The sequence below is a fragment of the Amblyomma maculatum genome, chromosome 2 (genome assembly GCF_055883805.1).
Source record: "Amblyomma maculatum isolate TAMU_Amacu chromosome 2, ASM5588380v1, whole genome shotgun sequence".
Lineage (NCBI taxonomy): Eukaryota > Metazoa > Arthropoda > Arachnida > Ixodida > Ixodidae > Amblyomma > Amblyomma maculatum.
This window is the reverse complement of record NC_139345.1, coordinates 10194827-10265708: the sequence shown is the minus strand read 5'-3', so window position 1 is coordinate 10265708 and position 70882 is coordinate 10194827. Positions and strand designations below refer to the sequence as shown.

Sequence of the window (70882 nt, the reverse complement as noted above, 5' to 3'; positions counted from 1 at the left end):
TGCAGATACTCCCGCGTAATTTACACTACTCTCGAAGGGTATGCACGGCGCTGCAAAGGAATGAAATAATGTAAAAGCTCTTTCGCGCAAGAAATCGCACCGTTACAAGCCAGCCTTCGAGCAACTTTGTGAAAACGCCGTTGACTGTGAACTTACGAGTTCGGAGCGCACTATTTAAACGACCAGACATCAGCGCTGAGTGCGCGCATTGCCTGCGGTGGGCGGAAAGGCGCTGGGTGCACCTGCTGGATATATATACCCGCTACCGGTAGGTGGTATTCCTGTTTCTGGTGGTGGTGGCTGTTGCTGGCCTTACGGGGCTGGGACGGGCTGGCTAATGCCGCTTGCGGCGGGGGCTAGCCTGCCACTGAATTTTTATCTGTTGTAAGCCGTCATTGCACCCGCCACTGCTTCGGTGGTGGACGACGGCTGTTGCGGCGCGCGTCTTTCTCTTCTTTTTCTTCTGTCCGCATGAGGCAGCGGAGGTGGCTCAGCTACAGAGCCAGTAGCAGGCCCGTGCATTTTCTTTTCCTTATTCCTACAGTCGCAACAATAACAACCTGCTGGCGTACCATGCCGAAGAAGCGAGATGAGAGGTGCATGACAAATGCAGGAGAGTCTGTGACCCCTTTTAATTGTGAAGCACTGTTACGCACGACCTAAGATTACGGTGCGAATAAAAAATATGCTTTTAGCCTAGTAATCGAACCTGGCGTAGGAAACTAATGGGCTGCATTTTTGAAAGCAGTTGCTAAGGGCAGTGGTATGTGGCGTGTACTACTGCGCTGAACAGCAACAGAATCAGTTTTTAATATTTGAAAACACAAAACAAGCTAGGGGCATCGAAATTCTTGTGCTTTTCATTAGATCTGATGGTTAGCAGTTTATCTCATTAACTAGAAAAGCCCTAACAATCTTTCCCTTGCGAAGGAATTGTGCATGTCGGTTATTGCATGAGACTTAAGTCATATCTGACTTAATGTTGCCTTTTGAGGCGAAAGCCTCTCTAAGAAAGACTCATGAAGGGAAAATCTGTGTGTGTGCACCTGTGCGTTGGTGCGTCACTCGCAAATAGCAGACATATCAGGAGGGAGGTTAAGAATGAAAACGATTGATGGTGATAGGTAATGAATAAAGGTTATAAATAGACATTACTAGAGTTAATGACTAAAGCTAAATACTAATGATTAAAGTGACTTGTAGTGACCAATATGTCACACTACGACTTGTAATGACCGCAACTGATTGAAAATCCAATCATACACTTTTATAAGCAAAAAACAGACCTAATTAAAGGAGGTGAATTCACTGCAATGTCTTTACCGTATCAAGTACAATGTTTAGGAATAGGGTCCTGAACTAAAGTAGATACACAATCAACAGCCACACACAGAAGCAATCTCTGTACATACATATTTATTGCATCAATTGTGGACATTATCAGGACAGAGACCTGACACGCAGTTCCAGAATTTCCCGCTGCACTCCAACGTCCGTAACGAAAACAACCCGTGACGTGAAAAAGCCATCTTCGGCCAGAGCATCTTCAAATAACCTTGTTCCACCTCCAACACCGAAATAGCAAGTTTTAGCTGCAACAAGGCTGCTTACTGTTGTTAAGGCCCAATATTCACCAGGTCATGGTTGTCATTAAATGCAACTGAATGAGTTCTTGAAGCATCCTGTCAATAAGCCTAGATGTTAAGCCTCCTGAATCTGAATTCTATGAATAATTCTAGGCTGTTTGCAGAGCACTTTCCCTATGCTTTTATGACTATTTGCAAAGTTATCAGGATTACAAGCCTGTTTGAACAAATTTCCTCTATGTTGATTTTGTTTCGATGAAGAAAGTAATCTTCAACACTAACAGTAAAGGCATTACATGCATCTGTTTAGTCTTTTTTGTTTGTCTGTTTTGAGCTCAAACAGGCACTTTAGCTATTTTCAGTAAACTTAAGTTTTCGTTATAACAGAAATGTCAAAGCTAACAGGAATAGCAAGTGAGAGAAATTTCTACCCCTGCAACGTTTGAGAAATGAAGAATTCATAATTTTTTATGCAGAAAGGATAGTGATGACACAAAAGATCACAAAGGATACATAAAACCGGTGTGCTTGACTGCTTTCTTGAGAACTGCAATCAAACTCTTATAGCTGGAAGTACTGTATATTGTTTCACTCGTCAGAATCACGTCATACCTGAAACAAATGCAGCCACACGTTGAGCTCTCTTAGAGGTGTATAAATATAATGATGGCTACAAAGGGGGAAGTAATTCTTTCTGATGTACAGCATGCCACTGGTCTTCAGTTAGCTCAAATGCAAAAAGATACACCTTGAGTTTCAGTAATACCAAAACAGAGAAACATTCCAATTATAGGAGAACAGCAGCATGCAAATATTGAGGCATGGCAATGCTGCAAGGCCAGCATCGGTATGGCAATCATGAGCAGCTCTTTTACTTTACTCATGTAAACTTTCTCTTTTTCAATGACCAGCAAGGCATGATGCATGAATGTGAGACAATTACTGGCCACTGATAGTCTTTTAGTACAGTTTCTGGGCTATGCTAAACTTGGTTGCATATTTAATGGTTACTACGCTTAAATAAAATATCAAAACTGTCCTTACTGGCTAGGTGCTATGTTGTCTTCCAAAGCACTCCAATCACCTGCGAAAAACCGGCACCTTTTCTTCACTCGTGCACCAATATTGGCAAAGGCATTTGGTATTGTTATAAGTTCCAACACTTGCTTGTTCTGAAATGACAGAAGAAAAAACAAGAGACCATGTAAACCATCAGTAGCAGAACAGTTACACAGCATTAAATAGCATTTTTTGTGGACTGAAACTTTTATTCTAATGTATCCTTAGTTGAAAATGCCATTACGAGCAAGTTAATGTGTTTGACTCAACGACTCTTTTCCTGCATAGCTTTATTCATGTTGTATTCTGTATAGCAATAAACCTTATTCTGATTCGGAAGTAAGCGACACACAACCACCTACTTTTGAAGACGAGAAAGTAAATGAGACCACAGTATGTTCGACAAACACCAAGATAGAAAGAATACAACTGCCAACTTGCATTTCTAAAAGCCATTTCAGCGAGTAAAAATATCCTAACTGAGAAGACCATCGCATTAAGTGGTTCAAAGAACTGGTGAATGGATTGCTCATAACATACAGGATTGTGAATTCTGAAGGAAGGCTGCCGAGTAATACTGAGTGCACTACTCTGTACTACTACTCAGGGCTCAGATGATATAGCACCTCACCTCCTCCCCCATTGTTTTCTAAGAGGGACGGTGGTGCACTATGTTATTCCCCAGCCTGTCCCGAAAAGTACCATGACTAAGGACGGAGCATCACAGTAGCACTGGGCAGGATGCTCCAGCATCAAACACATCTGTCTTGTTACCTACATACTTTTTTCTCCGACTTTCAGAGACAATAGTCTATTTGTCTCTTATGTGGATGAATCAAAAATTCTATGTCATCTACTGGACACTTTTATTCACATGTCATAGCCACAATAACTACAAAGCGATACCACAGCTGAAGGAGTGTACACAACGATTCCCCAATCACTTCTGTGAAATAGCAGGGTGGGATAGGAGTTGAGAAAGGAGCGTGGGATGTACTGAAGGTGCTGTGTGAATTGAGAGAGAAAGGAGACAGGACGGGATTTTTCCAAAAGATTACAATTGATCTAGGCCCTTTTCAGGCCTCCTCAGAGGGCGAGTGCTTGGTCTTAGCTTAATGTGCAGCCGTCGGCTTCCAAGTGGATTTCCAACACCACTACACATTCAACGGGTCCTTGACATTCTATGACAACCATCCCTAGCAGAGGCAATGATTCGGGTTCCCCTTTCTCTAAGCCAGGTTCTCACACCCCGACCACATTACAGGCACTAAAGGAATAGATTTTGTAGCCACAAGGGAGTGCTTCGGCTCTTGCTCTGAGGTAGTAGCACACACTGGAAACCATGTTCACGGTGTTCACTTTCCTTATAGCACACAATACTGCTACTTCCAGACTGGGCAATCTGGTCTTGTTTCACAGCCTTTCTTTTTCTTTTTTTCAGCAGAACATGCTTCTTAAACCTACATAGGTGGGTAACACCTGACCAGGGCTGGGCGTTTGTGATTTTGTTGGGCTGCAAACCATTACTGGGTATGAACTGCTGACCTTTTATTAGTTTTGAGGGGGAGGAGGGTTATACTGGCCATCCCATCTGACTACTTTGTAATCCTTAGTCCCTGTTTATGGCATAATGGCAGCTTCCTCTAAACCTCAGCATACTTTGCCCTAGCTGTGCCATCTCCACGAAGACACAAGCTCTTTGAAATGCGAAACTTTATGCATAGCAGCTGCGTGGCACGCCCTTCACACCAAGGAGAAGTTATGCGGAGTAGTCATCCAGACTTTTGGATTTTTCATGCCCTTCCGAACTGGGTATCAGGTGCACAGGCAAAGTGGGCACTAGGCATATGTGGCTATGTATATACAGTCCAATTTTATATTACGGGAATAATTGCAGCGGTCACTTATGCGAAATTATTTTTCTGACAGTACCTGGACACTTGCAACTGAGTGATGCTAACTTGTTTAACTTTTGTATTTTGCAAACAGTGTACAAAGATCTCCACACTTTTTCCTCACTACTGCACCTCTCTATACCTCTCACTATCGCTCTTCGTCCTTTCTATTTCCACTCGACATACTTTGGATGCTGAAAATATTAGATACAACTGTAGCGGCTTGCAGCATAATCTTCCTTTTATTTGTTTTCTTAATAAACCACTACCACCACCCATCCAGCCTGGCAGGGAGGGAGTAACAGGAACAACAGGCATGTTGCTCTATCGGACAACGCTGATGTCGGATTCCTGGAGAACTGGGCGATAGTGTTAAACACTATGGTGTTAGCAACGTGTCCCTAAAGCAGGCCACTGGCAAAGTAAGTATTTGCAAGAGTCACAAGACAACTCTCCATCATGAAGAAGCAGATCACATAAGAGGGCTTTTAAGGAAACAAATGCCCCTTTGCCTTACTTTGCATTTTTGGCTGTAATGAAGAATGTCAAGTTACTATGAACCTCGAAGAATAACCAATGCAATCCCCGTGACCGCCATATTCGTCATAGGGTGGCTCGACTGCATAGTGTTGCAGTTTCTTTACCACTGCGGAGGAGGCAAATGACCTGGGAGTACCCCCCTTTTTATAGGCTGTTTTCCAGCAAGAAATGAGCACTTAGAATTGGAACAAACATTTACTTACACATATCCGGCTGTGTTTAAGCTACTGTGTCCACTACGTTATATTTGTCAACTCATTACCCATATAAAAGTTACCTGCAGTTTATCTTCCTGGTTTTTTCTAGTCTGCTCTTGTGTCCATTATCTGCACCCTCTACATTACTTGTGCCATTTAAAGATATTTGCAGTCTTTAATGGATCTTAAAATGTCTTGGATCAAAACACATACAAAATCTTGGCAATCATGATAAAAGTCCATTTTCATGAGAATGAATAAAAAGTGACGATTGCCTATGTGCCTAGTATCAATGGACCTGCTACAAAACATTGCCTAGGAATGTATGGAAGAAGGTAAAAAGGAGAAAGCGTGGGAGGTGAACTCAGGGACAGGGCAAGCTGAGAATAGAAATAATCTGAAGACCAGAGGTGGTATATGGAATCTAGACACCACCTACATGGTAATACCACATTACAAGCCAGACAAATCATAACACAATGAGATGCAATTTACTTTTTTATGCTGGATAAAAAAAAGTAAAAGGTTAGGGACAACAGTGATTCAGCATGCACACAAGTTTACCAAAAAGACCTCATGCCCTCTTCAGTGACTATCCAACGATGTTTAATAAAATAATCCAATATTTCACGTCTTTTGCTGCACTTATTTATATCAAAACCAGTGCACAATTTTCCATTTGTTGGTACATTCTTGCAACAGAACACATCATACTTCTCAGCATAATTCTGTCCCAATTTGTTTGCAACAAAAAGAAGCAATGCACACATAATTATTTATTTGGATTTCTCTGGCCATTGTAAGCCTACTGGAGGCTTCATGTTCTTACAAACATACGGGTACAGAATATTAAAGAGATTCTAGTTCAGTTCCCTCTCAAACGAAACCATAAAATGGTTGTCTTTTTTTTTTTGTCACATAAAGAATAATGTTGATCCCATTACACCACTTCTCTTAGACTCACATAGTCTTGGAAGTCCACAGATGCACCTTTGAGACAAGCCAAAAGGCCTGGAAGCCCCGCTCCACATCCAAGCTAAAGAAGAACACAAATGAAAACAATGTTGAACAGAGTACAGCTTATTTTAATACACCTTATGCTCATACTCACTAGCACCTAAAAACATGGGGTGCCACATTAAACTGTACACATAATTCTTATGCTACTAATGACAGTGTAACCATCTCCTTGGGAATGAAAAGGCTGTGAGCTAGTTCAGCCTACAAACCTTTGCATCTAAAACCATATCTAGGACGAATTTTTGTCATTCAGCTGTCAAGTTCATCTTTTGTCATTACGACTTGCAGCAAAGCAACATTATCAACAACCATTAACTTAGAAATAATGTGTGTCAGTATAGTGGTTGAAGCATTCTTAAACAATGGTTCAGTGTACTTGAACAGCAGGTGAAGCACCTGGGTGCAAGAGAGAAAAATACTATAGGCATTAGAATGGCACGCCGCCATCCCGAACTAAAGCTAAAAGGCCAGTGATGCATACTGCAGTGCCTAAAACGGCGTTGATTGGCCACGTCACAGAATGTTGTCTCCGAGTATAGAAAATTTAAAGCCTGAGAGGTGGACGGCAAAACCACTGCCGTCACAGTAGGAAGAACCCTGCCTAAGCTGTTAAAATACTAAAGAAAATGTCAATATGTCATAAGCATGGCAAAAGACCTCAAAGGGATATGCTAGATTATTTCAGAAACCAGATTTACTAAGATGTTATGTACAAGATACTTTGAGGGTCTATTGATGTAAAATGTGGCACTTGATGTGCCTAACTGCACCAATGTTCTTGTACTTTTTGCTTATGCTGTGTGCTATTGAGGATTTCAAAAAGGTATACACAGTATTCATACTTCATCTCTGTGCAGCAGCTTTTGCAATTTTTAGCATGAAAAAATTTGGCATCAGCGTTGGAATTGATGTTGCGAGCAAAAAGTCATGGGTGTGCCTTGGACAGGTGGTAATTGGCAGGTGATGTGGCCAGGCAATGCTTGGTCAGTGAACTGTGTGACATCACAAGACTTCATGACACAACTAAGTTGGCAAGAGCAGCGGGGGAGATGGGAATCAAACCAAGTGATTAAGCACTCCAGTACCCTAGGCTCCCGAGCCAGACACGCTAAGCATAGGCCATACAGGCGCATTTGTGTGCCGTAGTTAAATGGTTAAAACAGGGCTTTATATTAATATAGATGTATTTTCATGCCGCTCATCAAGACTTGATTGTAACGTCACAGCCACCTCTCGGCTGCTGAAACCTAAACTGGTGAGAAAAGAAAATTCAGTTATGAATTATTTAGCGGTCGTAGGCAAAAACTGCAAGCTGATCGATATACAGGAATCACTTATGCATCCTTAACAAGAAGAAAAATGCCACCAAAATTTAGTTTTTATAGTCCTTTAAAGTCAAAGCTTCAGTGCTAAAAATATAGTTTTTTTTTTTCTTTCCATGTTTGATGAGCCTCTTCATAATTTAGCTTGCCGAGAAGCGAACACGCTAGTCTAGAGTGCTTGAGCAGTGTGTTCTAGAGGTGTGTAAACTTTACACATGTTTTGCTATCAGCAAGGCGCTTACGCCTGCACGGTTTGGATGCATAAACTTCTAATTTCAAGAGTAAGAATTACTTGTGAAACTCAGTACCTGCTTTAAAATTTCCTTTCCATCTCCACAAAACACCACTCCAGTGCTCAAGGTAAACATGCTCACCTCTGTACACTGAACAATATATGAACAAAATAACAGTAAATATTATGACAAGCCAATGCGCACATTTCCACATGTAAAAAGCTTTAAGAATAGGATATGACACACAACCCACCTCCAGCACTTTGGTTTCGTCGTCGATGTTCAGGTTGTTTTCCATATACTCGGCTAAATCGATGGAGCATTCCCAGACCTTCATACCGCCTTCAGAAAGAGGCGCAAGCATAAATAAAATAAGCACCTACTGCAATGACACAAGCTAGATTCGAGGCATAACTTACCTTCATACACACTCGGAACTATGTCCAAATTCTCTTCAGCTGCTTCTAGAATATCGCCTCGAAGAAGGCTTTCCATTTGGCTGCCCACAAGAAACTCGACTTTGATAGTCATCAGGTCTAGTACACTTTTTTCCACGTCCTCGTGCAGCTGGAAGCCCAATGTAAAATGGAAGGCGGCAGATCAGATCAGCATAGAAGCATGCACCAACACACTCACATTTTCATGCTCCGGTACTGGCAGGACTTCTTCATAAGGTGCAATAGGCTTGTTCACTTGTTTGGACCCCAGTTCGATTAACTCACCTTCATTCGTGTCTTCTTCTTGAGCATCCGGTATGTCAAATTTAAAAGAGAAAGACATAGCGGCGCGGTAGACAGCTGGACGGAGGTTGGGAGCTTAAAGTGACAACGTTAGTGAGCTTACACCCGCAATGTATGTTACAGAGATGTATTCGAACAACTACAATTGAATTGCAGGCCTTTAGATGTCTTTTTTAGAGTCGGTATAGTCTGCACACCTGTTTGAAAACGAACTGATACAGAACACGGTGAACACGGCGCGCACAACACATGGAACGCGCCATGCTGGACCAGTGCCTCTGGATTGACCGTGGATTGACATAGTATTGACTTGACCTTGTGAGATACCTGGATGGATGTCAGAGGCGTTTTTCAAGATAGATTAATCAACGTAGCTTCCCCTTTGAAGTAAGATAGTGGCGGATGCCATCATGGCACATTTGTTTTTGTGACCTAACCAACCTAATTTGCAGGCGTAATCTAGAATTCTTCAGCCAAAAAAGAAAAGTAGGTTTGTCGGCGCATGCAACCCTACCAGCTCCGGACGCCTAGCGCCAGCTAGGGGGAAATCCTCGAGCTGAGGCCCTACTGAGGGGAAGAAAGAAGAGAAGAAATAGCTCACGAGAGATCAGTGCACGAGACAAACTGGATTCCGCGGACGGTGCTGCGTTTCGATGGAGGCGAAACGCAGTGGCGTCCGTGTGCGCACGTTAAAGATCCCCAGGTGGTCGAAATTACTCCGTAGCCCTCCACTACGGCTCCCCTTTCTCTATTTCCACTTTAACTCGCACGTTCCTCACTACTCCGTGAATTGTTACGATGCAACCCTTCGTTATCTAATCCAGTTGGTGTTCATTAAATTTGCTTTATTGCGATTAGTTGTCATCGTTTAAGAGAAGCCGCGACCGACAGGTTCTTGGCCTGGATGGATACTGCATGGCGCATTCATTCACCACATATGCGCATATGTCGCCATTCTAGCATAATTTATTCTATTACATTTGAGTTCTCGATTTAAAAGCATTGACAGAAGCATCATGCGGCAGCGCAAAAAGCAAATATGGGTTCAAAAGCTCGCCACGTTTCGCGGCAATTTAAAAGGTGTGTTCGCTCAATGACCAAACACACAAACTAACAACAACAAAATCGCGCTTCGCATAAATTTTGAGAACATCGCAACATACATCTAATGAGAATTATTAAAAAAAAAAAAAAACATGCCTTTAACTTCTTGCTGTGCGAGCTTGATGTGTGCGCGCGGTCAGCTGTTTCTCGTATAAATACTCGTATGCCAGTTGCACGCGTAATGCACCTTTGAAAATTTTCCTGCAAGAAGCTCATAATTTTTCTTATCCCTAAAGTGATTCAATATTATTCGGTGCAAAAAAAAATATATATATAAGATAAGGGTATAACGCGCTAGCGTTTCACACACACGGACATGTTTTGTATTCTTTAATTTGTTTATTTTTTTTTCTTTTTTATATTTAATTTTTATACGCTGATATTGAACATGTCAAACATTGGCTTTCCATTCTGAGCAGTTTGACACCTTTGAACTTACTTTTTATGCTTAATTGTTCCATTAATTAATTCATCAATTACACACTCCAGATTTTCTTATTTAGGATGATAAAGTATAGGCTTTTCATTCTCGGCATTGAACATCTTTGAACACCCACTCCTTTTTTTATTTTTCGCATTTTTATTCATTTCATTCATCAATTGATTTTCGTCAATTCATCAATTTTATTAACTCGTCATCGCCTCTCACGCAGCGATCAATCATCAGTCACAAGAACCTTAAATTACCATGACACATTTTTTAAACCAGCCCCGATTTCCGACACGCCGAGCCGACAGCAACTACTATTACTACAGCAACTACAACTACTACTACTACAACAACTACATACTACTATACTACTACTACAACAGCAACTTACTAAAACTACTACTGCTATACTATACTGTCGACGGCTTTTCAGCCAAACGAGCTGCATATAAGCTGTCGCTTAAAATTTGAAAGTGCACATTTAGCTGTAGCTACTTAAATTTTTATTTTATTAATTCAAAGTACCTTACAGGGCCCAGAAGGGCATTGAGTAGGGGGGGGGGGGGGGATCAAGAATTAAGTACGATAGGAACAATTAAATACAACGCGCAGTACAAGGCAAAGAGTACGTACGATGAATTGTATAATCATAATTGTGTTTACTCTTATACAATTCATCGTACGTACTCTTTCACCTCTGCTGCCGTCTAAATGAAAAAAAAAAAAAAAATGTCTATAGAATATGCTAGGCAGCTGATAACGCTATTCGCGATCGCACCCTACGCACCTGCGAATGGCTGTGATGCGCACTACTACTACAACAGCAACTTACTAAAACTACTACTGCTATACTATACTGTCGACGGCTTTTCAGCCAAACGAGCTGCATATAAGCTGTCGCTTAAAATTTGAAAGTGCACATTTAGCTGTAGCTACTTAAATTTTTATTTTATTAATTCAAAGTACCTTACAGGGCCCAGAAGGGCATTGAGTAGGGGGGGGGGGGATCAAGAATTAAGTACGATAGGAACAATTAAATACAACGCGCAGTACAAGGCAAAGAGTACGTACGATGAATTGTATAATCATAATTGTGTTTACTCTTATACAATTCATCGTACGTACTCTTTCACCTCTGCTGCCGTCTAAATGAAAAAAAAAAAAAAAATGTCTATAGAATATGCTAGGCAGCTGATAACGCTATTCGCGATCGCACCCTACGCACCTGCGAATGGCTGTGATGCGCACGAAAGAATTGTAAGAGAGAGTGGATTAGTCCAGGCATCGCGCGAACAAGTGCGCAGTCCGCGGCATCTTGATCTGTTGCCAAGCGGGTAGGATTTCCATTAAAGCGTCACAGCTCTCTTCTATCCACGTCTCCTCGGTGCGTATCCTATCCGCGCTATCCAGTGACAAAAAACAACGAAATAAGGAAGCTAAGCGTCCGTCCTCTCACGCATGCATGGACATTTCTTTAGGCGAGGCACCGGCCGCTGAGCCGTGTATTGCCGTATTTGTTTCCAAACGCGAGGGCGGCTATCTTTGAGGACTATCAGCCGCGCAGGAAGAAAGAAATCTCGTCCAAGGGTCAGCGCGCCAGCCCTTGAAGCCACTTCTCTATCCGCGAGTGCGGTGCGCTCGCGAGGCGTGTCGTCGAGCACGTGAAACCGCGCTCGGCACTTAATTGTCGGCAACTGTACAGTGAAGATGCTGAGCGGTCGGCTAGCGCTGGTGACTGGAGGAGGCAGCGGAATCGGTCGTGCGGTATGCCTCGGTTTAGCTCAGGAAGGTTCCCGAGTAGTCATCGCCGACGTGAACAAAGACGCAGCGCGGGACACTCTCCGGATGATGCCAAGTGAGTATAGTGAAACTAGACAAATCTTGAAAAGACCGCGAACGAACGCTCGAATGGGTTTGAATCGCGAGGGTAGCTTTGGTGTACTTTTACGTTATCGTGCTTGCTTGCAATCGCTTGCATGCTTGCAAATCATACGAGTTCAATTACGCAATTACAAGGAAGCTCATTCAGTCATGGGAAGCTGTCATTTAATACTATGCAATCAAAGTTACGCTTTTTATATCATTAACCTTCTATTTAATTTCCGGAGTCCTCCACTACGGCGTCTCTCATAGCCTGAGTCGCTTTGGGACGTTAAACCCCACAAACCAACCAACTTTTATTCTTTACAATTCTTCACTGCGGTTCAGTTTGGGCTCGATAAGCAGAAACATGCACTTCACAACTACTGTCTTTTACTAACACGTGTGTGACTCTTGGCGCTTCTTTTCATCACAAACGTTTCGAGAAAATTCGTAACAACACTTTAATTCTTGCTTCGTCTTTCTCATTTGAGTTGCACGGATTCACATTATAACATGAATGGAAGAAAATTAGTCGTAAGTTCATCACAGCAACTGTCAAAACAATTCCATACTCAACTTTGTTGAGCCAATTCTTGCCCCCGCGAGCTTTATTGAACATTCATGAGCACTGTCATGCGCTTCAAGTACGTGTCTTCGCATTCGTGTTATAGACAAGAATACTTCATATTATGCCCTAAAATGAAGAAATAGATATATGGGCACGTGCACGAATTCAACTACATGTACATTCCTAGCAGTAAATTTGAAGTTCAGTGTTGCATGTACCTTGTTTCGCCGTTTTATAAAACACGTCCTCGAAATGCAAGTCACAGTGACCATTATCGCATCGGAAACCTGAAATACTCCGCATCTATTAAGCGGAATAATTGAATTTAATTGCACCTCTAACGAACGAAAGGACGGTGCTTCCCAGAAAGACCAAGTGGGTCTCAGATCCGGGATCTTTTGCACTTTGCTTTTTACCCGTTCCTCTTCAAACCTCTTTTGACCTGGCTGCAAAAGATAGACAAGGCTCGATAAGTCAAGCAGGTATACAAATCGCTAAAGCCTTTTAATCTTGATAACAACTTTGATCACATGGTCCGTTATCGAACTATCGCGTAAATGGTAGGACAGATAGATGCTGATGAAATATGGCACTGCTAAGAAAAAGAGAAGGTCATCCCTACCCATCTCAGCGTGAAGATCGCCGCGCGTGATTGTCCACCAGTCAGGACTGCCGACGCCAGTATTGGAACGCAATTACGCAAGCGAAACCTTGTGATAAAAGGTTGTGATGTCATGGAAAAAGTCACGGAGAAAGGTTATGATGCAAGTTTGTAGATTTATGTAAGATTGTAGATTTTGTTCCTTCACTGCCCCGGCACCGAGCCAACCAAATAGTAGTTCCAGCGGATGGAGTATACTCCTTCCTTTTCGAAGCTTTTCAGTCATATCCATGGCCACACAGGAATCACTGTTACCCCGAACACGCATCGCGTAAACTGCCCATGAGAGTACACCCGGTTTCTAGTGCAGAGATGCCAGGGAGCGAAGCAGTATAATATGAGTAGCAGTATGTGAAGGTTTATGCAAATAAAAGCGACGCAGAAGGAAGAAAAAGATGCTAGTGGCAGGCAACTGCGTTCACTCTTTCTTTTCCAACACGTTTTGCCATTACAATTAAGACTGCAAATTTTCAACAGGCCTTGCACGCTCGTCATCGCGCGATGTTTAGCACGAACTCGCATCCCTTCAACATCGGTAAATCATCCGCATAATTTAATGCGTTTGGTGGCAACGTTTCATACTCGCAACTTTATTAGGTAAACTATATACTCGCGGCGACATTGTGCTCCCTGTCGCAGATGAGTCGGACCATCAGGCGATTCAGGTGGACGTGGGCGAAGGGAAGTCGGTGCGGGAGCTGTTTTCGGCCATCCGGCGGCTCTACAGCAGTGCGCCCACCATGGTAGTCAACTCCGCAGGCTGCCTTACGCACAGCTTTCTGCTCAACACCGACGAGCAGGCCTTCGACGAGATGGTGCGCGTCAACCTCAAGGTATGTGTGTGCGCCCGCCAAGACCGTCGACATTACACCAAGGGAGTATCTACGCCATTCCATTTTTATTTGGGGTTTCAGGGACCATGCGTACTCCGAGCAGAGGGTGTAATGTACGGCTAAGGAGAGTGTATTTAAAGGGTGCGTCAATCTATGTGACTGCAGCGCCCCCCCCCCCTCCTCTCTCTCTCGCTCGATCTTTATTTCTTCTGCGAGCATTTTTCTTTTTTTCTTTAGATTGTCGAACCCCGTTACTGGTGAATATAAATCTCTCCTACCTGGCACACAGGCACACTACCTAAAGCATCAAATGTGTTCTCTTAATTGCAGCGCTTTACCAAGCCAATAAAATAAGTAAACAACTGAGAAAGTAATTTGAGCTTGTGAAACGTCGGAAATTGGTCTTTGAAGAAATGTAATGCACATTAACTGCTGTTTCAAGCCCGTAAAACAAACTTGGAGACCTGCTAACAAGTCAGAAGATAGTTAATCTGTTTGGTCGCGGCAGCTATGGCGAGCTGCAATAGTATAAGAAGCAACCAAACAAGCAGCTTCCCTAGGCGTCACCGCATGGAACGCGCCTTTCTCCAAACACGCTCTGATCTTTGTTTGTAGGCTTCAAATGGCGGCATATCCGTGTGGATGTCTTTCCTCAAACAAATTGCCGCTACTTTTCCTCGAAGGACACTAAGAAAAGATATGTGCTTTGAAGCGAAGAAAAACGCTTTCGAAGGTAACATAAAAGGGCAGAGCTAAAACATGTATAACGCTGACCGCATCGTCGTCAGGCAACTGGGAACATCAGATGAGGAAGAGGACAAGCTGTTGGGCTAGTTGGGTTTCCATAGTTATAGCAGCGCGTAGCCGGACAAGGACGAAGACGGAGGAACACGTAAGACGCAGAGGCGCTCCGTCTTCGTCCTTTTCCGGCTACGCGCTGCTATAACTACCAGATGAGGAAGTTTCACTGCAGCGTGGAAGTCGTTTCCTTCTCTCGTTTCTTTATTTTTTAGCTAATCGTTCCGTTAAGCGCTTCCTAAGTGTCGCCATAAAAAACTATTTATGTGCATTTTGTATGCAATGTGAGCTCGCGTTGGTCTGGCTTCTCAAGCGTCGTCTTGGCAGGTTTTATCTCGGCATCCTCCATTATATGTGAATGGAAATCAATCAGTGAAGAAAGACTGGGGCACTATATTACCCTTGGGAGCTACGCTGAAATTGTTTCTCTATTCTGCGGCTTATACAGACCTTTCCAATAAGCGTTGCCTATAGCTGGGCGTCATCATTTTACTCGCCGGACTGTTATGGACGTATTGCGCAAGCACCGTGTGCAAGCGGTAGCTAGAGTCTTCAGCATACCTGTTTACAGTTCAGAATGTAAGTTTTCGATGCCTGGTTTGGTTTGGTTTATGGGCTTTAACAACCAAAAGTGACTCGGGTTATTAGAGACGCCGTAGTGGAGGGCTCCGAAAATTTCGACCACATGAGGTTCTTTGACTTGCACTGGCACCGCACAGCACACGGGAGCCTTGCTTTTCGCCACCATCGAAAAGCTGCCGCCGTGGCCGTGATTTGATCCCGCATCCTTGGGCATAGTATTCGAGCGCCCTAATCACTGCATCACGACGGCAGGGCGGTATATATCTGGCTATCCCCTTTAGTGTGCATCACGTTTACGATGCATAGGTAAGATTTTAGAAGAGACAAAAGTTAAAACGCCTTCTTTGAACAGCAACAGAGGGCTGGCGTTGGCATTGCCGCTTCACCACGTGCAGTATAAAAACAGTCTAACGAGCAATATGGCGGCACATAGGGAGTGCTTACTAAGAAAGCTCATAATCAGCGAACTTATAGCATGCACGATAACCAATTAGTGTTTCCACTAAAGTCATTTTCATTCGTGATCACAGGGTACTTTCCTGATCACTCAAGAGGCGGCCCGGGAGATGATGGCGGACGGCGCAACGAAAGCAACTAGTGGGCATCCGCAGATGGACCGGTCCATCGTGAACATCTCGACCATACTGGGCAGCACGGGCTTTCCCAAAATGTCGTGCTATGTGGCCGCCAAGTCTGGCGTCATCGGCTTCAGCAAATCGGCCGCACTGGAGCTCGCCCCGTACGCCATCCGCTGCAACACGGTGCTACCGGGCGTCACGGACACGCCGTTGCTGTCGCCACTGGACGAAGAGACCGTGCAGAAGCTGATACGCCGGTCGGCCATGCGTCGAGAAGGGAAGCCGGAGGACATCGCCAGCGTGTGCGTGTTCCTCGCCTCACCCCGGAGCTCGTACGTCAGCGGCGCTGCCATCGAGGTCACCGGAGGACTCTCGGCATGACCTCTGGACTCTGGTTGTCTCTTGTGGGAGGTTCATCGACGCATACCTAAATGGCAATGGACCGAGAGGCCTTAGCTCGCTGGCGGCGCCCGCCTTAGCGCAATGGTTCACGTACTCGCCGTTTGAGCTCTGATTGTGACGGATGTATTGTTATAGCAACCTCAGTGAAGGTACAAGCCATAAATGATGCGTTGTCATGCTTTGTCTTTGGCGCAGCTTAGGGTATACTTTAGTCGCAGGTGTAGATACGGGTCCAGACAGCCTTGAACGTTTTCCGCAGTCGATGACCGTGATTATGGTTAAAATGAAACTTTCATCAGCCGATTCGTCTTGCATGGCAGAGTTCATGGAAGAAACAGCGGTTGACTTTGACTGTCACAAACTCCAAACTGCGATAATACGAGTCGGTTACCGATAGACAATGCGGAGCTTGCAGTGGCATTTCTGTCCATTTTTGTTTATTTAGCGTCACTTCATCTACCACTCATTCGTCGTTTTCATATTGACATCTTCGGGAAAATTGTTAGTAGTGACCTTTAAATGGAGCGAAAAATTTTCCCACAACGTAGGCATATGCACCCAGGATAATTTTTCGGGAATGACAGCGCAGGTAAATTCTCGTGTTGTTAGCGGGAGGTTGAAGTACCTTGCATGACCAACAAGAGCACTGTCATAAGAATCGTTATGTGGAGTGGAGTCATTTTATTTTTAGGGGAGGACTGGGCTATCATGTCCCGAATTCCCTAGGGTTGTTGAACAGAGCAAGTGGGATTTGCTTAGGGGCATACGCGCTGTAGTGGAGCGAGTGAAGCACGCAAGCGAAGAGGGGAACGTCGGCAGAATGCAGAAAACGATTCCTCTTGTAATTTCCTTTCCAGAACTGAAAGAGCAAGCTCAGCTGTCGTTGCTCACCAACCTCTCAACGAAAATAATGCGGACGAGTTACTTCTGTGTGCGTAACAAACGAATAAATAAATAATGGGGGACACTTAAGCTCCACCTTTAAGGTTATGACGCGATAGCTTGTACGTTACCCGCCCACGTATAAAACCTCGCGCTTTAGCAAAGCCATATGAACGTGTCTACGTGTCCTAGGGGTATTGTGAATGCAAGGGTCCTGGCAGGCTGATTCTGATGTCACCCTTCCATATGAAAGGAGAGGCCCGAGTTGTAAGTTTCTGTAAAACGCAATGTCACGCAACCCTACGTCCATCCTTCCGGCCATCCATGTCACCTTCCAGATACCGCCTGCCAGCGCCGTCATCGAGATTTTTTCACTCGCAACGCCAACGCCGGTGGACGGCGGCCGACGCCGGATTGTCGGTGAACGGGGTCTTTAACGCTATCGCGTTAATAAAGAAGCAAATAAATATTTCGGGAAAATCTGTTTCGGCAATAAAAAAAATCATGTGGCAACGAAACTTGAGGCAAGTTGTTAAAGCGAAAGCCTTATATCTCCCAACAACAGCGGGACTCGGCGGCGGTGTCCACAAAAAGAACAGAAAAAATCGGCGCGACGTATCGAGACAGTCACGTGGTCGCAGGGATATATATAGACGGTCACTTCTATGCATATAAACGGTTACAACTAATCCACTGGAGTTCGCCGTGATTCATCACTACTCCTAATATCTTCATACTTATTAATCTATCTCAAGTTTCCGTATCCAAGTATGCCAGCAGTCTTATGCGGGCCTCATATACCTTTGGAGTGAAACGCTCAGGGACAAAAAAGAAACATTCATGTAAATTGCAGTTATGCGTGATAGCTCGTAAACATGGTGTTAAGTATCGTCGAAAACAGGCAAGGTCTAAGCCTTAATTGTCAGGCCCTTTTAACGCAATAGCGTTAAAGGCCCCGTTCACCGAAAATCTAACGTCGGTGGCCGTTTGCCGACGTTGTGAGCAAAAAATCACGGGCATAGCTCTGACAATGGCGACGCTTTTGCCTAACATTGCGTTCGGCAGGAGCTGCCAACTCAGGCTCCTCCTTTCACATGGGAGGGTGACGCCAGAATCAGCCTGCCACTCATCGGGGCTTTATATGTGGGCTGGTAGCTTACGCTATCGCGTCATGCCTTTAAAGGCGCCGCTTTTTCCTCTAAATATTTCATCCTTGTAATGATCTCAAACTCGTCCTTCTCCTGTCCAGTAATTAACCCGAGCTGTGTTATAAACGGAGACAAATAGAGCGACGCAGGAAAGGCAAGCAGGAAGCTTAACCAGTAAAGTGTTCGCGGCACCCATGAGAGAGAGAAAACATTCACGTCCAGGCTGCATGCAGCGTATGGCGAGGAACAGTCACACAGTCAAAAGCGTTCGGATGGACCCGTTGGCACGGGAAACAGCGCTAGCACAGAATGTGAATTAATTATTGGCAAGGGTGGAATTTTCGGTATACAATTATTATTTCGACTTTGCCGATGGGATAGCGACATCTTGTCAGCTCGTCGTAACACAGCGGACAAGAAAGTTAGAGACTAGGAGTTACGAAAGGTTCTTCTTTTCTTTTTCTTCTTTTTTCAAATTTTACTCCCTCTTCCGATTAATCTGAACCATTCACTCTAATTACAGAATACAGAATTTTTTTACAGCTACATACACATTGAAGCACAACTTCGCTTCTGTCAGGGTGCGGCCTCTCATCACGGCACCTGAAACCAATCTCCCCATTTTCTCTTGCGTCGATCGGCTCGCTTCAAAGTCGCTCTTTCCCTCAAAGTCCTTCCCACCAGGCCCCGGGGGGATCCTCCTTCCTCTGTCGTTTCGTCGCGGCTGTTTGTTCTCGGAAACCGACTCGCTGGCCTGGCGGGGATGTTGCGGGAGGATCCGGTGTCTCTTTGAAAGCGACGCTTTTCTGCGGCCATTAATTATAGGGGCCGCCCCACGCGTTAACCCAAGACCTCAAGCAGGCCTTACGTTCTGCGCACGCGCATTTCGACGCCCCAAGCTCATAGGGGGGGGGGGGGGGGGGGGGGCAAAGCTTGGGGCCCCTTATTCTAAAGTTCTCTTTCCACTGGCCGTCCGTGCTGCGCCAGCCCGTAAAACTCCTCACAAGTTCGGATAGTAGGTGGAGGCGTCTGTCACGGCCGCTCCGTTTGCTAACACGAACACACACAAACGCAAGCGAGAATCCATCCATCCATCCATCCATCCATCCATCCATCCATCCATCCATCCATCCATCCATCCATCCATCCATCCATCCATCCATCCATCCATCCATCCATCCATCCATCCATCCATCCATCCATCCATCCATCCATCCATCCATCCATCCATCCGCCCATCCATCCATCCATCCATCCATCCATCCATCCATCCATCCATCCATCCATCCATCCATCCATCCATCCATCCATCCATCCATCCATCCATCCATCCATCCATCCATCCATCCATCCATCCATCCATCCATCCATCCATCCATCCATCCATCCATCCATCCATCCGTCCGTCCGTCCGTCCGTCCGTCCATCCATCCATCCGTCCGTCCGTCCGTCCGTCCGTCCGTCCATCCATCCATCCATCCATCCATCCATCCATCCGTCCGTCCGTCCGTCCGTCCGTCCGTCTGTCCGACATGCACAGCAAGGCATCACTATTCGGAACTACTTCCGCTTTGCAATCCTGCTGCCCGTGAGAGGTATAACGGCGAACACCGGAAAACACTTTCTAAAATACAGAGCGCGTACATTGAATTTGGCCACGTGCTGTACTGGCAAAAAATTAATTTTAATTATTTGCCTCTGATGGGGCGGCTGAAGAAAAATTTGAAAGACTCGGCAAGGGGTGAGGGTTCCCATTCCAATTTTTTCCGGACCCCAGGACAAATCTGCGAAGCGCTTTGCTCAAGCCCTAACTGGCAAGGGGATGTTTCGCATTCTGTAGCGTGAAACTCTAGCCACATTAAATTCTGTCCATTTCTGCCCAGCATTTCGTGCCATTTTTTTTTTTTTTTGGTTTCGCCGCGCCACCACACCATGGATGTCCTAACTCTGTCCTGAAAAAAAAAAAAGAAGAAAAAAAAAAAGAAGTCCGCATTCAAATATTGTGCGCTCCAGAACGCGCCTCCTTTTAAAACTTCATGAACTGAACTACAGACGCGGGTAATACGCAGAAAATGCGGTGATCTAAGCGGTTATTAAAGGTTCATTGAGGAAACAGTGTCATGTAGACCTTCACGTCGATGTGCTTTTATTTTACTATATATCCTATCCTAGATATAATGACTTGTTTTGCAGCTCCAGAAAGATCTGAGCTGTGATGGAGCACCGGCGATTCAATAAAACAAAATCCGTTCAGCACTATATATGATCGATTCACATGACAGGTTAATGTGATGCAATGATGGGAGGGTTGTTGGGCGACACACCTTTGTTGACCAAGAATTTATTCATTCTCTTAAACCCACCCTGACAGCCACCCGCCTACCTCCTACTTTTTTTTTTTTTTTTTTTTTTGGGGGGGGGGGGGGGGGGATTTTGAAAATCTTCGGCGCACATAGAAACCTTCAATTGGTTCGCGAAGAACAGCAATGCGCTTTGGAACGTTGCTATATTTTATTACTGAGTTTGAGTGACACGCGTACATGCTGAAATTCGTGTTTCCTGTATACCAGTTTTTTAAAAAAAAGTTATACATGAGCGTACTTCTATGCAAATAATAATAAAAAAAAAACTGGAACTTGGTCATGTTCATTGAGTCTCCGATAACTCGGAAAGCGAATGAAGTTCGAACGTTTGAATACCTTGTGATTTTTTTCCTCAGAGACGACGAAATAAACTCCGAGACGGTCAGAGAATCAATTCTCAGTCGTGGTGCCCACATTTCGATAGAGACGAAAAAGAGTGTTTACTGTCCCGACATGACTCGAGCAATCACTGCGATTTCCCTCAGCCTGAGTGGCTTCTGGACGTCGTAGTGAAAAACTCCGAACTCCGGAGATGCGATGAGAACCCTTATCGCATCTCTATCTGGTTCAGGCTCATAGAAATTAGTGAATTAAAATATACTCTTCTTAAAGTTTGTTCGTCTTTCATCGAGGAAAAAAGAGCAACGAAATATCCACAATCGGATCCCGAATTACAAATCCTAAATTAGCTTTAAGATGCTTGAGACGACAAACACTATTGGGAGGCAGCATCAGCAGCACTGGTACCTTGCGGTAAGAAACTTGAGCGAGGTGACCTGCTGACGTCACCTCGTTCTGCACTGGCTGACCGGCCTTCACGCGGTTTAAAATTTGTTGTAGACCCTCCGCGGCTACGCATGTGGTTAGGGCTTTTGACGTTTTATCCAAGGTCACAGGAACGAACCCGGGCCGCGGACGCGTATATTGGTTGGTCAAGTGGGCTTCCCGCAACTACCGAAATGTGTTCATCATGCCCACCCCCGAAGGCGCTGCTCGAAGACATCGTCGGGTCGCCGCCTCCTTGCCCGACTACATATCCAACATAACACTCTCATGGAAGAGCGCGTACGCATTCCACCACAGTGGAGACGCGCCCCACGTACGCCCTCTTCCCGCCAACATGACCCGAGAGGACCATAATGACCGACGCCTGGCGCAATTAAGTCCTGGCTATCCGCTATGGATTAAAACCCGGCGTATTTTACGTATACGCCTCCGGCCCCCATCATGGGGGATGGTATACAGCCGTAGTCGTCCGCCAGTCAAAGACAGTAAACGGGCTTACTTTTCGAGCCCGGGACATAACGCACACGGAGGAGGTCGCCATTGCGTTGACCGCATCTCATCCCATTTCCAAAACAATAATTTCCGATTCGCCAGGGTCCTGCCGGAACGTCGAGCAAGACTGGGTACCGTACCTAGCCTACCGCCTTCTAGAAAATTGCGTATATACCGGAGACCCTGCTCGCTGGAATATTGTTTGGGCTCCTGCACATATGGGACTTGAGGGAAATGAGGCAGCTGACGCCGCCGCCCGCGCGCTCTTTCACCGGGCATTCCCCTCCGACCCCGACATTCAAGAATTACAATTCACTCCTGCCTACTCTTTCAAAGATATCGTTCTTCACTAGCAATCTGACCATAGCCTTTATCCTGGCCCATGTAAAGGCCTCTCAAAGACGGAGGAGCGTTTTCTGCTCCGTCTTTATACTAATACTTTTCTGTGTCCGCCGCAACTCTAAAACTTTTTGATCCTTCATTCTCGGGCAGTTGTCCGCACTTTGCGGAGAAGTCTTCAGGCATCAACCCCAACCCCATCCGGGTGGACTGGGAGGCGACCCTGCTTGGACGACCTACAGGCCCTAAAGGCCTTGGTGGAGCACGCCCGGGCAGCGGCCGACGCCAGTAGGGTCCCGTACTATAGGACTCCACCTAGTGCTTGTGAGGACCAGCCCCTTAAGGGTTGATCCAATCAACACTCATGTATATACTCTTTCCGAGTTAGGTATTAAATGTCTTTCTCGTCCTCCTCCTCCAGGCCACGAAGGGCGCATTTCAATAAAGGCTAAGCGTAAGTACGTCCGTGTGCTTTGTGATGTCAGTGTACGACAAAGACCTCAAAACGACCAAAATTAACCTTCAGCCCGCTTCAACCGCGTCACTCATAGCCCACGTGTTGTCTCAGCACCAACGTTTAGGAGCTCTAGAAATTGCCAACAAGGATAAATAAAAAAATATTTTTGAGCTTCCCACACGAGGTAAACTAATGTCGCAAAAAAGAATTGGAGGGATAAGAGATTTTCAACACCGATGTAGCTGGTGTAGGTTGAAAAAATGGCCCTAAGGAAAGGTCTCAGGAGTGAGGTGGGGCCGAAGCTTTCTTTCATCCCAGTAGGCTTGAGTCAGGTTATTGAACGTGTGCATGCGCTCGCGAGCGAACTCCGACGCGAGAGCCGCCTGTGTCCGGCGCATCATACCTCGGGCTGTGCTGTTGGCGGCCTCGTTTTCGAGGCTCCCCGAGAGCGCTGGCACCCATGCAGAGGATATCCACGTGGCGGGTCAGTTTAGCAGCGGGCCAGTACGGGGAAAGCAGGGACGTGAACGCGCCCGCGTGCGAAATTTAGTAGTGCAGTCTTGTGATCCGTGAGTAGATGTGCTTCCGTGTAGGAAATTGCAAGGGCAATAGCTGCCTCCTCGACGACTTCTGAGGAGGTGACCGAGGGGAGGAGCAGAGTTACAAGAGACCGAAAAAGAAAAGATGTGACAGCATTAGCGGAATGAAAAAAAAAAGGGGCAGTGTTAAAGGCGCTTCGCGTCTATTCGTGAGGCGAGGCTTGAACGCCTCCTAATTTTTCTTGTGGGAAAAATATTCGCGAATTTCCGTTTGATTAAGTCCATGTTTGCAATGCGAAAATATACATCACGTACTGACCCCGGGATTAGACACAGACAGACAGACAGACAGACAGACAGACAGACAGACAGACAGACAGACAGACAGACAGACAGACAGACAGACAGACAGACAGACAGACAGACAGACAGACAGACAGACAGACAGACAGACAGACAGACAGACAGACGGGCGGACGGACGGACGGACGGACGGACGGACGGACGGACAGACAGACAGACAGACAGACAGACAGACAGACAGACAGACAGACAGACAGACAGACGGACAGACGGGCGGGCGGGCGGGCGGGCGGGCAGGCAGGCAGGCAGGCAGGCAGGCAGGCAGGCAGGCAGGCAGGCGGGCGGGCGGGCAGGCGGGCAGGCGGGCAGGCAGGCAGGCAGGCGGGCAGGCGGGCAGGCGGGCAGGCGGGCAGGCGGGCAGGCGGGCAGGCGGGCAGATAGATAGATAGATAGATAGATAGATAGATAGATAGATAGATAGATAGATAGATAGATAGATAGATAGATAGATAGATAGATAGATAGATAGATAGATAGATAGATAGATAGATAGATAGAGAGAGAGAGAGAGTAATTTAATGAGAAGAAAGGTAGAGAGGTGGGCCGACGGTAGAGAGACCCTGGCCTGCTGCTACACACTGGGGAAGTGGGAAGGAGGAAGTAAAAGAGAGTTAGGGTGTGAATGAAGGGTGATGATGTCATAGTACAGTGAGGTTTCACTTGTAGTCCGAGTTGTTTAGGAGACCATGCACACACTTAACGACACTCTTGAAACGTCATATGTCGCACATGTCTTGGACACACATCACTTGTCACTAAACAAACACCGCCACAATTACAAAGAACTCTGCACTCTCACATGCCAGCACAAACGCAGGAACACACACACAATGCACTTCACCAAAAAATCTCAAAGTACCACATACACGTGTGGTGCTCGCGCACTTGAGGAGACCATGCACACTCGTAGAATGCAACATGCAGCATATGTCTTGAACACGTACCACTTGTCACTGAACACACATTCCGGCACAAACGTGGAAGCAAGTACACGAGGCACTTCAGCAGAAAAAGTTCAAAGTGCACTGACGCATGTTTCAGTACAAATGCGTATGTACGTGTGATACTCGCTCACTTAACAGCACACGCAAATGTCACAGGCGGGAATCTAGGCCAGTTTCACTTTAAAAACAAATCAAACAGTGCCTTCATCATGCACCAGTTATCCGTTTGTTTCGCCTTGGCACCTATGGGTGGCTGTCCAACTGCTTGAGAGTATTTTCCAAGGCCCTCCTCGTGTCACTATAGGTAAGGCACTCACAAATAATAGGAAAAATTAACTTGGGAATGTTGCAGTTCACGTAAATCAGGCTTGCTTCAACTCCGATATTGTGGAGGTAGCCTTTGGTGTACGCGACTCCAAACCGTAAACGATGGAGTAGAGCTCCTTGGTGTCGCATAACTTTCGATGGTTCGTGAAGTCGCGAGCTTGCATCTAGCCGAGAGATGCGCTCTTGCTAATGGCTTGCATCGTCCCAGTGTAGATCCATAGCAGACTTCACTGAATGAGCCAGTAAGGCTGCGGCGTCACTCCTTGAGAAAGAGTTTTATGGAAGGCTGTTCTTCATGAACCAGCTTGGCTTCTGCATCAGCACTTTCATTTCCTGTGATCGCGCAATGGCTGGGGATCCATTGAAACTTTACGACGTGGCCACGCTGGAAGGCATCAGCAAGCAGGACAACAATTTGTCCGCGCGTACAGCCAACGCTTTAGTTATGCATAAAACATACTAATTCACGGCAACTGAATTGGCAGGCATAAGAGAGGCCGTCCGCTACATTGGTCAGCAGAACGCAAATAATTGGACAATATTCTACGACTCGAAACCTGTACTACAGGCTATAGAAACGTACATGAAACCGAGTACATATGAGCAGCTAGGATTAGTAAATATCTGTGGCTGAACTGACATGACAATATCAGCCTTTTCAAATTCCCGCTTTTCGACTTTCCTGCTGCTTCAAACTAACGATTAGTGCCCAGTCCAGAAATCGCAGTGAAAATAATAACAAAATAGTAAGGATGCGGGTGGTTTTTAAAGATAGTGTGAAAATAACAAAATGCACCACTCCAAAAATATCTGACGTCACTTTTCTTTGCGAAACTTTGGATCCACTTTTCGAATGCTTTTGAATTGTCGCGCCATCTAAAAGTCCTCAATAGAAGCTTTTTGCTTTTTGTCATTGGCGTCGTTGCCTTTTGGAAATCATACTACAGTGTACTAGAATATTCTAGTACACTGTAATCATACTTTTCTGCTATTTTCGCTTCCTTTTTCTCATCTTAATTAACGTTATCTTTAAAAAGTTTTGCTACTGAAAGTTTTCAACAAATTTTATTTTTCATAGTGCTATGCATTTATCAACAATTTGAAAAATTTGTAATTTTGACGCAGTTTTCATTTTTTACTGCCCGCGGGCGCCGCCACTATTCGTATACACCCGGATTTTGACCAATCATAACTGCTGTATTTTTTTATACAAAGTTGTACAGTGCCGTAGGGTTCACAACTTGTTGTTTCTGTTGTTTACTTTCATACTTTCGGTTGGCGGTTTCGCGGGCTCGGGCACCGGTGGGATCGCAACTTATCGGACATCTGTTGCTGACTGCATAATAGTGGTGTGCAAAACTGTTTCCAACATTGTTTCCCAAACACAAAACTCATCTTAGTCAGTCGGTTCTTGGCTCTGTTCTGTGTAGAGGGCCGGAAATATCTGTATATGCGTTGGAAATCGCGATAGCTGTGAGATATTTTCCTCTCAGTTCGTGCAATGGCAGGTATCCAGCAGCTGGCAGGACGTTTGGCCTTAGTTACAGGTGGTGGCAGTGGCATCGGCCGCGCTGTGTGCAAGGTCCTGTCGAACGAAGGAGCGCGCGTCATAGCTGCTGACAAGAACAAGGAAGGTGCTGCGACTACGATCAACGATTTACCCGGTGAGTTGAAAGAAGGACCCGTTCACTTTTTCGCCGGGATCTGCCCGAGGTGTGTGCGTCGTCAGAGTTAAAAATAATATCTGCACAGTTTGCATGCATTGCATGGTGTGTGGCAAAACTAGTTCCACTTTCAAGAAAGCTTTCATCAAAACACTGTTTTGTTGCATTGTATTTGTTTCCCGTGTGATTTTCTCATTGTTTTCTCCTGTTATCACCGTACCAAGTGGCCCACTTGCGGAGCCTGTTTGGTTGTGAAGTTTTGAACAAAAATGGAACAAAGAGTTCCTTGTAATTACGACCGAAAATTCGAAAAACTGCAACAAGCCCATGTGCATACAGGTATGTCTCGAGAACTGTAGTCTAAAAAATGATTGTTAAGTGGCTTTATGTCGTTATAATGTACTCAAAAATGATTTTGATATGAATCGGGTGTAATTAAGCAGAGAAGCTTTAATGATGATATCATCCACTAATGCAATGCATAAGAAGTTTGTACAAAACAAGTTTTCTGAAGTTATCCTGTAAAAGCTGCAATTGAAAACAACATAGAAATAGCAACCAACATTGTCCAACAATGCAGAAAAGTTTGGAGAAACTGCGATATGCATTGTTATCTAACAAATCAATATAATGCACTGGTATTCTGAGGGGTTCCAGGTATATACATATGTGTGCCATGGTCATTTTTTCATACGATTGTCACATTTTGCCCACTTAGTTATCTGCTGTTCACCTCGGCAAGCTTAAATATAGTGGTAACTTTTCTGTATGGAGATTGTTGTGACTGGTGTGGATTATGTGCATGTATACCTGCTGAAACTTGCTAACAAGCATATAACATACAAGTTCAAACATTGTGGAGCATTTTTGTAAGATATGATTGCTGCTTACCATGTACCTTCACCCTCCACTGTAATAGAATTTAGGCACAAATAGCTGACTTAGCAGCACAAATCATACATTTTCCACAGCTGCAGCATGACCTTTAATTGTAATGTTCATTTGGGATTTTAATGCTCAAGAAGTGGTGTACAAAGGCCTGTCCACAAAGAGAAGTTTTTTTTGCGCTTTGTTGTGAAGCATTGTACTCGGGTGGGTGTATGTTGGGCATATTCAAATGCTAGGACAGCATAGGCATGCACGCTTATGTACATTTGCACTTGCAAGCACAGTTTTCAAATCAATTGCTAGCTGGTTTTCTGCATAGCGGTTACATAACCGAATGGGAGCATTTATGGGCACAGGATTATCGGCTATGTTAGGAGCGGTCAGTGCTGCTTTTCTGGTCTCCTCAAAAAAGAGGTGTGTTACTTCTAAAAAAAATTTTTGAGTCTTTCTGTTATCTTCATCTAACCTTTCTTTTCTGTGAAGGTTCCCACGAACATCGTGCTCTAGAAGTGGATGTAGGCAACTCCGAGTCTGTGTCGTCACTCTTTGCTGAAATCAAGAAATCTTACTCTGCCCCTGTTAGCATCGTGGTCAACTGCGCTGGCATCCTTAGGGACTCCTTTCTTATGGACATGACCGAGGAAGCATTTGATGATGTCATGAAAGTCAACCTAAAGGTAGCGTGGAACTATTGAAGCAGTGCTTTTGCAAGCTGTCCTCTAGATTGATGTGCACCCTCTGAGAGCTGCTCGGCTGGCTTGAAATCTCAGTACTTCCTACATATACATTGCTAATGTATACAGCTTGTCATAATCGTATGAAAACCTGTCAGAAGACTAGAAAAATGTAGGCCAGATAACTACACCTTTCGCCTGTAGCTACATGCTGTTTACAGTTTCACAGGTCACAAACGAAAAATAATAAATTAATTTTGCCAGGTGCAGATGTTACGTAATAATGCTTGAGTTTCATAAATACTCTGAAAAAGTATTGCATGAGAGTGACATTTGAGGCCGTGAAGATATTTTTCATGATGACAGCAGTTTGGTATCCTTGTATCTAGTTTATCGTTATAGTTATATAGACCTGTGTCTCCTTGCTTCTGTCTTGTATACCCCATATAATGGGAGATATTTTTAATTTTATCAGTTTCTTTTTTGAAAACTTTAGGAGAGACACAGGGGAAATCAGTGCACATAGATTGTACATCAAGGCAGACATTGAACTAAATGTAGAATTACAAACCATGTTTTCTATTTTTGATCTTAGGGGGCAAGGTTATATTGCACTTTTGAAGGCTGTCTTTATCAAAGGTTAGCCCAGTTTGAAATTTTCTTATTTGGCAGTGTGGCTCAAAATCTAAAGCATCAGAGGCATGCATCTTAAAGTTCTAGTTTACTTGGCATTTTCACATTGCATATTTATGAAAGCTCGTCACTTGCATTTTTTATATGTCAAATGCAAATTTTTGTGTATTTAGTGATGCAGAGGAAGTTCAAATGAGTTTGGTGACAATACATATACAGCAGTGTCATTTTATAAGTATGCAGTGTATTGAAGCCAACACAGCAAGCTTTACCATGCACATTTTTTTTACATTCAGTATCTTGAACCACATTGCCGACTAATTAATAAAAAAAAAAAAAGCTGGGCCCACTCCAGCCTTTGATGACCTTTGATATGACAACGTATACTGCCACTGCAATAAAAATATAAGAGAAGATGATTATTTTATTTTAGTTAATTGTACAGTTGTTAGCTCTATCAGATGCATAATGCCTACCTTCCCATGAGATCCACCAGCACAAACTGCATCAATGTAACACTACTAGTTTTGAAAATAAAGATGTGTAAATATAAAAAAGAAATAGCTGAAGGGGTTTAACTCTTTTAAACCTAGTCATACAAAGCGAGAGCATGTCGCTTGCTGACGATATTGCAAGGTCCTTTGCGTAGCATTCCGAGATGGCCCAGCTCCGCTTGGATCCATGGCAAAGTGTGTACTGCCTAGGCGAGCGGTGCACGATCCTCTTTAAAACGCAGCTAAGTGCGCAACGAGCCATGCGGTCTTACGGCCGGAGAGCACATGCAAGGTGGCTCAAACTGCAGTGGCGGAGAGAGAGCATGCACACGCAGCGGAACCACCATGGCGAATGATGTGGCTGGTGACGTGGTTGAGCCAGCACAGCTCCGGAGTAGCTGAAGGTCTCCTTGAATGTCCACTGCTAGCCCATGCTGACCTTCGCCTGAGGTGGCGCAGTGGAGGCTTCAAAATTACCCTATATACAACTTTGGTCTATCAATTTCGGAGACCGAGTCATAAAAAAAGAAATTAACTTTTGTGCACCAATCTTTTGAGATTGGTGCACAAGTTGAAATAAAGAGAAGCGAAGTGAAGTACCTAGCCTGCCTTGCATTCTGTACATACATAGCTTCGAACGCTTTGTGAAATCTTGGAGGCAGTTACAAAAAGTTATTTTGGTAGAGCTGTTGGCTCCTTTGTGGTGGTCCTTTGTGGTGGTCCTTTGTGGTGGTGTCCTGAGTGGCTACCATGCTCTCTTTCCAGTGTCCACTAACAGAGGATCGTACTGAAAGCACCATGTTTCTCCTTTTACAAGGAAACTGTCGTCAAGTGTAGATCCTTGACAACCTTGGAGGGCAAATTGGCGTACACTGTTTCTGGTCCTGTGTAATGGATGTCCACCTCCTAGCAATCATTTGCAGTAGGATGTGCCAGATTGTGGCAATGAGTGTTCATGGCATTTAATGAAATGTAGCAGTAATTTCTATAGCGACGGACATAAATAGCTTATGTCAACCATAAAACATGTCACTACACAAACATACCAAAATTCCTTTCAGAGAACGATTTTCATGACAGAAAATAAATCAGTCTCGAAACTTTATGGAGTCTTTGCTAAAAGTAACCAGCTGCTTCGAAGGATGCGCGACGAGGTGTGCGGCCGTGTGGTGGCGTGCCAGCGTTCGTCAGCTCCGAGGGTATAGCAGTTGACCGAACTTTGTGCCTATTACAATTGTCATTAACTTGACAGGGGTATAACTGTTGGAATACTTCCCCAATCCCCCAAGCTTCAAATTGCTGAGTTAATAGAAAATGGAAAAAAGTGCTAAATTTGGTCATAAAACTATGTTACTTTTTTTTTTTTTTTGAATTCACCTGTTTTTTTTTTATGTTGCATTATTGCTTTTTTTTCCAGAGGAATAATACAGTAAGTTCTAGTAATAAAGCTCCTCTCTTTTTCACATAAAATATGTCACTACATTATGTAACAGAAATGATGCAGTAAGTTTGATTATGTCAAAGTTAAATTGCTTGAATACACATTGGAATTTTCACTGTATTCATTTGTGCGTAGTATGCAGGAGGTTCAATCTTACTGCTTAACCAGATTGTGCAGCAGTGATTTATGCTGGTGGTACTAAATTCCACCTTGCCAACTTCAGAGCATTTGTGTGATAGGGTTACACTGATTGAGGCTTACTGAGAATACTTGCACATTGCATCCTCTTCTGTATTGTCCTGAGGGCTGGAAGGTACAGTGCATTTGGGCACTTCTGACTTGTCGTCCTCTTATACTTTCAGGGAACATACCTGGTGACTCAAGCTGCCGCTCGGGAAATGGTTGCATCTGGTGTGCCTAATGGGGCAATAGTGAATATTTCCAGCATTGTGGGGAAGACGGGAAATATGGGTCAGTGCAACTATGCCGCGTCCAAGGCTGGTGTTGTTGGCTTCACCAAGACAGTAGCATTAGAGCTGGCCAGACACAATATCCGTTGCAACGCTATTATGCCCGGCTTCATTGAAACACCGATGGTTGCTAGTGTGCCGGAAAAAGTGCTTACAAAGATCATGGCAAGAATTCCAATGGGGCGGTTTGGTAAGCCAGAAGAACTTGCCAATGCAGTGCTTTTCCTGTGCTCCCCTGCAAGCTCATACGTCACTGGGTCTGTGCTTGAGGTCACTGGAGGATTGTATATGTGAGAATTGTAAGCATTGAATATGTAGTACCTGTTGAACAATCTTCCTGGTGGACCACATATAGCAGTGTAAAGCTCACATTTTTGGATAGCAGTTTTGATACTTTTATAGGCTTAAAAGAAAGGAAACTACTGATATTGTTTATCAGTTCTCAACACTGTGAAGTAACAAGGTAGCTTTGCCTTTTCATGATGCTATAGACAATGCTCTTTTATATTTACAATGTTTACTGGGCTTTTCATCATGTGTTAGATGCTATGCAATGTTTAGTTAGTGTTATAGTCTACATTGTTGAATCTTATATGTCTGTCATATGGGCACATTTATTGTCTTTCAGCGAGTGACATCTGCACACTGCCACGTGATGAACACTTTAGTGACATTTGTTGCAGAACGCAACATTCGGTCTGGCGAGGCGAGTGTGCAGTCTCAACGGCAGTGCACAATATATATATATATATATATATATTTATGTATGTGTGTGTGTGTCTCTCAATGGGTCCGTTTTACTCTAGCAACAAAAATTCTAACGACAATTACGATATTCCCTAAGGAAAAATTTGAGCGCAGCTATTAAAGCATTTTTGCAACACATTCAGCCAAAAAATTTGAGACATGCTTGCATGTGCAGTTACAAAGCATTCTACTTTTCTCATGAGCTAAAGAGAATTTCTCAGAAGAAGAGAAAGAAGAGCCCCAAGCGAGCTATGCAGAGCTCGCAGCTCTTTGTCTCATGTCTCTCTCATGGCTTATGACCCTCTTTCGCTCACTTACTCCGACAGCAGTGGCTACGTGGCCAAAGATTTCTTTATTTTTCTCACAAGCCAAAAAGAGTTTTTCAGAAAAAGGGAAGGAAGAGCCATGTCCGTGGCTCTTTTTTTCCCTTCTTCTGAGAAATTCTTTTTGGCTCTTGACTCTCTTTTGCTCCATTACACTGACAACAATGGCGGTGCGGCTCACCCACCAAACGTGCGCATAAGAGCTGCGCTATAAAACAGCTGCTCTCACCGTCAGCTCTCTTGGGCATACTGTTGGCTACAACATTAGGGATGGCAAAGGTATTTGCTTGCAAATGCTCTTCAGTGACTTGCGACTTCCTTGCTTATCACTTAATCCCAAGCTCAAGTGGTGTCAATGCAATGCGAGCCTGAGCCCGCATGCAATATATTGATTCTGGGAAATTTGCATTTTTCTGCTAGCCCCGAGGTTGCTCTCTCTGTGCAGTCAGCAGCGTTTGCATTGCTGATGTATTATGAATTGACTTATTGTCTTGGATCACAATGCTTATTGTAGCCAACAACATATCGCAGATGCTGAAATAAACTGAAAATTAGCTTGCATGAATTGCATTTATGATATAATAACATTTTATGTAAATATATATGGAAAAATTTATTTCCTTAGAGGGCACAATATTCATCATAACTACCATAATTTCCAAATGACACTTATTTTTGCCATGTGACACCATGCGCCAAAAGTGTCATTTGTTCAAGGGTAGTGCACTGTGTGAAAGCATTTAAATCTGTTAAATTGACAGGGCTAAAACAAAAGTGCTTTTTTATAGCACTCTTGATTGAATGTATATGTGTCACTCGCTCTTGTTGCCACACATATTGCCACACATGTCCTCTACATGTTGTGTCTAATGGTATTTTTGTGTACTGGAACTGCTGTGCTTTGAACAGGGCAGTTCTTCTGTATGCCTAAACTACTGTCCTAAAAGCTGGTGGTTATGATCGGAAAGCCTTTGCTGAAATTTTAGCGCATGGAACTGAGATGTTGCTTATTATTCTGGTGTCAATGAAGCTTGTTGCATATGCAGTATAGTGCTAATAGAAGCAAGTATTGGTGTATCTTTTATGGTAGAGCTACTTTCCTGAGCTTGCAGTAAAGAGACAAAGAAAAAATGTGGATGGTATAACCAGAAGAGAGAACATGCATGTCTGTTTTCACTTCTAGGTCATTCTCTTAGTTTCATTGCATAGCAAAATTCACATTACAGAGGGCATGGGGCTGATGGGACCTTTGAAGAAAAAAAGCGAGCAAGGGTTGAGTGCGAACTTTCTACTGGCCTCGCAATATTTCGATAGGAACACTTACTTTGTCTTGTTGGACGAAGGCAAGTCCATCAGTCGAAACGTCGGCTAGCGTCAAAACATTGGCATACCTTCAGGACCTGGAATGCTCTCTTGTTACTTGACTAGCGTGTCTGATTCAATATCCAAGGGCATCGGGTTCGATTCCTATGTCACCTTATCTGACAGCTGCCTAGTTGGCAGCTGAACATCGAGTAGCAAACCATAGCACGTCCGTGCCTACAATTCATGCGACCTGCTACCTCCCACATGTAGGTTTTTGCTCACGAACGTTGTCACCATCTGTACTCTTTCCAACTTACCATTCTGTCGCTTCCCACCGCTCTCCAGGTGCCATAGCAGCACAGATCACAATGTTTGCTGTAACTTTCAGTGCAATTGAAATAGGGTGGCTACCTGGGAGCTTGGGACAATTAGAATCGGTGTGATTCTGAATTATATGATCTGTAGACGATGGTGACATTAAATTCTTACAATAGAAGGCTGCAGCGTTCAAGTCGCCCTCAAGGATTATTGAGGTTCACCAACACAGCGGGTTGTGATTAATCACTGCTCGGAAAGGGCAGCCATATATGTGTATGTAGGGGTGAAATTTTAAAGCAAAATCATTTGTTGGTTCATGGATGGCGTGGACAGACCCTGTCATCAAATGCATCATCAAAAGTACATTCTCTTTGTCCCTTTCTCCATGCGCGCACCATGGGTTCCAGTGCACATTTGGATTCCCAAATGCAGTTTTTGGATGTTAGAATGGTGTTTTCGAACAACAGCCACGCATGCTGATTCTACAAGATGAGAGGGAGGAAGGAATTTAGTATGACTCCGGGTACGCAAAAGTAGTAAATTGAGTGATCACGCTCCTGTGTACTGGAAGCCCCTACTAAATCACGCCCCCACAAGTGGATGAATAAGCTTTCGATTGCAAATGAGCTGCCTGAGTAGCTGTGGCTACCCCACAAGGCTCCTTGTTTGGCGGAGACTGCCTGAAAGAATTAAAAACGAGAAAACAGCTTTTTCTGGCACATAGAAATGGTCAAATATATAGAGGACACGTTGAAGATGGGCTTTTTTGTGGTGCTTCCTACGTTCACGGCATCTTGCATAGTACAATAAGATTGGCTAAAGGTTTGGGGTCAAGGCTTTACTGTATACTCCTCACAAATTTACAAGCATATGTAGCAAGGTTAATAAAACTAACAGTTGAGGAAGAAAGAGGGGGGGGGGGGACGGTGCAGGATTCACTCAGTCTCGCCTTTCGTAACATGCTGTTGTGCTATGGAGTCGGTCGTATAGGGCTTGTCAGCCATTTCGTGATCGAAAGTTGCCAGCTCCCTTAGCAGCTGCGATAACCCCGAGTGAGCGTCGGTGAATTAAAAAAAATTGTCCACGATTGCATTACTTCCCAATGCAAAATTTTAACGCAGCTCATCAGCTGTTTCACCTTTTCGATAGATTGAGGCAAAGATTTCGAGCAAGACACGTATGTACAATTACAGACAACTTTTTAAAAATTTTCACACGTATTCAATCAAGATACACTCCACTAACAGTTCTTGGCTTTCATGAAAGAAGCTTTGGGGTAGAAGAAATGAAGAGAGCAATTGAGTTATCGGAAGGTTGCGGGAAGCAGCACGTGGGCCCATAGGAACGTTGCGCGACGATCGGATAGCAGTGACCGCAGCGACTGACTGATGCCGCTGACGCCGCTAGCTAGTGAAGCGAGTGAGAACGGGATGCACCGTGGTCCGCTGATAGCGAGCCGGCGTTTCGGCAACCGGGGAGCACCCTAGCTACACTATATCCTCGCCGCCACTCAGAAAAAGGGGGGGGGGGGGGGGGGCTCCTCTTTCTGCATGGCGGCGACGGCGTTCTACGTCATCAGTCAGTCCCTGCTAGCGCTGCCTCCGGCGACCTCCACTCCCCCTTCCCCGCCCTCCTTTCCTCGTGTTCGGTTGCTGGGCGCGCTCCTGCCCCCATCGTTACAGCAGTTGCGACTCAGCTGCACACTTAAAACTATAAATTGACTCAAAGAGATGCCGCAGGCACTTCCGATGTAGAAAATATGCGAAGGCGTCATCACTGCTTGCATACTGAAGCAGCGAAAGCATGTATAAATAGCACTTAAAAAGCGTTGCTCTGGTATTTACTAACACGGCGACTGCCGCCATAAAGTACATGCTGCTTCATAAAATCAATCATGCCTTATCTCGCGTATATTTAGTTTTGGACCAAGTCAGCAGCAATGGTATTACGAGAAACCATGTGTACAAGCATTGCACAAAAGGGAGGCACACTCCCTGAACTGGGGTAGCGAGGACAACTCCATTCTCTTTTGCTTAGGCAAAAACCAAATTATTGTTTCTGGCTATGCTGATGATTTTTCGCCGGCAAAAGGTGCACTTACTTAGGGAAAATTGCACTGAAAAGTTAAAAGGCTTTCTTTCCCCCACTTGACTAAGGTCCGTGGCGTCAAGACTAAGCAGGAATCAGTTATCACCGTTTAGCACTGAGTCGCGGAAACCCCCTTTTCGTAGGCGTAATTTGCATGCCAAAACCCTTCGCCGATAGCCGATAGATTCATAGATTCATTTCTTTGACGATAGATTCATTTGTTTGACGTAATTACCAGCTTGTAATAAAACCTGTTTCCAATAAAAATCCGCGCTTAGTCATTACGACCCGATAAACTGTAGGCTTCAGTTTAATTTGTGTCAGTTTAATAACCAAATTGCTCAGTGGACATTTGGGAATGACATCTATTTTTACTTGTTTATAAAACAAAAAAAAGTTGAAAATTTTCATAAACATGCTTTTCAATAACATTATCAGTAATTGCTTATCGCACGGTAACAACGTGCTTTCTTTCACGGCACTGTGTGCCAACTGAAAATAAATTATTTCGCATGGCTGCTTACTCCTTTCGTGAATTGATTTAGAAATATCGCACACAGTAGCATGATGCCCTGAAATTTATTTTACTCCTGTAGAATAATGTACGGTTAAAGGAGCAACCGTCATACTTGCATGAGAAAAGAAAAAGAAAACGATCGTTGACTTCGACACGCCCCTGCCCGTGGCTCAGATCGCTGACGTCAGCGCCCTGACGTAGTTCGTCTAGTCTCTTGGAGAAGACAGCTGTAAAAAATTTGTTTCTACCCCCGTTTCTAAGCCCGAAAACAATAGGGGTATACATTAAAACGCAAAATCGCCTGCTCATCGGCCAGCAAAATAAGTTGAGTTCATTGGCTTTGTCATGAAAGAAAAAAAATAAGAAGACAAGAGGAAGTTTACTGTCTTGCATTGACGTAGAGGCCACGTAAAAGATGCGTCGAAAGGCGACGTAGTACTCAGCACTCCTTGGAAATGAAAGCGTTGCGGACTGTCCTCAAGCGCCTTGACATCTAGCAGCATTGAAATAATTTATTTTTGCGCGCGTTCTTCTTCTTTTTTTTAAATGCTATGACCGATATTGCTCTTCACTGAAACGCGCATGATACGCATTTATATGTTTTAGTTTAAGAAGCCCTATTGGGAAGACCCATATAAACGGGGTGCACATTTTACTCCGGTGGTTTTCCCGTCTTGAAATGGATAGCTGATAAACTTGTGTACACTGCAGAACGGCTGTTTTTTTCTTCCTCGATGTTCGGCTGGGGTCTGCCGTTAGGTTTCCCTATATTTCCAGCTGTTCTGACAGCTATCGTTACCATTTGTCGTGCGAACGATAAAGAGAATGTGTGCTAACCAACAGTCTCGTGTCCTTCCAATTTTTCATATAGTCCGAGTGAATGGCGCAGTCCGGGAAGACGAACTTTTAACCGCTTCGTTATTGTGCGCTAATTCGATGTAGCAGTCACCTTAGAGAGTCCTAAAGAACGTTCATTCAAGATTTAGCGATGCCTGAGGTTCGCCTCAAGCACTTAGTTTACAAAAGGTGCCCTTGTACGTATGTCTGCATCTTGGTAACAGCTAGAAATTCTCTGGAATTCTCTGCTTACCGCCTAAGTATTTCTGTCAAAGAAGACAATAATAAAGCCACTCATTGTAGGGCTCAACTTGTCGTGTACGTTAAAAGGCCCGTGAAAACTGCTAGTCGCGAAAACAAGAAAACGTACACGAGCATTGGGTTCAACAGCAATTAGTCCTCCTCGCAATTTAGTAGCACTGATCATATTGGCGTTTGAAAATGGTGTGCCTCCACCCCCCCCCCCCCCTCAACCTAGCTCGAGGGTTTTGACTGTTGACTTAGCGCACGCCGGCGCGCAAGGAAAACTGAAAAGTACAAGTCTCGCCCCCCCCCCCCCCCCTACAGTAGCACTGATCATATTGTCATATTGGCGTTTGAAAATGGTGTGCCTCCACCCCCCCCCCCCCCCCCAAACTAGCTCGAGGGTTTTGACTGTTGACTTAGCGCACGCCGGCGCGCAAGGAAAACTGAAAAGTACAAGTCTCGCCCCCCCCCCCCCCCCCTACATTATACCACTATGCTCCGTCGCGCCTACGTCACTTGGGAGCGTCCAATAAATGGGCTCACCCAGCCAGCCCTGGTGACGTCATTGGGGAGGTTCGCGCGCGGATTTTGTCGCTCTAATCAGTTGCGAGCGACTGGCAGCCAGAATTTAAAAAAAATTGTTAATTATAGGCGCCCCGCAAAGACTTTAAAGTCGATTCGAATACTCACAAAGACCACGTCCCGCCATGGTGGCGCAGTGGTTACGGCGCTCTACTACTGTGCCCAAGCATGCGGGATAGAATCCCGTCCTCGGCGGCCGCTTTTCGATGGAGTCGGAATGCAAGACGCCCGTGTGCTGTACGATGTCAGTGCAAGTTTAAAGAACCCCAGCTGGTCGAAATTTCCGGAGTCTTCCACTGCGGCGTCTCTCATAGCCTGAGTCGCTTTGGGACGTTAAATCTCAGAAAATAACTCATTAACTAATGCACCTCCCACCAAGTTACCTTTCGATGCCCACTCCGTTGTCCCCATCCTAGCAACCTTTCTGCTGAAAAGTACACGTGGTCTCATTCCGCCGTACACTTACCCCTCCCTCATATCTATACTGGAGGAGGTACCATTAGAAGGATAAGGGCTGGGCCGGCCACCCTGTCGGTCACGTGCCGATGGGGCACTCAAGATACAGGACCGACCACCTGCCCGAAGTGTTCTACATCAGATGCAGAGGTAGATGTTCGCCACCTGCTGTGGACTTGTGCAGGGACAAAGGCGTTCTCCAGGAAGTGCGACTGTCGGCGACGAGGGAGGAGGATTTCTCCAAGTGGCCAACGGACAACACTAGAGCAAGACCCTTCTCCGGTTTCTGGAAGAAAGCGCTATGCATGATTTTCTATAGTATGCCTTATAGCAAGTTTGCGAAATAAAAAAAATATTTTGAAGATATGGATACTGGACGTCGGTTATGTCCGCTAAACGTCTGGGCGTCACTTTCGTCGTTCACGGGGAGGAGCTAGGGGAGGGGTAGGGGCGGGTAAAGAGGGTTATGTGAACCTGGCGTAGGCAGTGCTACTTTCCTTTCTCGTTCGTTAGTGAGGGGAAGTATAGACAGTATAGACCTTTGCAACGAGGGCCTCCTGAGCGTCACCATATTGCTCGTTGGGCTGTTGTGCGCGCCTGATGTCAACACGGTGGGGGCAACAGAGGAACCGGTTTGCAACAGTCCAGAGAGGAGGCGTTTCGATAACTTCCTCGCCCGATGCGAAGGTCTATATACAGTCGTCAGCCTTAAAGATGTTATGAACGCACAGAAAGAACCTGAGGGAGAGATGTAGCAGGGAAGAGGCAGATAAAAAGAAAAGCGCCGACTTTAAAACGAAACTTTCGTAGAGAGAAGGTGACATAAGTGATAACACCACAAAAGATGTGACCAATGTTGCTAGGACCAGCTTCAGCTTGGAAACTCTCTGCCTCCGCTGAATGCCTGCCGCGGCGTCGGGGTAGAGGGCGAGGCGGGCGAAATAGTTTCCCATATGGCGCCGTGGGGATGTATGGTCCCTGGTGGAGCGGCAGCGAAAGCTGGCGCGCGATGGGTCAAGGGCAGCACTTCCGAGGTATTAATTTGCATGAAGCAATAATTCGAGTGTTGATTCTTTAGTAGTTGCGACATCGGTAGTCACAAAACGGTTAGTAATTAATGCGAAAACATGCAAGCAGCCATTTTAAAGTGGGCGGCTGCGCGCGCGAAATGTTTGATTGGTTTTCGCGAAAACGGGAGACGATATTTTTGCGCGATTTGTGCGAACTATCAAACTCTAGACGGCTGCTTTTGAGAAGCCGTCTCGTGCACACCTTTAACTAAAACAAGTTGCCTGCATGTTCTATTAAGCCTCGAAAGCAAGCTTTGTAATTCAACGGCATTTGTCCCACCACACTTGCCGACGCATACATGAAGCGATTGGAAGAGTAAAGTAGCAAGCTAGCGGCATGAGGAACTGCCGGTCACGCTGTTTGACAGAATCATTTGGAGCTTCCTCGTTAATTGTTGATATCTAAAATGAATTGAGCGTGCATGCATATTGGTCAATGGACAGTATTAATGTGTAGCATTATTTGGTTAATAATAATAATAATAATAATAATAATAATAATAATAATAATAATAATAATAATAATAATAATAATAATAATAATAATAATAATAATAATAATAATAATAATAGTCCTCGTTTCTCTCTACATGCTTTCACCCATAGTCATATTAACTATTGTATTTCGTCTTGGGGAAATTAACGCACACAGAACACGCACAGCACCGCTACAACACATACAAAATCAAACCATACGCATCGTTACGTCTAATAGCCATTTGTTCAGTGCTGCGCCCCTACTGAAAGCTCATAACATCCTTGGAGTCTCATCCATGTTTCATTATTGTATTGATATAATCACAATAAGCGACTTTTCTCTTGCGTTTTTGATTTCCTCACATACTGTGAAATGATTTTTTCAAACAGAACTCTAGTTTAAAGTGGACGTGCATCACTAAGTAGCTATCATTTGCACGGTAAATGGCTCATAGTTGACTTCACATCCAAGTAGAACAAGCAAGCAGTCGCTGAGTTTTTGTACTGTTAACTACAAAAGGTTTCCAAAACCTTTTTCTTATTCAGTTGCTTTCTCCAGCCAGTTCATGAATTCCAGCCAGCAGCTGCGCTAACGATCTGGAAGGTTGGTTCAGGGTATAGCACTCCGCCAGTGCACATTCGATGAGATTCAGTTGCTTTCTCCAGCCAGTTCATGAATTCCAGCCAGCTGCTGCGCTAAAGATCTGGAAGGTTGGTTTAGGGTTTAGCACTCCTCCAGTGCACACTCGCTGACTGGGCCCGACGCGGCCGGCATGCATGACATGACCGTCGCAGAGTGTGGTATCAAGTGACACTCTAAAAGTGAGTGGACTAAGCATTAGCCAACGTTAGAGCTGGTGCCGTAAGCATGCGAAATGGCGCCGCGCACATCGAGATGGTAGCGGAGAGCGGTTCAGGATATCTCTCCTTAATATGCACTGTGCGCATAACGGTAGTAATAAAAAAAAAAAAAAAACTGCCGACGATTACGTTACTTCTTAATGCGAAATTTGAGCGCAGCTCATCAGCTGCTTCACCTTTTCGATAGATTGAGGCCAATATTTCGAGTAAGACACGCATGTACAATTACATACTTTTTTCAATTTTTCACACGTATTCCTTCAAGAAACACTCCTCTAATAGTTCTTGGCTGTCATGAAAGAAGCTTTGTGGTCGGAGAAATGAGGAGAGAAATTAAGTTATCGGGAAGTTACGGGAGGCAGCGCGTGGGCCCATAGGATGGATGGATGGACTAAACTTTAATGTCCAACAGATAAGGTGATCTACCCACCCCCCGACACGCAGGTCAAGGGGCGGGTGCCGCCGCCTCAGAGGCAGGCCGGGAGGTCTTGGGTCCCAGCAGCCTCTTCAGCCAGTTGGACGAGTAGGAGCTGGAGCTCAGGGTCCGAGCTGCACAGCAGGGTCTCCCAGGTGTCTCTACAGCCTATATTGTTCGTCCTCCTGGGAGAATACGGACATTCCCATATTATGTGGTCGAGGGTCTCTCTCGCCCCACAAAGATTGCACTTGTCACTCCTAGCCTCAGGGAACATGTGGTTCGCCATAACCGGGTGCGGATATGTATAAGTTTGCAGTCGCCTCCACGCCACTGCTTGTCTGCTGTTTAATTTCGGGTCTGGTGGGGGTACCAGTCTACGATCCAATCTGTAGTGCTGCGTGATCTCCCCATATTTTAGCAAGCGCTCTCCGCTTCCTCGGTCATCAAGTGGCCCTGTAGCGGCTCGGCGGTAGAGATCTCGAGCCAGCTTGTGGGCCGCCTCGTTGCCGGGGACGGCTTCGTGCGCAGGAGTCCAAATTATTTGAATTTTCCTATCCAACTTTTTCTGGCCTAGGATTCTGGCTGCTAAGGGCGAGATCCTGCCCTTGCTAAAATTTTGTATGGCAGTTTTGCTGTCACTTATGACAAACTTCGCTTCCGTTCCGACGCAAGCTAACGCGATCGCATTTTCCTCGGCTATTTCTATGCTCCGCCCGCGCAAAGTGGCAGCTGTCACGGGATTGCCCCGGCCGCTGACGACCGTTGCTACCGTGAAACTGCCACCACCTCCCGCCGCGTCTACATAGGCCACTTCATGTTCCGAAATTTCGCCGAATCTAATTTCTAATGCTTCGGCTCGTTTTTTCCTCCTGTCTTTGTTATATTCCGGGTGCATGTTTTTTGGCAGCGGGGGAATCACCAAATTTTGTCTGACTTCTCCAGCTACCTCCACCTTGACCGTGGGACCCCTATCCGGATTTATTCCAACTTTCGTCAAAATGACTCTTCCTGTCTTCGTGGTGCTAAGTCTCTCAATTTGAGAGGTTCGCACCGCTTCCACAAGTTCTGCCCATGTGTTGTGTACCCCTAGAGCCATCAGTCTCTCTGTGGATGTGCATATGGGCAGTCCCAGCGCTCTTTTCACGCATTTTCTCATTAGAGACTCAATTTTTTCTTTTTCCACCGCTTTCAAATCTAGATACGGCGTTGCGTAGCTCACTCGGCTGAAGATGTAGGCCTGTATCAGTTTCATCAAATTTTTTTCCTTTAACCCTCGGCCTCTGTTGGCCACCCGCCTAATTAGGCTCAGGGTCTGCATCGCGTGATTCTCCAGCCTCTTGATGGTCTCGCCATTATGTCCGTGTGACTGGAGAATCAAGCCCAAGATTCTGATTTGCTCGACTATTGGTACCTCGTTACCAGCCACTTTAATTTTGATCTCCGACGGTGCCTTGCACCTTAAGTGCTTCGGATTGTATATAAACAATTCTGATTTCTGCGGCGAGCACGCTAGGCCTCTCTCTGCCGCGTAATCGACTATAATGTCGGTGGCGGCTTGGAGCAGGTTTTCGACGTACGAATCACTTCCCCGGTTGACCCAAAGGGCGATATCATCCGCATATATACTAAATTTTAATCCTTCGAGCTTTGCCAATTGCTCGGGGAGTTCCCTCATAGCCACGTTGAAGAGTAGGGGGGACAGCACTGATCCCTGGGGCGTACCCTTACTCCCTAGCTCTATTGCGGGGGATTCCAGCGTCTGGAACTTCATGCAGGCCGTTCTACCCGTCAGAAAGTCCCTGATGTACCGATATGTTCTGGTACCTACATTAATCTTGTTCAGCCCTTCCAGGACCGCCTCATGTTTTACGTTGTCGAAAGCCTTCGTGAGATCGAGCCCCAAAATTGCTTTCGCATCTTTAGACTTTGAGTCTATTATGTCATGTTTGATTTGGAGCATGACGTCCTGCGTACACAAGTGAGGACGGAACCCGACCATCTCATGTGGCCACAGATCATCCTGCTCCATGAAATTCATCAGTCTGGTCTGGACGACGTGCTCCATCAATTTCCCCACGCATGAGGTTAAGGAAATTGGTCGTAAATTTGCTAGTTGAGGAGGCTTCCCTGGTTTCGGTATTAAAATAATGCTTGCCGTCTTCCACTGTTGTGGGAGCTCGCCTTTTTCCCAACATTCCTGCATATACTCCGTTAGATACCTAATGGAGTCATCATCTAGGTTCCTGAGCATTTTGTTCGTTACTCCGTCAGGGCCTGGAGCCGACTTCGTTTTAAGTCTTACAATCTCCGCCCTCACTTCCGCTTCTGTGATGGGGACGTCCAGCGCCTCGTTAGGCGCTCCACCATAGTCAGGAAGTGGGGTTCGTGAAGTTTCCCCCACATACGTCTCAATTAATTTGTTCATGAAATCGTCATCGTTCCCTTCGAAAGCGTGCCTCACTTTTGCCAATCTTATACCAGATTGCGTCTTCGAGTTGTCTGGGTCCAACAAGTGCCGGAGGAAGCTCCAAGTCTTAGAGAGGTTCATGCTCCCCTCCATTTCGTCACACTTGTTGTCCCAATTTTGTTCGCATAATTTGAAAGTATAGTCTTCGATTTCCTTATTATGTCGCGCAATCCTTCTTCTGAGGTTGCGGTTCCATTTCTGCTTTTTGAGACGACGCTCCATGCTCTGCTTAGCTTCCCACATATGCAGAAGACGGCTGTCCGCAATCTCCGGGGCGTTATCACCTTCGAGCAATTTTGTTGCCTCTCTAACGTCCGATTTGAGCGCCGTCGCCCATTCCTCGATGCTTCTGATGGGTTCTAGTTCCTGAGCCCTCCTCATATCTCTAAATTCATCCCACTCAACGACGGCCGGTGCGCGAGCCCGGCGTGTTTTAACGCCTTTCCTCAGTGTGGAGACAATTATGTAGTGGTCGCTGCCAAAATTTTGATCCGAATTATGCCATTCTAGACCTTTTACGTTTTTCGAGAATGTTAGGTCTGGGGATGTATCCTTACTGACGCTATTGCCCACCCTCGTTGGGCTCTCGGGGTCCGTGTGCAAAGTGAGCCATAGGTCATGCGTATCCTCCCACAGCTGTCTACCTTTTGGGCACTGGTGCGGGTACCCCCATTCCTGGTGATGTGCATTAAAGTCCCCCACTATCAACAGTGGCTGGTTGTTTGAAATTTTGAGGGCCTTGCGAAGCAGAGCTCTGAACCTCACCTTCCTTTGCCTGGGTGAGCTGTATAAATTTAGAATGAATAGACTAGGGTCTTTCTGTTTTCCAGTTAAAACTTCTACAAACACGTTCTCGATCTCTCTCGACTCTAGATCGTGTTCAATGGCTGCAATGTTTCTTTTCACGAGTGTTGTGACCGAGGATTTCTCTCCCCTGCCACTATGAAATGACTGATATCCCGACAATTTTGCGGGCCCCCCGGTTTCCCGGAGAGCAATTGCCAATGGAGTCTCATCTAATAGCAAAAGGTACTGTTGCAGAATCGGCCGCTTGCGCCGGAAGCCGCGACAGTTCCACTGCCAGATTTGATTTTCATTTGCGCGCCTGGCCATTTTGCAGTTGCGAGACGACCTGTTCTATATTTTGTTGCCACCCGTTTATGGCGGCCATCTCATTCCTTAACCTTTGGCATTCCTCGGCCTGTTTCTGAACTGCCCCGAGGACAGCTTGAATTTGGATGTTGATATGATTCATAAATTCACTCATCTTGGCATCTAACCTTTCCAAATTTTCCATCCTTTTCTCCATAGCCTGAATAGGGTCGGTGTCTTGAATTTTGCGTTTCACCGGTGGTGGGAGGGACGGCTCTGTGACCATTTTATCCTGTCCCTGCGGCTGTTGACGTACCGCTTGGGAGGTCGTTTGTCTAATGGGTTGTTGCGGAGGAGGTGTTGCCTGCCTCTGTGATTTCTTTAAGTTTTGGATCTCGGACCGCTGCGATTCGACTATCCCCGTTAAGTTTTCGATCATTTGCTTTAATTTCTCAATTTCCTCGTCTCGTTTACCCCTGTGATTATTTTCCTGGGAGACCTTGCCCGCAAAACTCACACCCTTACGTTCCATGCTCCTACCTCGTCTCCATGCGTTGGCAGTATCCCTTGAGCTTGAGCGTCCCCTGGACTGGCTCCTGGCACAAGAATCGGAGCGGTATCTGGGCGGCGGCGGTGGTCTGCCTTGTTTCGTTTCCAGAATCGGGAAAGAGTCCTCGCGGAATTCGAAGTCTTCTTTTACTTTCGGTTCGCTTTCCCGACTCTGATGTCCTCCACCAGTCGTCGCTGCATGGTCCATCTTCTCCCAATGTCGTTTCTTCACTTCGTAGGGAGTGCGGAAAAGTTCTCGACACTTGGGGTCTCCTGGTGCATGGCCTTTGCCGCAGAGCTGGCATGTTGGTTCACATTTGTGTTCTCTTGACGGGTTCTCGAGGCCGCAGCCACGGCACTTGACGTTCGTCGGATCCGGGCACACGTCCTCGCGATGACCGAGTCGGCCACAGGCGACGCATACTTCGTATTTTTTGCGGTACAGCTGGCACCTGTGCGGCGTCCCGTTCAGATAAATCCATCTTGGCACTTCTTTCTCCTTGAAGAGAATGAAGATCGACTTGGAATCTTTGCCCAGTCTGCGGACGCCTCGAATCTCGGGGTTGTCCTTGCGATCTAGGCGGTATAGAATTTCTTCAACAGAATATCCGAGCGGAACCCCGTGGATGACTCCCTTGCCGCAGTGCTCGGGGGTGGCCACGTAGGCAGAAGTGTCCACTTTTTCACCGTCGAACATGAGGTGTTTCACGCTCACGTACTTCAGCTTCCTCTCCGCACTTGTAGTGATGACCAGAACGGAGTGCTGCTTCATATTTGGAATTATTATATCTTCCTTCTCTTCGCGTGGATTGATCCCCGCCGACATTTTGATGATGTCAGTGAGATGTGCTGTTCCATATTTGGTAAGCCTAAGTAGGCCTCCACGAGGTCGGAGAACAATTTTCTCGGCGCCATCTGGAATGCGCGTCTGCTGACGCTCGATCGACTTGGCCGCCATTTTCCTGCGTGCTTGCTTTTCCTTGGCTCGCTGTTTCGCAGTTTTCTGCCCGCTCTTCTCTAGCGGCACGTACCTTCCTCCTTCGCTCGTGAACCATTGTCCTGGTTCCGAAAGTTCCTCCGGTGTAATCGTGGTTCCTTCCACAATATCCATGATTCACAGCTTTCGCACGACCACGAGCGGCAAACGATCCCCCGGTAGGGACGCCGTGGGCCCGGTCGGCCGTTTTAGGCTTAGCGCCGTTAAGCTCAATTCAGCTACGTGCTGCGTCGAACAAACAAAGTCAAAAAATGGCAAAATAAAGTCCCACTTGCCGAAAAAATGGTATCCTCGTGGTCCTCTTCTCTTCTGCTGTCGATTGAGCACAAAAGCCAGGAAAGCAAGATCGACAGGCTGCCGAAAAAGCCAAAATTCGCGGAGCCCATGTGAAGCGCGTCCGCCCGCTTCGGCTCTCCACAACTCTCTCCGGGCCCATAGGAACGTTGCGCGAAGAAGAGATAGTAGCGACTGACTGATGCTGCCGACGCCGCTAGCGAGCGAAGAGAACGTGACTCGTAGGCTTTGGATGCACGCACCGTGATCCGCTGATAGCGAGCCGGCGTTTCGGCAACTGGAGAGCAACTTCGCCGCCACGCCATTGCCACGGAGGAAGCGGGAGGGAGGTGGGGGAAGGAGCGCCCGCTGCCCCTGCTGCGGAGCTGGTTACAGGGACACCAACACCGACACCAACGACGACGCGAAACGCAGGAACGGGCGCCAAAGAGCTGCGCTCTAAAATAGAGGTATAGATGGGCTCCCTTTGGTGCCCAAGAGGGCAGAGAGTTGGTTTGGGTGACTATATGGGAATGGACACACGAGGAGGCATTGTAACTTTAGAATGCAGTAATCCAGATAGAAGAGAGAGATATATATATATACTCAAAGGGAAGCTGAAAACTCCATTATAATCAACGCATTCCAGGAATCAGGCAAATATTTGCCATTAGTGTCTCATCACGAACGATCAGAGGGAAGCATCAAATGCTGCATTTAATACGTAAACTGAATGACACATTTATAAATCTCTCCCGTGCATTTTGTGCACTCCAGCAAAGCACGCTGGTTTCCTTTTGCCATCTCGAGCCCCCAAGCGTCGTTGGCAGCCGTAAACTTATAAATGCAGGAGGCATACTTGTATACATAAGAAACGCGCACAGACCTGCACACATGTGCTGCGTTCTGGTCCAGGAGAGCCTGTGCTTGCAGGCAATTTGGTGTTGCACTTTACTGCAACCGAAAGCGTGACAACTTGCAGATGATGGAAAAGTGGGGAAAAGTAGACGAGCGCGGGTGTACTGTCCTCTTTTTTTCTCTTCAAGTTTTCGTGTCGGGCACTGCGTTGTTTCAGAATGTTCAGAAAGCAGCGGGCCCGGTTCGTGCAGACTAGGTCATTTAATTAGTGCGCACTTTTGTCGTCGATTGACTGGCTGTACCTATATAGTACAGCAGAGAGGGACCTTCAAGCACCAAAAGAACTCCTTCTTCACATGGGCACCCCCAGGGATAATAATAAAGTGATTCGTTTCCTATTCCTCTCGCTACCCGTTATTAGGTGCAGTGGAAACTTCGCACACACGCCGGCCCCATGAATGGAACATGTACTCAGCTCGGTGAACTATAGGTAAGGAAGAAGTCAGACCAATAGAAATACTAAATTCATAATATTTCTGGAGCCGTTAGGTTCAACGGTGTCAAGTCAAAGCTTTGCACTCTTGCGCTGGCCGCTGAAGTATACCTGAAGCCGCCGGCAAACGCGCCGACGGTCTGAAGTCTGGTTCGACTGCTGCACCACTCGCCGCGCGGTGTTCAGGAATTTTTAAATTGAAGGTAGACTGGACCAGGTTTGGAAACAAGTAACAGGGAAAAAACAGCCATAAAAGAAACAGAAACACCAAAAACACAAAGCAAAAAGAACTTTCATATATCCACCAAGTACATCCGTCTAATTGCAATGTTCAGGGCCACTACCTCCCACTTTACCTTTACCACAGCCTGCTCTGTTTACGACGGGTTCCGTGCCGCGACGATACGTGGTAGCCCGAGACCAGTTCCAGTGGATTTAAATTCCCATAGGAAGCCTACGTGTTAAGCTGCCGCCCCAATGCAACACGTTGGCATCCTAAGTTCCCAGCGTACATACCCGTTGACGAACGAACTGTTTTACAAGCGCGACGCTCCTGCTTCGCTCACAATCTCGAGGAGAGCGCGTGCTCGGCTCAGGCTGCAGGACAGAACTTAGATTCCTTCACTGTGCGCCAAATAGGTCTATGGAGACACCTGTTCGACCTCGGTGGCTGCGTTTCGATGGAGGCGAAACGAAGTGGCGTCCGTGTGCTGTGCGATGTCAGCTCACGTTAAAGATCCCCAGGTGGTCGAAATTACTCCGTAGCCCTCCACTACGGCTCCCATTTCTCTCTTTCCACTTTCACACGCACCTTCATCCCTTCCTTTACGGCGCGGTTCAGGTGTCCACATAGGAAGTGTGACAGATACTGCGCATTTCCCTTCCTGTGAACCAATTATTATTATTAGACACTTGTTCGGCATGGGCTACTTTATCGCCAGCGCAGTATGTAACCAGAGGATGGACTCACGAAACTTCGTTTAGGTTCGTCTTCGTTTTCTCTCCGTTCTGGCGCCACTGACAATGACAGCTAAAAAGCATTTCATGCCTATAGCAGCATAAGCGTGGAGTGACATCCAACATAAGTGGCACTTATCCGCAAAATCCAAAGACATGCTCGGCAAAAAAAAAAAAAAAAAAATCACGGTCGATTTGCAAACTTAATCAGGTGCGATGTAGGTGCGCTAGCACCGCTCATGGAGAGAAAAAGAGAGATGCTAAGAGAATGCAAGGCATGAACAAAAATTAGAGTTACTGCAGCTAGAATACTGAAAGAAGGTCGGGAGGGCAAACAAAGGTAATGGAAAAAGTGCGCTTAAAGGTGATCGGCCGTTGGAGGTCAGCACAAGCTGCTTTGGGATGCGGAAAGTGGCGCGGAACCGAGGTATAGAGAACACCGCACGTACACGTCTGTTGTCCGTGATGGCTGAGGCATGACCCATGTTGACAACCTAGGTCGACTCAAAATCACCGCAACAACCACCGAGAAAATATTTAGGTTGTGAAAAAATGAGTAATAATTCTCATATAAGGAGGTTATATATATATATATATATATATATATATATATATATATATATATATATATATAACCTCCTTGTTCTCATAACACTAACAAAATTCCTCATGGAATGAAACAGCAGGCATGTGTTTTGCAGGATAAGCAACAACGCAGATTTATGCCCATTCGACACGTTTTTCCACTTACTGAGGGTGAAAACGAATATTGACTTGTGGGTTAACCGGTACCGTTCCGAGAGTTGCCATCGCGGAAGCTTGGAACCTGTAATGATGAATAATAATAAAAAAAAAATTGGAGGACGCTTAAGCTTCGCCTTTAAGAATGGAACGCGTTAGCGTTATCGCGCCCCGTTCGCACCGTCTACTCATTTGCTTGTCGCGCTTTTTGCTATACTCATTTTTATTTATTAATCCTTCTGGGACGTTGAAGCGCTGCCAGCCACCTTGCCGAAATGCGCGGGCCTCAAGCTGCAGTCGTAGTTCGTCGGCAACATCGTTGCTGATCCGAGCCGGCGCGATGGAGATCTCGGAGGCCACGCCCTGTCTATCTTATTCCGTGCGCCACACGCATGATGGCGTTACGTGCGAAGAGGAAGTACAGTGGAAAAGTAATTTGCCACTCGCTTAACTGCCTGTTCTGTAATTCTGTAATTAACATGCTCATAATTATTATTATATGCCAGAATACACTTCTCTATAGGACATTTCTGAGACAACACCGCAATCAATAGACGGGCCTTTGTTCATTTCAAACCATCTAGCTTGCGTGGCGGAGTGGTTAGCATGCTCGTCTCGCACCCCGGAGGCCCACCTTTGATTCCTCAGATCGGCGACTTTTCCTACTCGTTTTTATTTATTGATGCTTCTGGGATTTTTCGCTCACGGCCAATGCCGGACGACGCGGGACGGCGGCGACGACGACACCGACTTTTCTGCGACACGGGGCCCTTAACGCTATCGCGTTAATAGCCGAGGTTTAATTCCGCTTTAACCGGTGAAGACGCACAAAAGCACTGTTTGGCACGGTTTTGATTGGCGTTTTAGCAATGAGAAACTGGCCACCGATTTCAGTGCACATGAAAGTTCCTAGGTGGGGAAAATTACTCCTTAACTCTGCACGGTACCTTATGCTGTCACTCCCATCTTCCCTTATACTGAACTGAGCGGCTCAGGTGCTCAGTGAGAAGTGTAAAATATAGTGAGCCTTTTCTTTCCTACACACAAATGTGCAATTCCGCTGAGATATAAGGCGACCGTGTGATGTGCGATGTCAGTGAACGATAAAGAACACCACGAGGTCGAACATTCCGGAGCCTTCCACTACGGCGGCTATCATAGCCTGAGTAACTTTGTGAAGCTTAACCCTATAGACCAGGAGTCGTTTGTTTGTTTTAGTGAAGAGGAAAGCGCAGTATACCGCCCCACTCCTCGGTCGACACCTACCCGACAGACGTTTAAACGATCGTGCTAAGATATAGGCCCCCTGATCAGCGATTTCGCACTAAAATATCAATGCAATCTAAACTAGATATGTGGTGCAGGGGGCTCAATGTTTCATATTTACTATCACATCGCAGCAACCGTCGTTGTTGTGTATCAAAGCTGCACGCACTATTGCTTACATAGGAAGTCATATCTCGCTGAGCGCCAGTCGTCACCCAAGTCTTTCCTTAAGGAATCTGGAGGTCGGCAATCAAGTATGTCTTAATTTTGCCTCGTATATAGTACTCAGTATCTATTCTATACCTTTTATCAAGGTGCACGGATCCCAAGTACTGCAGGGTGCCAGAGCCCCTGGAAAAAAAAAAAAAGACGTTAGGTCTCTAAGATACCACGAAAAACTTGAGTTAGGGATAAATTCCTAGGGATGGTAACCCTATAGGGTTGGCGTCAGTTCCCTAAGTGGATTACAAGAGGGGAAAGAGGCCGAAGTTGAGAGCGCGCGAGCGGCACATGACTATGATACGGGTAACCCTCATTGGCTGAAGCTATGCGACAGTTACGCTTCCTCGTAGGCCAAGCCGCGTGACACGCGTCGCCACGTTCTCTTTCGTACCACACAGAAAATGAGAAAGCGAGAGAACGGCCTCGGACAGACATCGGCTTGTTCACTGTACATCGGCGAAATCTGTAATTACATCTAGTAGTGCTACGCATAAACCTAACCAAAGCAAGCCACCCTCTGGAAACATCGGAGGCGCAGAGGGCAAACATCATCTGTAGCTAGCACAGAGGAGTGTGACCTCTACCTGAAACGAACTTGCACCAGGCAGAGCGCGATCAGGTACCAGAAGAGAAGATACGGGGAAGCTGCCTCTTATCTATGTCATACCAACTAGCTCAGAGTTTCGTATCAGTGGACTCAACGCGTACATGTACGTGCACATGATTAGAGATAGGAAGAGAGAGAAAATAAAATAGAAAGGCAAGGAGGTAAACTAAGCGATATGCCCAGTTGGCTACCCTACACGTAGGGAGGGGAACAAATGGAGAAAAACGAAAGAATGAGCACCAAGCAAAGGAGTCTGTCACGTGTCCAGAGATCTATAGTAAAAGGGACTAGAGAGCGTACATTTAAAGTGCGAGAGTCCAAGCGGCGGAGTGTAGCAGACAGGAAGGCACGCTCGAATTGAGGGCAGTCGCAAAGTATGTGCGCAATCGTTTCAAAACACGCGCACTGCTCACACGTTGGAGAGTCTGCCATTGCGATGACATGGAAATAGGCGTTAGTAAACGCCTCTCCTAGCCACAGGCGACACAACATTGTAGCATTACAGCGGGGCAGGCCGAATGGTATATCTGTAGTTGAAGTAACTGGTTAAAGCGGTGCGAGCAGGACGTCCAGCCTCCAGGCGTAGACCATGATTGTCTAGTCACGTTTCGGGCGATGAGTCAAAGGTGCCTTGCTGCGCCGGCTCTTGTCGATGGTATCTCGACAATGCTGGCTTTATTGTGAGCCGATCGAGCAGCATCGCCAGCTAAGTTGCCAACAATTCCACTGGCCTGGTATCCACTGGTAGATGATTTCGTGACCCTCTTGTAATGCCTGGTGGTGCAGATGTCAAACCTCCGCTACAAGTTGCTTTTGGTCGCCATGGCTCAAGGCCAATTGAAGACATTTTAGGTTTAAACTTCCACAGAAAATACTGTCCTGCCAGTTCTGACAAAGGTGCCAGAAGGAAAAAAGCCTTCTGGAGTGCCGTATCGTTGTCAGCAACAATGTGAAGCAGAAAAAAATTTGTCCATGAGGGCGATTTAAACCATCGCCGCTCGGAAGAAGGAATATAGCTTCAAATCCCGGAGCTTTAGATAAATTGGAGGTGCGTACTCACGCCGCAGTACGAGACGGTCCGTCTTCATAGCGCGGCGCCAATCAAAAGCGCGGCGCAGCCGCATCCTGAGCTTTATTCACACAATCTGCAGGGGTTCTTATCACTGAGCGGCTCGGAGCCAAGGTTGAGGGAGCACCGCGCCTGTATATCTGCTGTCCATGAAGGCCAAGAAGCCCTAGGAAGATTTCACCTAGGAAGATTTCTTGCTCCTTGGCATCTTATAATTACTGATTTAATGTTGCATGATCGTGCTGTGATTACGCGGTTTCGTTTTGCAGGCGCTCTGTCTTTGACAACCTAATTTTTCCTATATCATATACAACAACTTTTACGATGCTGTAATTAACTAAGCAACGTGGCTAACATTTCAGTGCGCTCGAATGGCTCACAGTCTCTCGCTCAGCATGTGTGGGGTTGTAGTAGAGGGATAAATACGTTTTCCCCGCTTAGTCGCTGCTGACAGTCCAAACCGACGACTCCACACAGTGATCGCGTGCGCTACCGAGCGCACGCCGACCACTACGGGCCGTGCTCTTGGGAACACAGGAACAACACGAGCTGACAACAAACGCATTTATGGCTGCAATAACAACAACGCCAGCTAGCAATAAAACACGCTAATGAATCTAGGTTGTCCGACTCACCAGCAAGGCTACAAGCGAATGCTCGCCCACGCTAAGGCTGGGGATAAAATGAGAGGCCGGACAGAACGACAAGGCGGGAAAAGTCCCGCGAAGCCTTCGCCTCGCCGGCGACTGCGGAGTCGCGCGAGTTCCCGGTGCAGCTCTGCTTTATCCGTGTGCGCATTGACAAGACCAGGGGTGGCGCTTGTGCTGCCGCGATGCTGGTGTCATCTCTCGATAGTTAAATGTCAACCTTCGACACTGGCGCCATCTCGTGATAGCTAGAGGGGAAAGCAGACGTTAAGGAGAACGAGGAGAAACTGTTCCCCACACATGACCGTATGTCAAAGCTACACGTGAGCGCAGCACTGGGTTGATACGTAATGAAAGACAAAGAGACAATGAGCTGGTTATAGGGGAAATGTAGCTAATGCATCACTAGGGCGTATTTCCAGGATTTATCTATGTCTTAATTGTTTTTCGACCTGCATTCCCATTTCACCCCATCCGCGCTTATATGCCTTTAGATTCTGGCTTGTTTGGAGACCTGCAAAAGGAAGTTGTAAAACTATCCACTCCATGTTCTTATGTTGTCTGCTCGTGTTAAACTCACCGCACTCGCACAGTTTGTAGCTCTCAGGGATCGAACACAAACTGCGACACGCTCTGCGATTGCAGATTAGTGTGTGTAAATAAGTATGAGCGCTAAACGACTTTTGCGCAAGTTCCGCTCGGTAAACAGTCGCTTATTGTTGTGTCACGCATCGCACTGGCTTTTGTGAATAAACTTTATGAAGGCTGCCTGCTGCACAGAATATCGTGCAGTTCAATGACGACACAGCTCGACCTTCACTGAAGGCGTTAAACGTAGCTTCAGAATCTTAGACGTCAAAACGTTTCTATGGAAATTCACATTGGCATCAAGCACAGCTAGTTCGTCGTGTCTCACGTGATCATTTCATGCTGCTCAAACGAGGCAAGTGTAGTCTGCAGTCGAGAAATACAGCATTTCACCACTCAAGCGGTTGAGGAAAGATGAAAGTGAACGTGCGCAGTCATTTCAATGAAAACCTCGAAGCGGCAGTTCCCGTAGCACCGAATGAAAGTTGCACAGAATGTTTCGCAGCTTTCAGAAAAGCCGCCAGGTTGTAAGGCTTGCATGGCTTTTTTGGAATCTGTGAAAATAGACCACTGCTGGGGGTTGTGCAGACTGCAACTGCGAAATGAAGAGCGGTTAGCTCTGCACCCGCCGAAGAAGTCTGGCGAGTTGTCCTAACTTTGATTTGTTTGTTTGTTTGTGGGGTTTAACGTTCCAAAGCGACTCAGGCTATGAGAGACGCCGTAGTGGAGGACTCCAGAAATTTCGACCACCTGGGGTTCTTTAAAGTGCACTGACATCGCACAGCACACGGGCACCTTGCTTTTAGCCTCCATCGAAAAGCTGCCGCCAAGGCCGGGATTCGATCCCGCATCCTTAGGAACAGTAGTCGAGCGCCGTAACCACTGCGCCACCCCGGCGGGGCTAACTTTAATTTCTGTGGTCCTTGCGGGGATGACCATGGAGCTCGAAGAACTCAAGGCGTTCACTGAACCGTTGAGGGTTAGCATGGCGCTCATGGAGGTATTAAATAATGATTTGTTTTTGTTTTATTGGCGATAGTTTGACCTTCTTCCCGATGTCAAGTATTGAAAGAAACACACGGGGTTAGTGCAGGGTCCATATAGTGGAGAGGTCGGTCTAGAGGGGGGTGTAAATTGGGACGGCAGAATAGCGCGATGTGCATCAGCTGTCTTTGTAAACGATGTACACATCCTGGTTATGAAGAGACTACCCAAATGTTGAGAGGGAACCCGGTAGATGTGTCGGAAATGTACCCCCAGGGAGTCAACTATTAGGTTGGTAGTGATGGGACGCGCCTGATCAATTAATACAGTAGCGGCTGTAGGAGGCACATTTCGGCAATCCCAGGCAGGTTCGTAGTGCTTCGCCGTGGAAGCCCATAAGCAATTAGTCGCGGAAGCATGAGAACTGCTTCCCAATGCCGTCAATAAAGGACACGACATCTTCTACTAATGACTTACAGGACACAGCGGCATAGCGGGCTCCGTTTCTTGAGAACCACGGGCCTGCATGAGAGGCTGTGATTTTGTCGCGCGCTATACTTACTTTATATTCCTGTAACTCCCTTTAATCTTTCACCTTTATATCCACTCACCTCTTCCCCCAGTGCAGTGTAGCAAACCGATTTCTTCTCCCTCCCCTCCCCTCCCCTCCCCTCCCCTCCCCTCCCTCCCTCCCTCCCTCCCTCCCTCCCTCCCTCCCTCCCTCCCTCCCTCCCTCCTTCAATTAGGCAGAAGTGGCTGGCTGCTATAATGCGCTTGCCTTTGATGAAACGCCGAGAATTCCACCCCACAACCTAGAAATCTAAGCTAAGCCAGCACACCCGCGCGAACCTGTGTCAAACGTCCATCTTCGTTTATGTTTGTGTTGTGCAGTCTTGCCAAAAATGTAGCTTTTTTTTTCGGTCCTCTTTCAGCAGAAAATCCGCCGTTGTCTTGCTGGCGCTCGGCATCCTGTCGCAAAAAAATGCTGGCCAAATTAAAGATGCCAGTTGAAAAACTGGGCGAGTTGGAGTTGCTGCTTGGTAAAAAAAAAAAAAAAAAAAAAAAAAAAAAAATAGAGCAAGGGATGAGACGACGAAAGAAAAGGGAAAAAGGGAATTCGCGCGCGTCTACTTTCCATCTTCGTCCTGTTTTTGGGCTGTTTTTTCGCCATGCGAAAATACTGACTGGTCGACAGCATGATGACGTCACAACCACATAACCTCACATGGGATTTTTAAACACTCCACAACGTTCACGTGACACCTGACGTCACATGTGAAACGTAATTGATTAAAACTTGATACACAGCGGGAATTAAAACTTTGCGCATGCCTCTGATGCTAGTTTTAAAAAAATTATTTCGCTTACAGACATATGCTAGGAGTTTGCGCCCCTGGCTGGATTCGAAAGCCTTAGTTGGCAGCCAGGCACGTTGCCCATTCAGCCACGAGAGGATTTTTTTCTCTATTGATATATTTTTTTTTCTTCTTGAGCCACGCAAGGGACACTTAACACCAAAGACCTCACGGTGTACATATGAACACCTTCTTGTTTCCAAGCTGTACAAGCGGGCCTTGCGTAGCCGGTTAATGAACTGGTACCTTATCACTCTATGCTAATAGGTATGGATGTAACTACAGATGATCACAGGTCTTTTAGCGTCATGCCTTCATACATTAAGCGTCATAGCGTCATACCCTAAGCGTCGCCCTAAACTTTTCCTACCGTTTCGAGATTTGAATGTTAAAACCTTAATACGATTAAAAGAAGTGATAGAATATTCAACTGTCAGCTACGTTCAAGTGTTCCCGCAGGACAGCTAACTTACACATTATGTTTTTTGTTGCAGCGGTTCCTTCCTTTCTTTTTTACGGCGTAACAAAAAGTACCCCCCCCCCCCCCCCCCTTTTTGTTTATTGTGAATCGTTCAGCATTGTCACAAGTGCAACCGTGCTATTGTTATTTCAATAGGACCCTAAGGCTGAATATCAAATGCTTATGCAGCGCAGGAGAGTAAAAAAGAACGCTTCAAAACAACATCTGTTATCTATCAGTTTGATGAGAAAATACTTCTAGGCGAAGTTGCCCTTATGCCGTGCACGTCATCGCTGACCTTTCAGGAATAGTTTTCCGCTCCTATTTTATATTACTGTTCTTTAAGGCGCTATGAAAATGCAAAGCAGGAACACATACAAAGAGAAACTGTTGGCGTCACAACTTTTTAGAACGTTTGCGGCGTCCTCTTATAAGATGCTCCTGATATTCATGCGGTGTTCTATTTGCTGTCTGCATTTCTGGAGTGTGGCAGGAGCCTTCACAGGCAAACGGAGGAAGTCGACTCAAGGTTGTGCCAGTAGACGTCCTCTAGATTGTAATCCGCTGCAAAAATACTTCACCAAGAAGCTTCGAGCTCCCTGGAACGACTCAAAAGTTGGGAAAACATTCTGGTATGTAGACCGTAGATATTATAATAGATATACCTTGGCTCTGACTGCTAACTCCAAGAATGTTTCCTTTTTCGCAGAATTTGACGTGCAAAACTTAACGAAAGAGGAATTTTCATGCGGTTACATGGAATTTTAAAACCCAGATCTCTCTGATCTTTTTCGTTGAAATTCCTGAGCTTTCCAAACAGTTGCAAGAAAAAAGGTCAGAAGCAGGAATGCTTTGGCCAAATTGAATGATTTTAGGTCGCAGCATGGTATATCTTGTACTCAGAGGAAAAAGGGACGATATGAACACCGCAGAAAAACTGGGAAGCAGGTTGTTTTGTAGATTTTTTATTATTTGTGCTGTGATGAAACCGAGTAGCTAGTTAGGACTGCCGTAGAAAAGCAGTGGGGGGAGTTTCTGAGTACAAATAACATTTATGGGAGCAAGCGTTCCGAGTGATGCTCGGCGGAAGAATTTATTAGTGTGGTGAACTCTTACCATTTGCCAAGGTAATTGCGTTTGTAAACAACTTCCCGTTTAAAACTGCATTTGTCTAGAATTTGTAAGTTTGATGATGCAGTAGACTCTTATTTCGTTTTCGCCGCCTGAGAAATTCGCCAGAAGGTAACACATGCTGTGCTGGATGTTATTATTGTCCCTTCTCTGACGGTGACACAGGAACGTTCGCCGCTTTTTGGCACTATTTCGCGAGCCATATACATGCTAAGAATATTTGCTGCTCCGTTCCAAGAAAGGCCTTCGCTGTTCAGTGAAAAGGTTGATTTATGAGTGCAGCGCTAAATTTATGACGCCTCCTATATCTTGTTCGCTTTAGGGCAAAGCGCACATCCCTTGTACCTTGCTTGTCTTACGTAAAATCTGATGGCTGAGTCTGGTAGAGGCGGCCGCACTTGAAAAGAAGAAGTGAATGCCGGCATGGAAGGCTGGTCAGCCAATACGTTCATGCGTATACAACCCATTGTGTAAGGCAGTGTAGACTGCAGGTTCAATTACATTTCCCTTTGAAGTTCCCTTTTCGGTGAAAGCAACAGTTGAACATTTGCGAGCTGCCAACCTTTTCTTCCTTTTTTTCTTCCGTGTAATCCACCTCCTCCTCTTGTGTTTTTCAGAACTGTTGAACAAGGAACATGTGCCCCGCTCGCTCCTTCCCGCCAGATGTGCTACCCACATCGGGGCTGGAGGACCGCGTAGCCTTGGTGACAGGCGCGGGGAGCGGCATCGGCCGCAGTGTCTGCCAGGTACTGGCAGCACGGGGCGCCCGAGTGGTGGCCGCCGATTGCAACCTGGCCGCTGCTGTCGAGACTGTTTCACAGCTTCCTGGAGGTGAGGAGTTAAGGAAAGCTCACAAGTCTGTCACATGAACAACATTTGACAAGCGCAGAAAGTCCAAAAGACTTCCTACTGGGTCATTTTGAGCTGTTAAAAGTGGGTTATGCGAAAAGCAATGTCGAACTCTTGACGGACGCCTCAACCGCGCTGGGTGTGAAGACATGAATGAAACAGGGAAAGAAGGCATGATGGGGTATGGTATGGTATAGAATGGTATGATATGGTATGGTATGATATGAAAATTTCATATTTACTGGTGGTGAGAAGAACTTTCATCACCGTCTCTCCGAAAATCAATTCTACCATAGATATTTCAAGATCGCTCTCGACAAAAGCTGTACATGCAAATCTTGTGTCCTCTTTGTGTAAAGCAGACATGCACTGAGCGCATATGAATAAACAATAAAAAGTTGGAGCGACGGGCTATTTGCCGTTATAACAGTGCTGTATTCAAACCACTTCATATTATTGTTCATCAAACAATTTAGGTTGTTATAAGAAAATTGTTATCCATAACAATTTTTACCTCTATAGCTTAGTTTCTTGTATAATTTACGCTTCGTGTTATTTTTCATTATTGTGATTTGCCCTTCTCCTCCGTAAGGCAGTCTGCACTCTGATGGTAAAATAAATAAATAAATAAATAAATAAATAAATAAATAAATAAATAAATAAATAAATAAATAAATAAATAAATAAATAAATAAATAAATAAATAAATAAATAAATAAATAAATAAATAAATAAATAAATAAATAAATAAATATTTCATGTTTGAAGGCTTTGACTCACGGCTGGATTTCTCGAGTGATGTATGATGTCTGGAAAATAGCTAATTAAAACTTATCACGGATATTGAGTCCTTTTATTACACTGTGAAAACATCTGCACAAGGACTAAAATGAACTTAGAACTTAGAGCATCGATATGCCTGTGCTTGAGCTCGTAGATTCTGAGGCATTTTGCAGAATTCTGTGCGAACATTTACTGAATTATGAGTAAGGTCCATTTGAATGTCTGTCTTGAGCTGGCATATTTTCTGTACGGGGGCACAGTCGTCAGTACGCTGTAGCCTGGGTTTTCTGTGGTAACTACCGTCTTTGTTTTCAGGAGAACGCCAGCAGAATATCGTACACAATAATTCAAAGCTCACAGCTGTGTCATTTTTCATCATTCCAATAAGCTCAGATTAATAGCTCGTGACTTAACTAAATGGTCCATTCTTCACGGACGCCGAGCAATTTCTATAGTAGTGCCAGTAGTACTGTGAACGAAACCTCCCATCATGCGCGCAGGAGCTGGGCGTCATCTTGCCTTGCTCGTCGACGTCTCCTGCCCGGAGTCAGTGGATTCCCTCTTTGACCGCATTCGCGGCTGCACAGACCTACAGCCAGTGAGCATCGTCGTTTGCTGTGCCGGGGTCAACAAAAACGACAGCCTCCTCGACATGGACATCGACGGCTTCGATCGACTGATGGCCGTTAATCTGAGGGTGCGTTCAAGTTTTGTAACCCTCCTTCAAAAGCAAATTTTCACAAAGATAGCAGATAAAAAAACACAGTAGTAATTCTCTAGAGATATGAGACAGACTATACCAGGCATGGAGCGGTAGCAGTCACCTTTGCCCCTGGTTAGGCACGTAGCCAGGAAGTGCTTTTCCGGGCGTGACCCAAGTTACTTTTATGGTGGTCGCCTCGGTCTTCAAGGGTTGTATTAGAGCCGCTTCACGCTTTCGCCAAAGAGTCAGGCCTTTTGTACCGTTTCCGACCCGCACATTTCCGTCCTCCCTCTCCCTTTCGGCCTAAGAACCATCTCATCCAAATAAATATAGATTCAGTCATTCACATATGCCAAAAGAGAAGTGGAAGGGCAGGGATGGGTGGCAGGGAAACACACAATGCTCAACAACAGCAATGCCTATAGATAATTAGGTTAAGTGCCTGTTCTTGATACCTCCAGCTTTCGGTACAGGAAACGCGGGCAACGCAAAGCGGTTGAAAGTAAGCATTGTGATTATCATCATAACGGTTTGGTGCATGTGGTTTAAAGTCCTGACGTGACTCAGGTGACGCCTTAGTTGAATGCTCCAGAAATTTCGACTGCCTGATGTTCTTTAACGTGCGCTGACATGGCACAGGACGTAAAGCGGCCGCGTTTCGACCCCGCATCCTTGGGTGCAACAGTCGAATGCCCTGCGCCATCGCGGCGGAGCGCTCATGGACAAAAGGATTGAGTTGCAGGAAGGCTAGTCATGTCCCTAGTCCAGGACATGCATGACAAATATCGCTTAACGTACTCTTCCGACAAGGGCTTGTTGCTCATCAAGGTCAGAACTGGACGTGGTTGCTGCCAATCATCCCACATTGGCTGATATATTATACCAATACTGCTATTTTCCAGACAGGGCCATATAATGTGGTCTGTCTTCTGCCCATAAAATTTTCAGTACACCAAAACAGCACTGTGAGGAACCTTTTTTAACCAGTCGTTTTTCCCGCTGCTTCCTATCGCCATCCTCGTCGCTATATCTGCTACCAGCAATCAAGCCTGCTCGGGGGTGTTCTCAGTCTCATAATATCAATTTATGCGTCAATCACCGGGAACCGTGCTTGCCTTTCCTCTCTAGTGTGCCAGTTCATATATATAACAATATTTAAAAAGCCGGTTATATATTGCAGAAAACATTGGGCTTCTTTTTAGTACACGGATACAATTGAACGAGATTTTGGTAGCAGATTTTGCCTCAGGGGTCCGTTCTCGGGCCTCTCCTTTTTCTCATCTATATAAATGACTTACCGGCTAACATTTTTTCTTCAGTTAACCTTTTTGCTGTTGACTGCGTTATTTACCGTGCAATTGCCAAGGAAGTTTTCTTTATTTCTATTTCAAAAATGAAAGAAGGAACTGCGACAAAAGGCGGTTAGGCCTGACGGGGTCACAGTTCCCCATACAGTTCACAGCAGCGCGCAACACGGAAAACAAACGATAACAGAGCATTGCAGCAAACGTGGTAATTAAACATACTGGAGTAAAACCTAAAAAAAGAAACATTGTAAACTATACACTCAAAAAGAAACAACAGCATATGGCACACAAAACACGAAAAAAAAATTGTACAGTAACATAACTTGATAAAAATTTGCATTTGCCAAATACAAAACCAGACTAGAACAATTATTCCACTTCGGAGAGTATCAACTGCTTTTTTGTCTCTTTTAAATCTGCGTTTAGAGATGATGATAATAATGACGCCTCTTGCCTTCAGTTTATATTAACAAGGTTCTTGATTGGTGCAAGGAATGGAATATGAAATTAAATATTAATAAGTGTAAGCATGGTGCTCATTTCTCGTAGTTCCAGCATACCCACTACTTATCAGATTAACAACGTTTCTCTTGAGACTGTGTATTCTTACAAGTATCTAGGTGTTTACGTTTCTTCTAACCTATCTTGGAAACCCCACGTTGACTATATCATAAATAACGCAAACCGCATGCTATAGGGTACCTTCGGAGAAATGTTTCTCGTTCATCCAGTTCTTTAAAATTATTGCTTTATAAAACTCTGGTACGTTCTAAATTAGAATATTCTGCATCTGTCTGGAGCCCTGGCATTGATTCACTCGTTTCCGATTTGGAAGCTGTGCAGAACCGCGCCTGTCGCTTCATACTGTCAAACTATCACATAACAAGTAGTGTAACTGCCATGAAATCAAGTTTGTCCCTTCCACACCGCAGATCAGTAGCATCCTTATCCCTTTTTCATAAATTTACCACAACAGCTACCTGAAAAAAAGATGACTAATAAGACCATCTTACATATCAGTGCGCATTTATCACCGCCATAAAGTTGGGATTCCATCTAGTCACACAAAATGTTTCCATGACTCATTCATACCTAGAATTTTTGTCAGTTGAAATCACCTTTCCCATGATATCGCATGTATACCAGATAACGACGCATTTCGCTAAGCCATTGTTTTTCTTTGAATATATATATATATGCTTGTTACTATGATAATATTTGCCCTTTACTTCCTGAACATAGTTTTTACTTATCCCCACGGCATTGTGAAGTTTTGTTTTCCTTTTTCTTTTTGCGCATGTTTTGTGTACTTGTACTGTATTTTTTCTGTAACTTTGCTGTACTTTCATATACTTTTATGTATCCACCTCCCCTCTGTAATGCCCCCTGGCCCTGAGGGTAAATAAATAAATAAATAAGTAAGTAAATAAATAAATAAATAAATAAATAAATAAATAAATAAATAAATAAATAAATAAATAAATAAATAAATAAATAAATAAATAAATAAATAAATAAATAAATAAATAAATAAATAAATAAATAAATAAATAAATAAATAAATAAATAAATAAATAGTGACCGTGGTGTCACCAGAGCACCACAGACGTTGGAGTGCCGAGCAGTCTTGCTTATAACTAACGCAAACCACTTGTTACAAATGTATACGTACCTTTGGACGGAAGCTTTGCTTTAGTATAGTGCACTTTGTTTAACATGGCTTTGAAACGATATGAGCGAGAAAGGCAAAAAAGGGCTCTTCGTTGAACGGAATATATGTTTTTCGCCACGTTTAAAGCAATATTCGTTCTACTCAGAGAAATATAAAATGAGAAGCTTGACAGGAAATGAATGACTAAACAAATAATAGGCTAGCATGATAAGTGAGACAGCGGCTACGAAAGTAACAGATGGTGCAATGTCGAGTAAGCCTGTTCTGAGGCTTCCTTGGGAAGTCATTAATATTAAGGTATGAAAATAGCGTTAATTACTCTCCTGCGGGCATTTCAGGGCACTTTCCTGGTGGTGCAAGCGTCTGCTAGAGAGATGCTTGCGCGAGGAGTGCGGACAGGCTCCCTGGTGACCGTGTCGAGTGTCGTGTCCCGCACGGGTTTGCGTCGCCACGGCGCCTACGCCGCTTCCAAGGCTGCCATCGTGGCCCTGACCAAAACGGCTGCGCTGGAGTTGGCGCCGCACGGCATTCGCTGCAACACCGTACTGCCGGGATTGACCGAGACCGCCATGACGGTCGACGTTGGGGACAAGGAGCTGGACGACATAGCCTCCCGAACGCCCCTGGGTCGGATAGCCCAGCCGGAGGAAATTGCCACGGCCATCCGGTTCCTGTGCGACGACACGGACAGTTCCTTCGTCACGGGGGCTGCGATAGAGGTCACCGGCGGGCTTCACATGTGACAGTGGGAGGGATGTGACATTCTGGTCAAAAATGGTTGTTAAAACTCGCGTTTCCATGACATCACTTGGGCAAGTCGGCGAAGACAGAGACCTTTTATGTGAACGCGCTCATCTGTAAGCACACGTTTCAGGCTGATATTCCTGAACCTTCTTCTAGATGAATACTGCCCTCTACACTGAAAGAGAGTCCCTTCTCGCTTTCCGCTTCGAAGTTTTTTTTAGTAAGTAGTGCTGGCGTGACAGTGGCTTTATGCGCCAAGACTTCTATGATGCCAAGTGAGATCACTGGAGCGAACGAACAAACCGGCCTTCGAAGTACTTTCTGTCGACATCACGACCTTTTATCCTAATCCAGCAGCGTACTGAAAGCAAATGCTTGTGGTGTTTGAATTTATTAAGCAAGATCTGAAAATTTAGATTGGAATGGCGCGAAGGAAGGAAAAAGAAGAGGTACTGAGAAGATGATTTGATCAGAACATCAAAATAAAGTTTCTGTTGGGGAACATCTATTTATTCTGCTGTTATTATTACTTTTTTTTAAGGTTGAAGCAAGCGGTAGACTCATTATTAGTTATTAAGGTATCAGTGCACGATTCAGGTTTATTTAGGCGATGAGCGAGACGGCCATCACAATGTTGGCAGCGTTAATACGACAGGTAAAATATTATTCGCTGTCCCGCACGAGAGCGCGATCATTGACATTTGGCTATGCTTATAACACTATGCGCCATACATTCCCGTATTAGCGCCACGTGGGTGTCCACTTATGATGCAACTAACTCAATGAGATATTTTTTCTTGCCTTTGGCTGTTTCAAAACACTTGTGCTAGCTCATAAGATGTAAAATGACGCTGCACGCCGATGTATGTTCAGAACTAAGTACAACAAATGTGGCTACAGCAGTTCAAGGTGCAATGCTTTTTTGCGCGCGATTAAACACGCATGGACATTGCAGTGCGTTCGTAGGTTCAATATAAGAATACAACTGCATTCAACTGACCATATAAGTATCAGTGAAAAAAAAAAAAGCGTTTTTTTTTATTGTTTTGTGTACGAAAGGTATCCATGAGTTGTCTCCAGCATCAGTGGATGAGTAGCAACATAACTCATTACTGCGTGCAAGCAGTTTTCTTTACTTTACTGAAAATAAGCAGCCGATCACAACTGTAGTTATCTCATCCAAACTGTAACTGACTGCAGCAGTCGATCACAGCTCCAGAAAACTAACTGAACAATCACAGAAAAGTATTCGATTACTAGCGCGTTGTTTTTCTCCCAACTTCTATAGCCGCAATACACTCAATAAAGGGTGTGGTGGACCGTATACATCGGCTTATCTCTGTATGTGCAGCACGAGTGACTGCGGTCGTAACACAGGTCATGGTGAATGTATCAACGGACACTAGTACTTGTCACACAGTAGATGACCATCTTGCATACTTTGTTGGAATGAAAATCGGAAAAGAACACCACCTTCGTGTTGCAGTGACCCGGCGCTCTTAAACTATTACTTCGGAGTAGGACCGTAAACCGCCTCAGCATGGTGAAAGTCGCCCCTCTATGGTACCTCTAATACATTCAGGTTGGCGGTATCTGGCTTGGGGGATGGAGAATCCCAAATGCGACCTCTGTTAGGGAATCTGGCGCTCAGCCGGTCGGAGATCCGGCAAGCAAGCAGTGGTAATGGGAATGCGCTAGGAGGCCGACGGCCGCACATTTGGCTAAGGCGAGCACTCGCTCTTTACGGAGGCCTGGAAAAGATTTATACTGGACTGGATGATTTAAACTATTCTCAAGTTGTCCCCATTCTCTTCCATTCCAGCTCTCATGACACATTCCTAAACATCCAGTCTATTTTCCAAATTCCCAGCTCACCCAGCTACGTTCTAGAGAATATTAAGGGAGTCTCCTTGGTATCGTTATCCCTGCTCGTGCCACGGTGCAACTGTGCCCAATCAAATCCAGCAATCTAATAGACCGTCGTACGAAAATGTGCCCAGCGTTTGCTTAAAATATGCCAGAAGCTTGGAAACAAGCTACAAACTGGTCTCAGGAAGGCTGAGCTCTGATACTATGAAACTATAGTTCAATGGTATGTGTAATCATGCAATCAGCTGAAAAAATATAAGACACAGTAAATAGAACGACAAGCTGGAACAGGCAAACCATCCGCGAACGAAAACGTTAGTGGGAACCAAACAATCAGCACGGATGTAGCGACTCCTGTGAATACGCACTCCGTAAAGGCGGGCCAGTTTTCAGCACTGACAAAGAATGATATCAGCCCCGTTGCAGGGACCGAGGAGGAAGCTTACAGTTCCACCTTTTTGCAACTGACAAATCTGAATGAAATACAAATCTAACGCATGATTAAAAAAAAAGAATATATCACCTGTAATTGAAGGCCGTGTACTCGGAGAAGTTAAACGTGTGACCTTCGAAAACAATAATGTACTAGCTCTGGTTATTAATTTAACACTTCGTTCTGGCAACTTTGTAGATGACCTAAAACTTGCAAAATTGGCACTAGTCTACAACAAAGGCGACTTGGATACTCTTCGAATTACGTGCTAATTTAGTTGCCAACAGCGTTTTCTAAAATATACAAATTCAAACTATCTTTATTTCAGCATGACATACATAGATACTGAAGGCTGCTGACTATAAAACATCAAGTACGCACCAGAATACAGCGAAGACGCGTTAACAAGCAGTCGCTTCCACCCGGCGCTGCGAAGAAAGTCAGTGGGGTAGGCCCGCTGCTGTTGCAGCGCGTGCTCGTGGGCGTAGCTAGCGCTGACTCTGCCCACTCAGTTTCACTTCTGCTAGAGTCTGATCCCGAAATTCCTCGAACTGTACTGGTGACGGGAACGTCGTACTAGAAAATCTAAGATGTGATGAGGATATTACTTGCGGCGACCTTCAAGCATCCCAGTAAATAACGAACTTACAAAAACAGACAGAAATTAACTATTTAATACTGGGTAGTTTAGCGACCTGCAAGTTAACATGTCTTTGCTGTATTCTGATGCACACTCCCCCTGAATGGCTATGCTGTCGTGAAGCAAGCGGCCTTTTAACTAAAAATAACTTTTTTTTTCTTTTTTTTTTGTGAAAGTCGAGGACGGAACATTCATAGGTTGACATAACAAGAAATCGCACAGTGAAGGGACGCGTACATATTGCGCGAATTCTGGTAGAAAAAAAATTATGGGGCTTACTTAAGCTCCATCATTAGGAATATGACACGACAGCTCAGGCTACCACCCGACATATAAAACCCCGCTTCAACCAAGCCGTATGAACGTACCTGTGTGGCCTAGGGGTAACGCGTTTGTTTGTTTATTGTAGTTTGAGACAATACATAAGTAGTTAAGTAGTGCCAAGGGGCAAAGATAAAATGCGATAGCGATGATCGCCTGACTGGGCCAATGTTCCTGCAAAAACTTGCAGCACAACACGCAACACATAGCAATGACTGCATATAAAGGAAACTTACACATAAACGGAGGGAATCTGTCGATTTCAAAGGAAATAAAAAAAGAGCAGCGTTGAAACAAGCACCAGGTAATCAAATTATACAATTATGCAACAACCTACAGCCCAGATTAACAGTATGAGTCTAACTAAGAATGCAAGCTCGGGCTGGCAGTCTGATTCTGTTGTTACCTTCCCACATGTAAGGAGAGGCCCGAGTTGGCAGCTCCAGCCAAACGTGAAGCAGTCTATATACGTCCAATCAATGCGCTGCCATGTCAGCTGCCACCTACCTCCTGTCAGTGCCATGCTCGGAATTTTGATCTCATAACGCCGACGCCGGATTTTCTGGTGCACGGGGCCTTTAATGTTACTGCGTTTAAAAAAAAGTAAAATAAGAAGCTGGGAGAAAACAATACAAAAATCACGCAAAAATCAGCTTATACAGCACTACCGGAGAAACTAAAAAGAAGGAAGCATACCATTCGCTCTCCGCAGCTTGTTCGAGTGCATGGACCTTTCCCGGCTTGCAACATACGAGTGCTATGGTCTTTTCTTCTTCTTGTAAGATGAGAAACGGCACGAAAAGAAACTATTGTTATATTTAACGCCCGATTTATAGCTCTTAAGAAGATCAGACATTTGGGGTGAATTGACGTATTGAATTGACGTATGGTAGCCCTGCGGAGAATCAGTTACAATAGACGGATTCCGGCCTTTCAAATTTTATGGACTTCGGGAAATATGCTGTAGTTTACCGCGCTAAACGGCAATATTTTAGGTCGGATATCAGCAAACTATTGCAAATTATAAGCTTGATGCCTCTTGGTAAATGAAAGAAAGCGCACTTTGTTGAGTATGCTGCACACGCGTGAAATCCTGGATGCGTCCATATATATATATATATATATATATATATATATATATATATATATATATATATATATACAAGTGAAAAATTGCTTCATACTGTTTCCAAGTTTATTTGTAGTCGACGTTTCGGCAGGAGCCCTGCCTTTCTCAAGACCTATATATATATATATATATATATATATATATATATATATATATATATATATATATATATATATATATATATATATATATATATATATATGAAGCAAAGAAGCCAACAGTCGGCGAGGCCAAGGAAAGCGTTGGGGATGGTACTTTATGTTTCTTTTTTTTTTTTTTTTTTTTTTACTTCGATAAGCTCAGAAATTAGTAATGTAATCTGTTTAGGGGAAAGATAATTAAACACAAAGTAGAAGAAAAAACAACGTGCCGATGGTGGGATCCGAACCCACGACCTCCGAATATCGCGTCCGGTGCTCTTCCAACTGAGCTACATCGGCCGCTGTCCCCCCTGCTACTTGCTTGGGTATTTATGTTGTCTGTATACGAACCTTGAGAGTGTTCACCAGCGCCACCCTCAGCCATAGCGGCGAACGTGGAACGTCTTTTGTTACCGCCAGCGTCACGTAGAACGTGATCAAGAGCGAGGGCGACAGCTGTGCTAGAACCCTCTTACGCTACCTATGGCTTCAAGACTGCCAGGCTGAGGGTGGCGCTGGTGAACACTCTCAAGGTTCGTATACAGACAACACAAATACCCAAGCAAGTAGCAGGGGGGACAGCGGCCGATGTAGCTCAGTTGGAAGAGCACCGGACGCGATATTCGGAGGTCGTGGGTTCGGATCCCACCATCGGCACGTTGTTTTTTCTTCTACTTTGTGTTTAATTATCTTTCCCCTAAACAGATTACATTACTAATTTCTGAGCTTATCGAAGTAAAAAAGAAAAAGAAAAAAAAACATAAAGTACCATCCCCAACGCTTTCCTTGGCCTCGCCGACTGTTGGCTTCTTTGCTTCATGTATTATAACGAGTACCCTCATTTCCCCTATATATATATATATATATATATATATATATATATATATATATATATATATATATGTGTGTGTGTGTGTGTGTGTGTGTGTGTGTGTGTGTGTGTGTGTGTGTGCGCGCGCATGTTCATGGCAAAAAAAAAAGATAAAAAAAAAGCCCTCCCGAAAAATGTAACACGAGCGACAATTTCAATGTTTGATATTTTGAGTTGAAATTTTAAATTAGTGCTCATTCTGCGAATTTTCGATAGGAACATCATGGACTCTGATTTGTGCTTTATTGGTTAGCTCTGCTCGAAAAGGAAATCCTTGCTAGCGTAACTTTAGTATCAATAGGATCTAGCCCTGTGTAAAGCAGTGTAGCGTCATCCATGTAAAGCGATTAATTCTGTGGTAAGGTTTTGAATAGGCTAGAAACACATATAATGCTCTGTTCACGTTCAAAAGACCGTAACATTTCTTCTTCCATAAAAGAAAAAAAACATGTTCCGTTGAAAATTTTTTTCATATGGTTTCCACTTCTGCGCTTGTAAATATAGGATTCGAAGTCATTCCTTTATGCATTAGATTATCAAAAACATATTGAAGATATCTGCCTAAGTATGTGTACTGGTCGGTAGTCGGACTTTATTTTGTTATTGTAATTGCTTTATTGCCACGAATTTACAGTTTTACAGGCCTGTGCCACTTAAGCACATTGTGTTTGTATGCAGCGCTGGCAGCCAGCTATATACTTAAGTGGTTCCTTACACGAAACAGGCAAAAATAAATTACAAAAATTCCGCAAAAATGCAAAAAAGACAGCCACAGTAACCCATATTCAAAAACATGGTATCAGGCAGCTATGTACAAATAGTAAAGTACAAGTTCTAAGCCTCTCTTTCTTTTTACAGACATCGGACGAAAGCGCAAAAAACGAAGCACAGAAAAACATACACGGGCAGCATAACATCTACACAAACAAATTTCATAGCATAAATGTAAACAAACATGTTTATTAGTGCTTGCTTCGTACTTTTTATTACCATTTTTGCTATTGGACCCAGTTTCACCTCCTGCATTCCTTTAAGAAACTTCGTCAACGAAAGCAATGTTGAAGCAATTAAAGAATGACCGCTTAGATTAAAACTAATTTTACTG

The 70882-nt window shown here is 45.1% G+C and overlaps 4 protein-coding genes across 6 annotated transcripts; 3 read left to right on the top strand and 1 right to left on the bottom strand.

The window, feature by feature from the left end:
• Positions 1–1403: 1403 nt before the first annotated feature.
• LOC146197920 (histidine protein methyltransferase 1 homolog) lies at positions 1404–8898 on the bottom strand. 2 transcript variants are annotated; one of them, XM_084593196.1, is made up of 7 exons: positions 8489–8898; positions 8272–8419; positions 8106–8194; positions 6242–6313; positions 2631–2758; positions 2100–2198; positions 1404–1603 (listed from the first exon to the last, which is right to left on the bottom strand). In XM_084593196.1, exons 1-7 carry the CDS (start codon positions 8630–8632, stop codon positions 1441–1443), a joined length of 843 nt encoding a protein of 280 aa, XP_084449322.1. In that variant the 5' UTR covers positions 8633–8898; the 3' UTR covers positions 1404–1440. The 2 variants fall into 2 exon arrangements, with proteins under 2 accessions (XP_084449322.1, XP_084449323.1); XM_084593197.1 differs by having other exon boundaries at positions 8575–8898.
• Positions 8899–11536: 2638 nt separating this feature from the next.
• LOC146197919 ((3R)-3-hydroxyacyl-CoA dehydrogenase-like) lies at positions 11537–19331 on the top strand. The gene is made up of 3 exons (XM_084593195.1): positions 11537–11981; positions 13858–14051; positions 15962–19331. Exons 1-3 carry the CDS (start codon positions 11834–11836, stop codon positions 16388–16390), a joined length of 771 nt encoding a protein of 256 aa, XP_084449321.1. The 5' UTR covers positions 11537–11833; the 3' UTR covers positions 16391–19331.
• Positions 19332–26216: 6885 nt separating this feature from the next.
• LOC146197918 (estradiol 17-beta-dehydrogenase 8-like) lies at positions 26217–34909 on the top strand. Of its 2 annotated transcripts, XM_084593194.1 has the most exons (4): positions 26581–26715; positions 26940–27054; positions 28087–28280; positions 31208–34909. In XM_084593194.1, the coding sequence occupies exons 2-4, from the start codon at positions 26985–26987 to the stop codon at positions 31607–31609; spliced, it is 666 nt and encodes a 221-aa protein (XP_084449320.1). In that variant the 5' UTR covers positions 26581–26715; positions 26940–26984; the 3' UTR covers positions 31610–34909. The 2 variants fall into 2 exon arrangements, with proteins under 2 accessions (XP_084449319.1, XP_084449320.1); XM_084593193.1 differs by lacking the exon at positions 26940–27054 and having other exon boundaries at positions 26217–26715; positions 31208–34904.
• A 22634-nt stretch (positions 34910–57543) lies between these two features.
• Positions 57544–64871, top strand: LOC146197917 ((3R)-3-hydroxyacyl-CoA dehydrogenase-like). Its single transcript, XM_084593191.1, has 4 exons — positions 57544–57817; positions 58934–59147; positions 60449–60645; positions 63969–64871. Exons 2-4 carry the CDS (start codon positions 58952–58954, stop codon positions 64371–64373), a joined length of 798 nt encoding a protein of 265 aa, XP_084449317.1. The 5' UTR covers positions 57544–57817; positions 58934–58951; the 3' UTR covers positions 64374–64871.
• Positions 64872–70882: the final 6011 nt, after the last annotated feature.

Bases quoted from the DNA above. Each gene is read 5' to 3' on its own strand.
- LOC146197920 (XM_084593196.1), bottom strand. From the start codon at position 8,632: ATGTCTTTCTCTTTTAAATTTGACATACCGGATGCTCAAGAAGAAGAC. The intron at 8,420-8,488 runs GTGAGTGTGTTG...TTGGGCTTCCAG, and splicing joins CAGTACCGGAGCATGAAAAT to CTGCACGAGGACGTGGAAAA. The intron at 1,604-2,099 runs GTATCCTTTGTG...AACAGTAAGCAG, and splicing joins GTCAAGCACACCGGTTTTAT to CCTTGTTGCAGCTAAAACTT.
- LOC146197919 (XM_084593195.1), top strand. From the start codon at position 11,834: ATGCTGAGCGGTCGGCTAGCGCTGGTGACTGGAGGAGGCAGCGGAATC. The intron at 11,982-13,857 runs GTGAGTATAGTG...TCCCTGTCGCAG, and splicing joins CACTCTCCGGATGATGCCAA to ATGAGTCGGACCATCAGGCG. The intron at 14,052-15,961 runs GTATGTGTGTGC...TCGTGATCACAG, and splicing joins TGGTGCGCGTCAACCTCAAG to GGTACTTTCCTGATCACTCA.
- LOC146197918 (XM_084593193.1), top strand. From the start codon at position 26,553: ATGGCAGGTATCCAGCAGCTGGCAGGACGTTTGGCCTTAGTTACAGGT. The intron at 26,716-28,086 runs GTGAGTTGAAAG...TTTTCTGTGAAG, and splicing joins TACGATCAACGATTTACCCG to GTTCCCACGAACATCGTGCT. The intron at 28,281-31,207 runs GTAGCGTGGAAC...TTATACTTTCAG, and splicing joins TCATGAAAGTCAACCTAAAG to GGAACATACCTGGTGACTCA.
- LOC146197917 (XM_084593191.1), top strand. From the start codon at position 58,952: ATGTGCCCCGCTCGCTCCTTCCCGCCAGATGTGCTACCCACATCGGGG. The intron at 59,148-60,448 runs GTGAGGAGTTAA...TCATGCGCGCAG, and splicing joins TGTTTCACAGCTTCCTGGAG to GAGCTGGGCGTCATCTTGCC. The intron at 60,646-63,968 runs GTGCGTTCAAGT...CGGGCATTTCAG, and splicing joins TGATGGCCGTTAATCTGAGG to GGCACTTTCCTGGTGGTGCA.